The 72089-nt window shown below is 38.0% G+C and overlaps 4 protein-coding genes and 1 pseudogene across 9 annotated transcripts in view; 4 read left to right on the forward strand and 1 right to left on the reverse strand.

Moving 5' to 3' along the window:
• The window catches only part of LOC136237902 (long-chain-fatty-acid--CoA ligase ACSBG2-like), a 12656-nt gene extending 12194 nt beyond the window's left edge, over nucleotides 1-462 (forward strand). The window contains exons 17-18 of the mRNA XM_066028154.1: nucleotides 159-213; nucleotides 273-462. Of these exons, the coding sequence (XP_065884226.1) occupies nucleotides 159-213; nucleotides 273-352 (135 nt within the window). The 3' untranslated portion in view covers nucleotides 353-462. The remainder of the gene's footprint in view (nucleotides 1-158; nucleotides 214-272) is intronic.
• Nucleotides 463-10184: 9722 nt separating this feature from the next.
• On the forward strand, nucleotides 10185-14179 carry LOC136237901 (long-chain-fatty-acid--CoA ligase ACSBG2-like). The gene is made up of 17 exons (XM_066028153.1): nucleotides 10185-11010; nucleotides 11057-11145; nucleotides 11348-11468; nucleotides 11518-11598; nucleotides 11660-11761; nucleotides 11812-11859; nucleotides 11912-12019; nucleotides 12068-12136; nucleotides 12194-12252; nucleotides 12298-12420; nucleotides 12473-12776; nucleotides 12826-12942; nucleotides 12994-13027; nucleotides 13079-13218; nucleotides 13271-13465; nucleotides 13872-13926; nucleotides 13981-14179. The coding sequence occupies exons 1-17, from the start codon at nucleotides 10306-10308 to the stop codon at nucleotides 14058-14060; spliced, it is 2430 nt and encodes an 809-aa protein (XP_065884225.1). The 5' UTR covers nucleotides 10185-10305; the 3' UTR covers nucleotides 14061-14179.
• Nucleotides 14180-14919: 740 nt separating this feature from the next.
• LOC136238611 (ATP-dependent RNA helicase DHX33-like) lies at nucleotides 14920-24069 on the forward strand. Of its 2 annotated transcripts, none has more exons than XM_066029178.1 (20): nucleotides 14920-15094; nucleotides 15149-15277; nucleotides 16889-16998; nucleotides 17047-17164; nucleotides 17219-17317; nucleotides 17363-17454; nucleotides 18345-18430; nucleotides 18816-18898; nucleotides 18953-19050; nucleotides 19760-19858; nucleotides 19905-19979; nucleotides 21360-21450; nucleotides 21504-21569; nucleotides 23049-23137; nucleotides 23192-23258; nucleotides 23310-23414; nucleotides 23464-23594; nucleotides 23646-23712; nucleotides 23764-23879; nucleotides 23927-24069. In XM_066029178.1, exons 1-20 carry the CDS (start codon nucleotides 14951-14953, stop codon nucleotides 23997-23999), a joined length of 1938 nt encoding a protein of 645 aa, XP_065885250.1. In that variant the 5' UTR covers nucleotides 14920-14950; the 3' UTR covers nucleotides 24000-24069. The 2 variants fall into 2 exon arrangements, with proteins under 2 accessions (XP_065885250.1, XP_065885249.1); XM_066029177.1 differs by having other exon boundaries at nucleotides 23049-23133; nucleotides 23176-23258.
• A 7306-nt stretch (nucleotides 24070-31375) lies between these two features.
• LOC136237674 (long-chain-fatty-acid--CoA ligase ACSBG2-like) lies at nucleotides 31376-37812 on the forward strand (annotated as a pseudogene).
• Nucleotides 37813-48055: 10243 nt separating this feature from the next.
• LOC136239003 (uncharacterized) lies at nucleotides 48056-64921 on the reverse strand. 5 transcript variants are annotated; one of them, XM_066029734.1, is made up of 9 exons: nucleotides 64678-64921; nucleotides 64474-64614; nucleotides 63002-63071; nucleotides 61447-61541; nucleotides 61331-61366; nucleotides 61236-61278; nucleotides 61055-61174; nucleotides 48266-48538; nucleotides 48056-48214 (listed from the first exon to the last, which is right to left on the reverse strand). In XM_066029734.1, the coding sequence occupies exons 4-9, from the start codon at nucleotides 61487-61489 to the stop codon at nucleotides 48187-48189; spliced, it is 543 nt and encodes a 180-aa protein (XP_065885806.1). In that variant the 5' UTR covers nucleotides 61490-61541; nucleotides 63002-63071; nucleotides 64474-64614; nucleotides 64678-64921; the 3' UTR covers nucleotides 48056-48186. The 5 variants fall into 5 exon arrangements, with proteins under 5 accessions (XP_065885806.1, XP_065885805.1, XP_065885807.1 ...); XM_066029733.1 differs by lacking the exon at nucleotides 64678-64921 and having other exon boundaries at nucleotides 64474-64636; XM_066029735.1 differs by lacking the exons at nucleotides 61236-61278; nucleotides 64678-64921 and having other exon boundaries at nucleotides 64474-64636.
• Between the last annotated feature and the right edge of the window lie 7168 nt (nucleotides 64922-72089).

Raw genomic sequence — 72089 nt, forward strand, 5'->3', positions numbered from 1 at the left:
ACAAAAATATACACACTAGGGCCCTTGTGCATATATTTTTTGTCAAATCCCTCGTAACTGTTTTATAACTATAAAATATATATATATATATATGAATGGGAAACAATAAGAAATTAAATCCAAACAATACATGATGTCATACATTTTGCTGTCCACAGGTACAGAAATGGACACTCCTGGACACTGACTTCACCATTCCTGGCGGTGAATTAGGTATGTGTTGTGTGCATGGATCATGTGAGCTACCTGTTTGGATTACCTTATCCACATAGGTCCTACACTGAAGTTGAAACGACCAGCAGTGATGAAGAAATATGAAAAGACAATTGAAAATTTCTATGCCGAGTCATAGTACATGTGCATGCATAATGTATATAACATTGGTACATAATATGTATTCTTTTTTTTTTACATTTTATACATTCAATTTAATTACTGTCTTAAGAGTATGTTTTAATTGAACAGACCTTGTCAAAATACTGCTGTACAACTACAGAGGCGTAGCTATGATGTAGGCACGTGAGGCAGTTGCCTTAACAAATACTGGTGACTGAGCTGAGAGCTAAATGGGACCTTTTAGACAGTTTTAACTATAGTTAAATCACTCAAGTCTAACTTTCCCAGGGGATACCCCCAGACCTATGAAGTGTGTTAAATAAATACATGAATTAACATGCTATATTCATACCATCACTACTTCATGATATTTGGTTAAAAGTTAGCTGATTTTTCGTGTGTGTTAGTTAAGGACCACATTAGTTGATGTTGAGTTATATAGTTACTATATACAACAATTCCAAAAAATTGACAGAATGCATTTATGGGTGAGTTTAATATAATCTACTGCAGATAGTAGTCTGCTGCCTGCTATATACAAACATTGGTGCTTATACTTCTGAGCTAAAGTCAAAGTCTGAGGTATACCTATACATAAAATACCATATATGTGCATTCTTTACAAGTACTATAATAGTATGACTAAAATTACGTCCAGATTTGATCTTGTAACTCTTAATTTAAAAAAATGTCCTGAGGGTGAAGCATGCCCCTAGACCCCCTAGCTGAAGCATGCTATGTATGCTGAATGTGGTTACACATGCGCCCTAGAGTTAGAGTGCACGTATCATTCATATATATATGCATTGCAAGGTTCTTTAAATTTCTAGCTACGCCCCTAGTAACTATGTATGTATAACCCTGAATGACTTTAATATGTACAGAAGCCCATGAAAAGGCCAGTACATGCATGCATTTCACATAGTTTTAGTTGCTTGCTTGTTTCCTACTCCCTGCATCAGGTCCCTATATAGTGGAATGGCAGTATATTGTCATCTTATGTTAATGATGTACACATGCATGCTGTAGGCCAGAGGATTAGTTATTATGATGATCTTCAGAGTTAGGGGTAACTAGTTACTTTTGTTTGTTAATTATAGTTATAATTAGCTACAAATGATTGATTTTTCCATTACAGCTATTACCCTGATTTCTTTCAAACCATAAAAGGGTTGGTCACTCCATGTAGCTATTCCTTTGAGTGGTGTATCCTGTATAGGTGTCACAACAAATTAATTACTTTTAGACCTTTCAAAATTTGCTGTTGTTCTTATCGGATCTGTATACAAAATTAATTGGACTGCAATCTACCTTTGTGATAATTTTTTTTTTGTCTCCAGAAAGTTTTCACCTCTATATATAGCCAGTTGGAACCGTAGCCTTTGAGATACATGTACACGTATGTATAATATTATACGACATAACCATGCACGGTACTTACAATTAGTTTTAAATTATGTTTGTCATTGACATGCCTATTTAGCTAGTACACTTTAGATTATTATAATTATAGCAGTAAGTATTCAGTAATTATTGTGGGAAAATAGCTACAGCATTTAACTGCCTATAGATATCACAAAGTAAATTTTGTAACAGATGGTATATATATTATCTGTCTCTGTATGTGTTATAATGTCAAGCTGTGATAGCTGCCAATGTTTAAGTGACATTGTGCAAGTGTGATGTACACCTACATATATGAGCATGCATGCATGAGGTGTGCATATTATGGGCATGTGTGGTAATGGGCATGTGTGGTAATGTGCACGTGTATAATGAGTGTGCTGTGTGGCCAGAAGATTGCATGCATGGTTATATACTTTGAGTAGTATTTTCAATTAGCTACAGTGTATAATGCTTCCAAATTTGAAGTATGTGGTATAATAAACAGTGAAACTTCTGCCCTTTATATATTAAGGATTATGGTGATGATTGCATGCATTGACATGCTGCATGCAAGATTTGTCCAATTGATTGATTTTTGATATTTATTAATTTGTGAAAAATTCACTGGGGAGAGTATAAGAACAACCCCAACAAATATATATACAACATCACACTAAGCACAAACTACAATAACAAGCATAATAATGCACAAAAAAATAAATATAGCAACATACAAGTACAGCAGTTAAAGCAGAATGAAAAACTTTACGCAACTGAACTTAAATATTACATACAGAGACTGGTAATTTATTCCACAAAAAAAACTATATGTGACCGAATTTTGGAAAATCACCCATATGGGCATGCATGTAATAATTAGAATTTCCATATTTAGTGGGTTGCTAATAAGAGCAGGGAACAATTTTGAAAATATTTAAAGAAGTTTCTTGTAATTTAAGGTATTGAGAATGGCTTAAATGCATCAACAAGTAGATTTGCACTATAAAGTTTGTGATTTGATCATTAAATATTTTAGGTGTCAAATGCACCCATATGGGTGATTTTCCAAAATTCGGTCACATATTATTTATAACAAAAAAAAGAAAAGAAAATCACCTAGTAGCTATATGCATTAATCGCAGAGGGTTTATAGTCACGAGTATTTTTTAGAATGAGATCGGGTGTTGTTGTAAAGTTAATAGCCAACACTAGTCATTTTAGTGACCGTCACTAAGAATTTCCAATGACGTTCACTATTTGCCACAATATTCACAACTTATTTTTTTACTGTGAAGTGACTGTCAAAAGAAATTGTAGTTTGGTGGTAAATTAGGTCATACAAAAATAGCAATGATATAGTGGTGAGTTGACTGTAAATGGAAGCCCAATGAAGTTCAGAAAGGCATAATCCTGATGACGGTGACCAGGTGAAGGTAATGGCTGCCACAAATCCAGTGAACATACAGCTCTACTCTGAATAACTTCAATTAAGATGATTGATGTCCTTATTGTAATGAGGTAACCAAACTGGACAGCCATAGTAGGACAAGACTTTATAGCTACAAGCTACATGAACACTAGCTATAATTTTTATGCCAAAACAATATTCACTGTTTGTACTACATGCATATGGTTTATGATAACCAATGTGTGATGTAAAAACCATGCCTTTAGACATGCATAAGATCAAGAGTACATGATAATAAAAATATTATGTACTCTTGATGGATAAAGAGTGTTAGTTGGCAATCTGTCTGGGGACTGTGCAGTTGCCACTGGGTCTGTGACCTTTTACAAAAATTACAAGCAGTTTGCAATTCACGGTCTCAAAATTATATATCCTCATGTATGCAAAGAAATGTAGTTTGAGTCAGTGTATCAGCATGCACTATCTGTTCATATATCTATACTTACACACTTACAAGTAACACCTTCCACTATATTTTTCTTTAAGGCCACACATGCACTTATTGTTAATTTTATGTGATAGTGTACACCTAACCAATGTGGCCATGGGCAGCTCAGTCATCAGTTATTCTTTATAATCAGTAATTTTGATAGTATCTAGTAATTTATGTACTTTTCATTCCTTGCTCCAATTAAATGTATAAAGATTCCTGCTCCTACAAACTATAGTATTCTATAACTTGCATCCTCCATATACCCCTTGTAAATAGTTGTATAGTAAATGTAATCTAATTAAAAACAGTCAAGTAGTGAAAAGATGTGAAATCCAAGGTGGTGGCCAAGAAATGGCTGTGATGGTACGTTAACTAATGGTAAAAATTTTAATAATGACAATTCAGGTGAATTTGGTGCCACTTAGTCTTGCGTCTTAAATTATTTATGCGTCCACTCCAAATAGCTTCTATAGCCAGAAAATTCTTCTGTGAAGCTGAGACAGAAAATCCTGATGCCTTATGTCAGTAGTCTCATACATATTGACTTTGAGATCGTTTGATGGAAATAGTGAACAGTTTTATGCAGTGATGTTAATGCAGATGGCAAGTAGTGACCCAATACACTAAGCTCAATCATTGTGTCATAATGGGAAGCCAGAAATCCCAAACGATCTAAGGCTCAGACAGAATTTGAAGGTATTCTTCCTTAGATTGCTTACAATTTCTCACAGCTTCCAGATGCTGCATGGAATCTAAAGGGCAAGTTAACTCAAGCAATGCCACAAAATTGCATGTTTCAGTCATTGCGGATGACAATATCATGGCTGGACGGTAAGCAATTCACCATTAACGATGAAGGAATAGCTCCCTGAGGAGACTCGCTTACCACCATACCAGGTAAGTCTGTATAAATTCAGATTGTGTTCACCTCCACTAGAATCTCAGAAAGCTCAAAATCACTGTGTTAAATCACTTGATGAGAAAAAAGCTATCCTCCATAACAAACTCCTTAGGGTACAAGAAAACCCAGATCATGTGCGCAACCTATATAACTCCTGACCTAACTCCATCAGAACAAAAAGAAGGTAAAGCACTGAGGCTACAGTTAATACAAATGAATCAGGGTGTAAAGAAGTATAAGATAAAAACAGACAGATAGTGCAGCCTCAATGAGCCCCTCTCGCTGCACTGATAATGCAACATTAAATGATTCTGATCTAGCCTCCAACCCTTTTTCAAATAATCAAAGTAGTAATCAGACACCAAACTTAATAAGCACAAACCATCTATAACTCCTGAAGTAATTAAAGTGATCAGTGTCAATTTTTGTAGTTTACGATCATTATCTAGACAAGCTAGACTCTGTGGCCTCATACATGAACACAAGTCTGATATTATAGTGGGTTGTGAATCACATCTTGATGACTCCTACTCATCATCAGAAATCTTCCCAGTAGGTTTCACTATTTATAGAAAAGATAGAACAGTTGGGGGAGGGGTGTATTCTTGGGAATCAAGGATACATTAGTTACCATGGAAGAACATACCTTAGATACCAATGCAGGACTTATCTGGGCTAAGATAAACCTTCACAACTCTCCATCACTTTACATCTGCTCATATTACTGACCACCACATTCTGATCTTCAACCAATTCTAGAACTTGATGAATCAATAGGCAAACTAACCAGGAAACATCAAAACTGCAACTTTATTCTAGCTGGTGATTTCAATCTCCCCGGGCCAGCATTGAATAGAGTGACGGTCAGGGCACCATCTTACCAAACCTAATAACTTAAATGAAGTTTTCATTGATGTAATAAATAACCACAATTTGGAACAGTTTGTCAATTCACCAACTAGGCAAAACCACATACTTGACCTCGTACTTGCATCAACACCATCACTAATCAAAGAAGTCTGCATTTCCCCCAGAATGTCCGATCACAAAATAGTTATGTTTTCTATCAATTGCAAGCATCCTTCAACTAGCAAAAAGGCTCCTCGTAGAGTGTATCTCTATCATAAAGGTGATATATCTAGTTTAAAAAATGAACTTCAGGAATTTCAAGAGCACTTCAGTGCTTCAGACCCATTACAGAACTCAGTAGAGGACAATTGGCAGCTCTTAAAACATGCAATTGAAAAAGCCATTTCTAAGCACATTCCATCTAAACTCGCAAGATCTCGTGACAAGCTACCTTGGATTAATCAAAAACTAAGAAAGCATCTATACGACAAAGCTAAGCGAACAGGTAGCCACACTGACTGGTGTAATTACAAACAAGCTAGAAATGAAGTCAACTCTCTACCAGAAACTGCACATCGTAACTACTGCACTAACTTATTCAATGATTCATCTAAAAGTAAAAAAAGATTCTGGTCATATATCAAGACAAAAAGAAAAGATAACACTGGCATTGCACCACTTAAGGATGGAGAAACAATCTGTACTAATGCAAAACAACAGGAGTGTGTTCTGAATAATCAGTTTCAGTTTGTATTTACAACTGAGGATCTATCCAATACACCATAGCTGGATTACTCTATTCATCCTCCAATACAAAATCTGCAGTTTTACCACCCATGGAATCCAACTACTACTAGAGAGGCTAGACCCTGCAAAGGCTCCTGGCCCTGACCACATACCTACGAAAGTAATCAAGCTTTGTGTTAATGCAATCGCTCCTGTACTACAAATAATTTACTCCCAATCTTCAGAACATGCTACTCTCCCTCAAGACTGGTTGTCAGCTAACATTACCCCTGTATTTAAAAAGGGAAACCGAAGCACTCCTGCAAACTATATCGACCAATCTCATTGATGTCAGTCCTTTGTAAGGCGATGGAACATATTATTTTTCACCATATAATGTCCTACTTCACATCACAAAGCCTCTTGAACCCTCTACAACATGGATTTAGGCCCAACCACTCCTCAGGCTAATAGATTTTATAGATAAGATCCAATGATCCGTGAATGCCAGACAGCAAACCGATTTAGTATAGACTTTTCAAAAGTCTTTGATATAGTCCCACACAGAAGACTGCTGATAAGTTGAAGTTTTATGGTGTACGAGGACCTTTTCTTCAGTGGATCTCATCCTGGCTGACTAAAAGACAGCAAAGAGTAATAGTTGATGGTAAAGCATCCAATGCAATACCAGTTAAGTCTGGGGTACCACAGGGTACGGTTCTAGGCCCTCTTATGTTCCTTGTTTATATCAATGACATCAATGAAAACATTACATCCTCGGTTCGGCTATTTGCTGATGATTGTGTTATTTGCAAGCCTATTATAACACCTCAAGATGCAGAACAACTACAAGAAGACTTACAAAAACTAAATGAATGGACTAAGTTATGGCAAATGAAAATAAATGTTGATAAATGTGCTGTGCTATGGTGTACTCGTTCCTTGACTCCTCTACAACATGCTTACACACTATCAGGTCATAATCTTGCAAGAAACTCCATACATACCTTGGTGTAGGTATTGATGATAATAAGTATGTCATGGTCCTCTCATATACAAACGATAAGCAGTGTTGGGACAGTTACTTTTTAAAGTAACTAGTTACATATTACTTGCTACAGAACTATCTAGTTACAGTTACATATTACCCAAAAAATAAAGTAACTATAATAATATTACATATTATATTACTTTGTGTCCACAGCCTTAAGCTGGCACGTGTGAAACTACCACCTTATCACGTGACATGATTTCGTTGTTGGGCAATGTGCAAATCTTGGTTATAAGTAAGAAACTGGTGAATAAGCTTCATTCAGTAGGCTTCATTCAGTAGGCTTCATTCAGTAGGCTTCATTACTTCGTCGTGGCTAGGCATTACTCAGTGGATTACTAACAAGATTAGTAACTTTGTTACTTGTAGTACTAGTAATAATATTACGTAAATTAGCTAGACTCGTTACAGTAACTATATTACTTAAATAACGCGTTACATTTATAAGTAAAGTAACTTGAGTTATATTACCTGTTTTTATAGTGTATTTCGTTATATTACTTGTTGGTCCCGGTTATGGCTATTTCCCTAATCCTTCTAGAACTTGCATTATTGTGAAGGAAGGAATGCATGATGCAGCAGCTTCTGCTTTTGAGGGGACTGGCATCTCTATAACATCAGATGGAAAGCGTCATCTCGGTGCTGCTTTAGGCTCTCCTTCCTTTGTCGCCTCCTTTGTAGAGAAACAAGTAACATCTTGGATCAAAGAGTTGCAGCAGCTGCAGACATCTCTGTTACCCATCCTCAAGCTGCATTTGCTGCATTTACACATGGATTTATAGGCAAATGGAATTTTCTAATGAGATGCACTCCTAATATTCAACCTTTTTTAACTCCCCTAGAAGAAACTATTCGTTGTAGATTTTTGCCCAACTTGACTGGTCAACCATCGCTTAGTGATATTGAACGAAACCTGTTTGCTCTGCCAACCAGACTGGGAGGTCTGGGGGTTGTGGATCCTGTCAATTACTCATTATTTCAGTATGCTGCTTCCGTTAGGGTTACCACTCCTCTAGTTCACCTTATTATACAGCAGTCTCATGCTTACTCAGTTGAGGTGTTGTCTTCACAGATTGAGGCAAGGAGAACAATTTTGGATACGCATCACCAGTCTATCATCAACTCCCGTGATGCTCTGCTACCTGTGCTATCGCCATCATTACATAGATCGATCATGTTATCTTCTGAAAAGGGCTCCTCTAGCTGGGTGGCTGCTCTACCTTTATCTGACCATGGTTTTTGTTTACACAAAGGTGCTTTTCGTGACGCCTTGTGTCTTCGATATGGCTGGCGACCACCACTGTTACCTTCCAATTGTGTGTGTGGCAAGCTATTCTCTGTTGAGCATGCCCTTTGTTGTCCCTGTGGTGGTCTCCCTATAGTCCGTCATAACGAGCTTCGAGACATTACTGCTGGATTATTAACTGAGCTGTGTCATAGTGTTGAAGTTGAACCATCCTTACAGCCACTCTCAGGAGAATCTTTTCAGTATAGATCAGCTAATGTTGAGGATGGGGCCCGTCTTGATGTTGTGGCCAATGGTTTTTGGGAACGCGGTCAGAAGGCATACTTTGATGTAAAGGTGTTTAATCCTTTTGCTCCCACACACTGTTCAGTGTCTTTACCCCAGTGTTACAGGCGTGCGGAGCTAGAGAAGAAGAGGAAATATGAAGAAAGGATCCGTGAGGTGGAGCATGGGACATTCTCTCCCTTAGTGTTTTCATGTACTGGAGGCATGGGACCCCTGGCCACAGTAGTGTACAAGAGAATAGCCACTCTGCTGTCAGAAAAAAATGGACAGTCTTACAGCATGACCCTGCACTGGTTAAGATGTAAACTGAGTTTTTCACTACTTCGTGCAGCCATCACTTGTTTGAGAGGTTCTATATCTTCCTACCATCGCTTTAGCTTTAAAGAGTCTGCAGCTATTGACCTTGTTTGTGCAGAGGGTAGGATTAGCTCATTTGACTGACTTTATCTTTTAAGTAATAGTTATAACTTCTCAATGTGAAAAAAAAAAAAAAAAATTCACTGACTGTAATAGAGCATTCACCAAATTTGTAAAATTGCTATGTTATGTTATGATTGTGGGTTTAAGTTTTTAAAAAAAGTTATATTACTTAGTTACCACAAAAGTAATAATATTACGTAACGCGTTACTCCCAACACTGACGATAAGTCAGTAATAAATCAACCAAAGTATTTAATTTTATAAAACAAAATCTTTACAACTGTCCACCTGATACTAAAAGAACAGCATACTTGACATTAGTTAGACCCATCATGGAGTATGCCACCCTAGTCTGGGATCCATATTATAATATTGATGCATACAAGTTAGAGAAAGTACAAAAGAGCTGCATGATGGATTTTATCTGAATACTCTAGAACTATCAGTGTTACATCATTATTATCCCACTTTTAAACATACCCACATTACAACAACGTCGTCAATCATCAAGGCTAACATTGTTCTACAAAATAATTAACAATTAACTCACTACCTCAGTATCTCTATTCCCGCAAACTACCAATGTACCCAATTTCACACAAGGCAACACCACCTGAATCACTTTATCCTGCCACAAGCCACCCTTAACACTTATAAGTACAGTTTCTATCCTAGAACAATTAAAGGTTGGAACAATTTACCAATTAATGTGATCGAATCAAGAGACATAGACGAATTTACCTACTTACTTAATTAAATCTTAATTATTAGTTTATTAGAATGTATGCATGTGATTGTACCTTTTGGGGGGTTTCACCCCCTGGCAAACCAGCTGAGCTGACTGCCCAGTATCTAATCTTAAATCTTAGCCCTGAAGCCACTGAGACAACAAGACTTGGATGCCGATAAAACGATCCGCGGCCTGAGACAAGAACGATGAGCTGTAGTCGGTCGGATACTTCCGCAAAGAGGACACTTCGCATCACATTGGATATACCAGCGGTGTATAATACAATAACTGTATGCAGGCTTTAGCCTTCTCACAAGTCGTCCTAGTGGGATGGCATAATAGAACATATGCGCATGCGCACTAGGCTTTGTGTTGGGGGCGTTGCCGTTGCACGAGACACTGATCTAAGAAGAAAGATAACGTAGCCGCAAGCCTTGTTAGTGATAAGGGTGGATTGTGTTTTCAGTTTGAAGCATGTCGGATTCTAACGAAACAACACCGGAAACCGCAGTGGAACAGCAGTCGTCAACAGAAGAGCAAACCACAGAACAGACGACCACTGCCGAGCAAGAGCCAGAAGAAGGCGACGTCACACAGCAGTCATCAGCAGAAGAGCAAACTACCGATCAGACGGCTACTGCACCAGAGTCAGAAAAGAGTAATGAAGATGACGCCACAACTGAAGCGTCTAAAGACTCTAAACAAGACGAGCCAACGACACTTGAGGCTGACGACAAGAAAGACGAAGAGCCAGCTGTGTTGGACACAAGCAAACAAGACGAGCCAACAAAGGAGGGAGAAGAGGAGGTCACAGCAAAGCCTGAACAAGTTGAGCTAACAACCAAAGCTGATACAAAGGATGAAGACAAGCCAATAAAAAGTGGCAAGGCAAAGGAGGAAGAAGTTACAGCAGCAAAGGAAGAAGAGCCGGTGGTAGCTAAAAAGCCTAGGAAGATGTATTGTCTAGATCCCACTGACACTGTGGATATTGCAGTAGGAGAGTCTGGTGTTAGATCTCTGAAGCCAATAACCATCCCACAATTTATGAAGAAGACAGTCGATCAGCTACCAGATGGAAAAGCGTTATGCTGGAAGAATAACAAGGAAGATCCGTGGCAGAGTTTGACATATACACAATATCTGAAGCTTATCTACAATACTGCAAAGTCCTTTCTAAAGGTACTATACTATCACATGTAGCATGTGTGTATGTATTGTTCTGCAGCTTGGACTGGAACCTTATCATTCAGTTGGTATTCTGGGCTTCAACTCTGTGGAGTGGTTTGCATCCAGTTTGGGAGCAATGTTTGCTGGGTATGAACACACACATTCATAGAGAATACTCATAACTACATCAAGTGCATGTAACAGCTATGCTACTAAAAGGCTACATGCATGTGCTACATGAGGTGCATGTACACTGTATTAGAGTGAATTAGGCAGGCCGGCAAATTTGTCATACAAAAATTGGTTGCCTTCAGTAACAGTTAACTACTGTTGTGTTTACTATCATTAGGGGACTATCAACTGGTATATACACCACCAACAGTCCAGAGGCCTGTCACTACATTCTGGAGAACTGCAAGGCTAATATAGTAGTGGTGGAAAATCAGAAGCAACTTGACAAAATTATTGAGGTATATGTTTTGATCATGACCTGCCTTTTATTTGTGTGCACCATAATAGATCCGTGACAAGCTCCCTCACTTGAAGGCCATAGTTCAGTACAGGGGAGAAGTCAGCAAGGACTATCCTGATGCCTACACTGTATGATACAACATTGGTGGCCTATAGGTTAGTAATAGTGTGTGATTGTGTCTCCTTATAGTGGGAAAAGTTTCTGGAGGTCGGCAAGGACATGGATGATTCTGTGATTGATGACATCATCAACAAACAGGAACCAAACCAGTGTGCCATGTTGGTGTACACTGTAAGTTGTATTCTATTGATTTAGAATACCGTATGGTAATTGTCTTACAGTCAGGAACTACTGGAAATCCCAAAGGAGTTATGTTAAGTCATGACAACGTGAGTTGGGTCATTTGTAACAACATGTAATAGTATTTAACTTACGTTTCAGTTAACATGGGTTACTGAAGCTTTGCTTGACACCCTTGGAAGGGATCAATGGAAGTTTGGCCGTGAGAGAGTAGTCAGTTACCTACCACTTTCTCACATTGCTGGAACGGTAATGACTGTACAAAACTCCATCTGGTTTTTTACGGTTTATTTATAGGTAGCAGATATGTTTTTAGGTGTCCCATTTGGAGCGACAGTGTACTTTGCTCAGCCAGACGCTCTAAAGGTTGAAAAATATCATTACACATATTCATAAGCTGTTTAATTCCCATATAATACATAGGGAACTCTAGTTGTGACTTTAAAAGAAGTTAAACCTACATTCTTCTTTGGAGTACCACGGTATGCTCTATATGTCTAGTATACTAAGTTGTACTGATTTCTTAGTGTGTGGGAGAAAATGAAAGAAAAAATGGAGGAAATTGGTCGCACTATCACTGGGTTTAAAGCAAAAATTTCAGCATGGGGAAGGGGAGTTGGTTTACGTGGAAATCAAAACATACAAAAGGGGTAAGTAAAATTCTGCTGATGATTCTAACTGAACTAACTTATTATTATTCAGGCAATCAGTTCCATGGGGGTGGACCTTTGCAAACATGCTTGTGTTCAAGAAGGTCCGGGAGGGTTTGGGACTTACTGAGTGCCGGCAGATGACAGTAGGAGCAGCCCCAATACATCGCGAGACCCTTGAATTTTTCATGAGTGTCAACATGCCTGTACTGGAGTTGTATGGAATGAGCGAGTGTACTGGACCACAAACACTGAGCATACATTCTGCTACTCATTGGAGGACTGGGTCATGTGGTAAAACTATGAGTGGAGCTGAGACAAAAATCGATAAGCCTGATGAGCATGGAGATGGAGAGGTAGAGAACAGAGTGATATTTATTATGTGTGTTAAAATGTTGTCTGTAGATTTTGTTCCGTGGTAGACATATTTTTATGGGCTACCTTGGTATGGCAGAAAAGACAAGGGAAACTATTGATGATGAAGGATGGCTGCACTCGGGGGACATCGGTCGCATAGATAAAGTGAGGGATTTATAATTATAAATACACACGTGTGTATTTAAACTTGCACAGGATGGGTTCCTTTACATCACTGGTCGTATCAAAGGTAACCGGTAAAATGTGTGTGGAGAACTTATGTAGTGTGTGGTGTGTGTAGAGCTGATCATAACAGCTGGTGGAGAGAATGTTCCTCCAGTGTACATTGAGGACTGTATCAAGACTGAAGTTCCCTTCCTGAGTAATGTGATGTTGATAGGAGATAAGAGGAAATTCCTGACATGTCTACTGACGCTGAAGGTGAAGACATGTTTGACCAGTAAGAGACTAGTAGTGTTGTTCTTGTACATAGTGTATCATTCATCCTGATACCGGAGAAGCTACAGACGACCTACAACCACAAGCGCTCAAGATGTTTCAAGATTTAGGTAGTGAGTGTACAACAGTGTCACAAGTGATAGAGACAGAGGACAAGGCAGTGTTCAAGGCCATCCAGGATGGTATTGATCGTTATAACACAAACCACATCATCTCTAATGCTCAGAAGGTAAATTGCCCTCTATTCTGGACATTTTTAGTCCAAACTCCAACTCTATGTAGAGTGGGACTTCTCTATTTGGGACCATGCTAAAGTGACCCCATTGAAAAGTGTGACTTGATGACAGGGTCCTAATAGTTTATGTACTTGGGATAGTGGACAAGTGTCTTGATATTCAAGGGTGTCCACATTTTAGGATGTCTGTTTTTGAGGGATATTTCACTGGGAGAATAGGTGTGACTTAAAATGGAACTTTAATGATTGCTTTTTATAGAGTTTGATGGCAACATAGATTCAAACCTGCATTTAAATTATCACTACTACCTTTTTTGGTCTTGATATTTCCAAAAAAAAAACTATCAATGTATTGAAAAAAATTTGCACAATCCATTGCTGACATTTTTGCTATCCACAGGTACAGAAGTGGACACTCCTGGACACTGACTTCACCATTCCTGGTGGAGAGTTAGGTATGTGTTGTGTGGGTCATGTGAGCTAACTTTATGGTCATGTGATCCACACAGGCCCTACACTGAAGTTGAAACGACCAGCAGTGATGAAGAAATATGAAAGCACAATTGAGAAATTCTACGCAGAGTCGTAGTGCGTAATATGTATGTGTTTCTGTTTTGTTTTTAGAGACTTTTTATCTTTACTTGTAATGCTTTTTAGCCACATACATATGCAGAGTTAAATTTAAAATGGAACTCATCCTGCTTCAAACGGTGTGTTTTACTTCAGCAGTCACACAACCAACTCTACACGTACACTACAGCACTGATGATGATGCATGCCTCCAGGAATTATTTTCCCTTTGAGATAGAAATAATTAACTCAAACTTACAGCTGACTGTTTTATTAGAGAGCTATTGCACTGACTTCATTAGAGAATCTTGATGTGCCAACTCACCCAGGTGAAAAGTGATCTGACCAAAACCAGGCCAGTTGGACTTCTTGCTATCGCACCCTACTAAACCTGTGATGTTTAGACTTTGATATCAAAACTAGTAAACATCCCAGACTATAGGTAAGTGCCTAAGGGCTTGGATGATCTTCGTAACTCCTCCAAAACATTCTTCACATGATCAAGCAGCAATGCATTGCTTTTCATAACTATGCACTGTACTTTTTAGCAGTGATGTTGGCAAAATATTTTTGGGGTTCACAAATTTTCCAACATCCACAAAATTCGTTCTCAAAAGTTGCAGGCTCAATGCACTAAATCCTTTGTTTATCATGAACATTAAAGATCATCAAAGCCTCCAATTTCAGAAGTATCATGGCATATACCCACACATTAACTATTAATAGATTTGGTGATAATTAATTGCAAAAAATTGGTCCTCCTAATCCAGTTTTCCCTACAGAAGCATCCCATCGAGCATACTACATAATTCATCCTTATCTCCATTGTAGCATTCCGTGCGTGCCTGGGTACAGTACGTACATGAGTGTGCGTTAAAATATAAGAAGCAGTGCGCTTTGATTAGAATAATGTCGTCTGTAGAGCTTCAGACGGTACGTAGAGCGTTACCCATCTATGCAGCAAGGAGAGACTTGATTACTGAGTGCAGCCAACATCATTCGCTAATTGTCGTGGGAGAAACTGGTAGTGGAAAGACAACACAACTCCCTCAGGTATAAAAACTATATCTCCACCATGTCAGCTGATGATGTGCAATTTTGCAATAGTATCTACTGGAGGCGGGGCTGGCTAGCCATCACCATGGTAACGTAGCATGTACACAGCCAAGGAGAGTTGCAGCGATTTCATTGGCTAAAAGAGTAGCCAATGAAAGAGGAGTTGTCTTGGGACAAGAGGTACATTCAGATACATAACTTGTTTGAGTGACGTATTTGAAGATGTATTTTTAAATGAAAAATGCAGGCTGGCTGGTGAGTGTTAATCTCTAGCAATAGAGCAGTCATATAGTCTAATAGGGCACTAATAAAGCAGTAAAATAATAGCACAGTAAAATACTCCAATAGGGCAGTCAAACACTCTAATAGAGCAGTCATATACTCTAATATACATTCTAATAGAGCAGTCAAATACTGTAATAGAGCAGTCATATAGTCTAATACGGCAGTCAAATACTCTATAAGGCGCCTCAATTGACTGCTCAATTAGAGTTGTATCATATACTCTGACTTCTGGATAATATAAATCTACAGAGCCACTGAAAACTAATAAGTTCAAGGATATGTAGCACTTGGTGGTTGGTAAATGCTGGAATATGGCTAGTTTTATACATTAACTGAACCAGGATGAAACTTTCACATTTAACCACATGGTGCCCTGGACTTTAACATAGCCCAAACTGCATGAGGTCAATTTCCATCTCTTCTGGGTGCTGTGAGCATGTTTGATTGTTTTCTGTCCTTGATAAGAACCTGGCGAGCAGTGGTATGGATGGCCTTTTACATAGCCCTATAATTTGTGTTCAGCCATCATCTCCATCCGTCTGTAAAGCTTAGCTGGTGCCCACCCCATCACAAATGTGAGCTCCCATGATACTACTACACTCCTTATTTTATATCTTATTTGGTGGGAAATTCACTTACAAGATTAGGAAACGCTCTGAATATTAAATTAATGATGCATTTCTGGTATAAGTTTCATATGCATGCTCACTAATCACTGGAAGCCATTATTTCAAAACTGCCAATGCGTATTGTGGATGGAGTTTCCAAAATCCAGTCAAGATTACATATGCAGTGTATATAAACTTGAACTCCAAGGAACTAGCTGGTGTTTGGATGTCTAAAATGATTCTATGATTATGTAATGTACAGTATCATCACTAGTGATATCTCATTACCTTGTGTACCAGGATGGTAGAACTATTCATACACCTTGCTCGATTACTGTAATAAAGAATACACTTACCGTATTGTCTCGAATTATGGTCCAGGCATTTGTTTCTTTCAAGCACCTTTTTACCCTGGCTACTAAATGAGACCGGCGGCAAAACAAGACCGGCATTTATATGCCTGATCACTGTGATCAGCATTCACTAGTCAACTACATACCTTGGTGTTGTACTCTCCTGGACTCTCCTTGATGTTTCCCTCTGCATATTTTACAGATTCAAGCTTAAAAGGAACTCTATAAAATGTTCTCCACTTCATTGTTTATAACACCGCCCAGAATGCTTTAAAAATAATGACTGCACTAGACGTTTATTTGAGACCCGGCATTTATTTTTGGAATGATACTGTATACCCCCGGCGACTAACGTTTATACGAGACCGGCCGTAATTCAAGGCAATACGGTATTCTAATAGGATGTACACCTAAGATACCCATATTGCTTTATAACATTTGAGGGTTTGGTTTGGTAACTGAAATTCAGTTTCTACAATGCTGTGCTGTTTACTACTCTAATAGAGCAATCATGTGTTCAGTTAAAGAATGTTTATTACACACAGGTTGGTTATAGTGTCAGATTTGATGACTGCTCTAGTCACCTGACCCGACTAAAGTACCTCACTGATGGTATGCTATTAAGAGAAGCCATAGCAGATCCTCTCCTGATCAGGTGACTCGCACATAATCTCACATGATCTCGCATGATCCTGGTTCACAGTTATGGCACAGTGATACTAGATGAGGCTCATGAGAGGACAATCCACACTGATGTGTTGTTTGGTATTGTCAAGGCTGCACAGCATACAAGAAAGGCTCGTAACAAGAAGCCTTTAAGGGTGTGTTATTGATGATGTAATGGTGACATCATTGATCATGTGACCACAATACAGATTATAGTAATGTCAGCTACTTTACAAGCTGATCGATTTTCTTGTTATTTTGACTATGCTAAAGTGCTCTACATACAGGGAAGACAATTTCCAGTGCAGGTATGCGACATGCCACTACGAGATTTTGTTCTTTGACCTTCACAGGTCTACTACTCACCTGAGCCACAACAAGATTACTTACATGCTGCCATAATAACAGTACTTCAGTTACATCAGCAACATAAACACCAACAAGGGTATGTTCTAAATAGTAACTTTTAGTCTGAGAAGTGTAATCTAGTGTTATATAAAACAGAGTGGCTATTTGCACGGCACTGCCGTATGAATAATTTTTTGCTGTTTGGATGACAATCATCCAACATAACTCTAGAATCAAACACAAGTGTGTATAAAGGTTTTAGTGAGTTTGGGGCGAGCTAGGGTTGGAAGGCACAAATGCCAACCCTAGCTCGCCTTGAACTCACCAACCCTCACTAAAACTTACCTTCATACAGACATCATTATGCTTAACAGGTAAACCTACAGTTAGGGTTAGGTTAGGGTCAGGTGGTTTCTTCTTCACCCCGGTATACAACTAGCTAATATATAAAGTTCTTATTGTTCACATTTGTATGGAACTTTTGTCCAAGTTTTTGTTTTTAATCTCATGGCTGCCATACGAATAGCAATGGCCTATCTATATAAAGTGATTCTCACTGAACCATTAATATTCTACTATTTATACAGTAGCTTCTCACCAAGAAAAATTTTAGGTTGATGTTGCTGCAACCTATTAATAATAACACAGTAAAGAAGCCAGTGATGTAGCGGCAATTGAGGTAACCAAGGAGGTTGTTTTGATTAAGAAGAGCTTTCAATGAATCAAAATACTTTAATAGAACAGTCACACCATCCTGGTAAATATCCCTTCAAGTCTTATGAAGCGTTGTTACTCAGTACACAAAATTTATTATGTCAGATTTTTTCTGCATTCAACAGACAGTGATTTATTGTCAAGATTCAACTCATTGTATTTGTAGACTTTATTATTTTTGCCCAGTGGAATAGCATTACCCATAGGAGATATGTATTATAATAGTCATGTACTGTGGTAACTTAACTGAGTGTCTCCTGTATCCCCTCTTAGTGACATATTAGTGTTCTTGACTGGTCAGGAAGAGATTGAGAGTACTGAGAGGATATTAGTGAAGTGTAGCCATCACCTGCCAACTGGTGAGTGATGATGATGTCACCAGCTTGTTGCACAAAATACACCACATTCACACAGTGTATGTGTATAGTAATACGTTGGATCCTCAGTTGTCTGGTTCACCTGAGTGCTTGGGTAACTAGCTAAATATGTTTGTGAGATTGCCATGTACACTTTAACAAATACCAAATACTCTAATAGAACAATCACTGTATTTAATGGTATACCAATGTTCATGGATTTGCTATTTCTACAGTTGACCATGCATTACAATTGCCCCATACTTTTACTGACTTATATAGTGTACACTAACATGTTCATAAGGTTGCGTGCATGCATGCGTGCACACACACTACACCCATGCACACACACGCACACATACACAGTGTATTTGTGTATCATTTCTAGACTGTCCAAAGCTAATAGTGCGCAAGTTGTTTGCAGCACTACCAAACTCTCAACAACAAAAAGTGTTTTCACCTAATCCCCCAGTAAGCACTGTGTGTTACCATAGCAACAAAAGATCACATGATCATCACTTGTAGGGCTGCAGAAAGGTGATATTATCCACCAATATAGCAGAGACGTCCATCACACTGCCAATGGTTAAGATTGTAGTGGACACTGGTGTTGTTAAGGCCAAGTGAGTTAGCATTGTCTTAAATGGTATTGATATTTCTAACCTTTGGGGAAAATAGTAAGCTACCAACAGAGAGTGCTTTTAAAAAGCCAATAAAGATTTATGTGTCAAGGGTTTAGTAATTTGGCTTTCAGACATAGCTGATCTTAAAATGGCTCACTTATAACATAAGGACCTGCAAGAAGGCGAAGATCTGTAAAACAGAGATTCACAAACATATCATTAAAAACATCATTTCATACAGTTATCCTCCATTAACCGATGGTGATAGGTATACAGGTTCCCAGAAGTCTTCGTAATATCATTGTTACAATCATACACTATAAAAATTAAAGGCTTTGGGGACCTTATAACAAACTAATTGAAGTAAAATTGCTACTTTATAAAACTTATTATGCACCTTGTATTATCACACTCCCAGCCAGTCTGGGAGTGAAGATAAGAAAAATCGAACTATAGGTACAGCCTTTTTCAGAAAATAAAATTGAAACTTACAGAGGCTTCACTTATAATGCTGTGAAATGGGCTGAATGTACCTGGAAATGAGTGGAAATTTAGTCCTTAGACTGAAGTAGGGACTAGTATATCTGCAGGTGTAGGCGACCTTGTAAATACTAGTTCAGTTAGTCTAATAGAACACAGAGCACACACACATACTTTGCAGTTTGGATATACATATGTAACTTGGTCACTTTTTGTGCTCTGCTATTAGGGGATATAATCCACTGATTGGATTGGACATATTATGTGTCCAGCCGATATCAAAGGCACAAGCCAGACAGAGAACTGGACGAGCAGGACGTGAGATGAGGTGAGCTAATATGATGTAATATTAGATCATGTGATTACATCATTAGTGGGGAGTGTTACCGGCTATACACTGAGCAAGCTTACTCCACACTTGAAGAGGATACTGTACCTGAAATTAAGAGGTAAAGATTGTCTGAATGCTACCTTCATGACTTCATTACTAAGACCACCTCATTATAATGGCCATGTCAAGTAGGTCCCAAACATAGCTAAGGTGTACTTCATAACCTCATTAGTAAGACCACCTCACTACAGTCAGGGGTATAGCCAGACTTTTTGGTGATTCCAAGTCCTAGCTATATATTTGTGACTATATTTGTAGCAAGTCAACATGACAAGTGAAGCACACTAGCATGAGAAGCATGCCAACCTTGGGGGTCTGGGGTATGCTCCCTCAGGAAAGATTTGAACATTAGACCCTCTGAAATTGAAATCTGAGAGTGATTTCGGCAGTATGTTATGCTGTATTAAGGTGACTGCTATAGGTATCTTGGTGTTGGCTTTTGTTAACTACATACCACCTAGGAAAAATTTAATATTATACCCTCTGAAATTATGTGAGTACAGTTTTAGCAGTTTATTAGAATAGTTACTGTTGGTCATATTTGCTTGACTGCTATATTAGGGTGACTGTTCTATTAGAGTATCTTGATTTTATGTTGATTATACAGTGGAATCTCATGTATCCGGACCCCACTTATCCGGATTCTCGGTTAACCGAATTATGAAAATGACCACTCTTTTAGAGTAGTGACTGTTCTATTAGGGTAGTTGATAATACAGTTTTTTTTTATGTTCTTTATTTATACACAGTTCCAGAAATATGGACTTTTCAGACTTATGGACCATCCCTAGTCCCAAGGGGTACGGATAACTGAGGTTCCAATATAGTGATGCCTGGGCCCAGGTTGCCTGGTTTTGGCTACACCTCTGAACATGCCAAGTAGGTCCCTAACATAGCTATGGTGTACTCATTAGTAGGACCACCTTATTATATAACCATAGGTCTTGAACACAACCTCATGACCTCATTACTGAGCCCATACTTTAAATCCCATAGGTGGCCCTATTAGTATAGGTTATTGCACAAATCCAGGTATCGCCCGAGGTGATTATGTACCATTCCGAAAGTCTCTAAAATAGTGAAGATACCGTGGATTTGTGCAGTAACTGACTTAGACTATGGCTCGTGCGGCTCTGGTCACTGCCAATAATGGTGGCTTCCTGATCGAAGTAGTGCTAAAATACCTCACTGGTAGGCCTCCTAGATGAATATGATCATCTTTATTATCCAGCGATGCTTTCTTCACACTCTAGTGATGATTTCTGATGGTTGTTGTGACTGGAATCCAGCTAAACACGTGACACGTGATAAAAAAAATTAGATATCTACTTGCGGGTATCTATTGGATTCTAAATACCTCAATAACGACTAAACTTCAAAGCATGCTATGCGTGCCATAGTCTAAATGAAGTTTCACTATTTATCTTTGTCCCAACAGGTGTGACTTATCCACTGTCCTGCTGTACATGTTGGCCCTCAATATTAATGATGTGCTCAATTTTGATTTTATGGATCCTCCTTCATTAGAGGTAGTGTGATGACATCATATTACATCATCATCATGTTGATGACATCACCATAGTCCATGGTAACAGCATTGGAGCAGTTACACTTGTTAGGAGCTGTACACAAGACCACCCAACTAGAGGTGATGAAATATGTGTACAATATGAATCCTAATCCAGGAGGTAATCCAGGAGGTAATCCAGGCAGGGTTAGGAAAATTTAGTGAATTTATAGAACACTTATTAAATCATTAAGAATTTGGGGTCTTTGGACTCCTAACTGGAAATATCATAACTAAGTGTTAATGCAACTACTCTAATAAAACAGTCAGGTACCTATTCCAATAGAACAGTAATTTGATTTTTTGACTTCAGATCTTTGACTAACCTGTTGTAAATCCTTTGTTTGCTCCTGTGTACCAAAATTAGTTTTTTTGTCTAAGCATTAGACAAAAGATTAGCAGACAGGTAACATTATGGAAGCCACTCAGTACAAATTGCACATTTAATTGCTAGCACTTCACTGCTGTACACTAAAACTTCTTGCCACCCCTGACGAATACTTTATAAATTTACCAATGGTGCAAAACAAGCTTCCATTTTTAAAAGATAAAGTAAATACGGTCACTCTCGACATAGCAGGAGATAGTGAAACATGCCTTAGCCAGCACATCATTAGATCAGTAGCTACAAATGTACTGCTAGCTACAACAACACTAGCTACCTATACACTTACGACACTACTTAACTGATGAGCTGACACCTTGTCATAATATCCTTACGTACCGTACAGTAAAAACTTTGGCGGTAAAAACTTTGGCAAATATTATTTCAATTGCCAAAGTTTTTTCCACCAATTTTTTCAACAGAGGGGTTTCGTCACACATTTTTACCGCCAAATTTTTTACTATACGGTATATCACTGATAAAGTACTCTACATAATTTGCTACACTACTTCTATGAATACTGTGACTGCTTTATTAGAGTGATTGACTGCTCTATTAGAGTATCTCGATCTCAGATATCAAAATTCTTTGGTAGGGCACAGGCCCACCCCATGGTACGGCACAGGCCCACCCCATGGTACGCCATTGGGTGACATTGATATGGTGATGTCATCATACAAACATGTATGTTCAGATATTCACTGAAATCCAGTAGCAGAGGTTATCACTTATATATCAAAGTATTTGGCCAAATCTGTCGCGAGACAATGAACTAGCTGACGTGAAAACAGGAAGCCGGTTGGAAATGCTATCCCAAGGAGTGCTTACAATTGTGGGACACATTCCTAGGAAGATCTCCAAAGTCAGCTCGATCTTTATTGCATGGTGGTACGAGCCGATCTTCATCTCAAGTTCTAGTTACTCAATGTGCTTGTGTGATCATCTAAAATAATTGGCAAAAAAAACTTTGGCGAATTGAATGCTATTTGCCAAATTCACCAAAGTTTTTTACTGCCAAAGTTTTTTACTATACGGTAATCATATAGTTGGTGGAGGGCTGTCACTGTAAATATGCAGTATCCTTTTTTGCTCTTGGTCCTACCAAATCTGAGAGTCTAGATGCACCACTGATGTCACCATTGCCATAACTACACCTTGTTTTTATCTCTCAACAGTTAACAGATCTAGGTTATCAGATGAGCAAGTTCCCACTTCATCCTCAGTTATCAGCTTCTCTACTGGCTAGTCAACGATTATCATGTGGGTAGGTGTAATCATATGATCTCACCGATTATGTCATAGACCACACCCTCTTTAGGGAGGAGATCCTCACAATTGTGTCAATGTTGAGTGTGGAAAGTGTCATGTTCACCCCACACAATAAAGTATGTAATTAGTCATGTACCACTTTATGTCACAATGCATGTACTGACTAGAGAGACCAAGCTAATTCTATGAGGAATAAATTTACATCACTGGATGGAGATCACATGATGCTTCTCAATATTTACAAAGCATACAAGGTTGCCAAGGGCAACAAGGTGATAGTGGGTTGTGTCTAATATAATAATATTATACAAGTCATAACAGGAATGGTGCCATGACAATTATATTAGTAAACACAACATAGTGAAAGTTGCTGCAGTTAGATCACAACTAAAACAAATCTGTTCTCAACTTAATCTCTCATTTAAACATTCACAAGACTCTGATGCTATAAGGTACCATCTTCCCTTGTATTCTATTGCATTGTCCTTGTTTCTATTTCCTAGACTTTGTTTGTTACATGGCTTCTTCATGAATGTTGCTGAACATGTTCAAGATGGCCACTATCGAACTGTTAGTTGTTGTATAACATATCACATACCTGAGTACTGTTATTTGTTGTAGTTGTCTACACGTCAGGAAGTTTACATCCATCCATCATCTTGTTTGTTTCCATGCCGACCACACCCACACCTCGTACTATATTCTGACCTTGTTCACACCTCCAAGTGTTACATGAGGTTTGGTGGTTGCCATGGTGATTACCATGGTTACTATTATCTCATAGGAATGTGTCAATAATTGAACCAAACTGGTTATTAGAAGTAGCTCCTAATTATTTCAAACAAACACAGCATTAAAACATGATTATCATTTTGTACAGAAATGTTTTTTGACAGATTGTAGTTTTTATAAAATGGCATTCATTGATTTTTAAAACAACTGCATGCATTTTAAATTTCTGCTTGCTAAAAAAATTACGATAAATAGTAGGGAGGGTACGTACTACACCACTTCACTGCTATGGGTATACGTGACTAAACATTTTCCCCATCAAGCAAACCACCTTCCAACTTAATCAGTTCTGGAAACCTCAGAAATACCCCTGGATATACATCTCTTTATACTTGCTTTTACCTTGTGTGTTGATTTATTGTAACTGGTTATATAACCTTAGATTTACCAGAGAAGTATGCCATGAAATGCCAGAATTTCCCCCATGGGATGTACCATGAAAGTCATTTCATGGTATACCATGAAGTGTTTCATGGCCATGTAATGCTAGAATTACATGGCATTTCGAGATTTCTTGGATAAAATACATCAAGGGAATTTTCATAAGTATTTCATGGAAATATTCATCACAATTTCATATGCTATATTTGGTAGTAAATCTGACAATAAAATTTTTGCTGCTTTATATCAGCAGAAGCCAACTTACAGGTATAGCTGAGGGTAAGACACTAATATGTACAGTCTAAATCTGAGCATGCACATACAGCTGCCAATCATGATCATTGGCTAGTGAATTCAAATCCAACTTGCAGTCTGTAGGAATCAGCCATGTCTTTAATGGTGTTATAGATTTTCGTGCCATCAGCAAGCAATAATATACGTACATCTCACTTGCTCAGGTATGTAAACCAGTGAATGGGCCCTATGATGGCAGAGCCCTATACTTTATACTGAGAAAGTATTAGCTGATCATGAACATGACCATTTAAAATGACTTGCTGTGAATGATTAATTAGTTATCCTCAGGCTTAACTTCAAAATAAATTATGCACCCACAGTGTGGCGCTGTGTCCAATACATTCTTGAAGTCCAGGTAGATTACTTATAGCTGGTACATCATGTATTCATGGATGCACATATATATATATAGCTACATACAATCTTATTATGACAAGTAGAAGGAAAAAGTAGAAATTTTAAGCTGGATTAGGGATCAAAGAACAAAAAAGCAGGGAAACAAGGGAACAGCTGTGGCGGTTGTGAAACAAGGGAGGTTGCCTATACCTGCAGATATACTAGTGGACATCTAATCCCTACTCTTCAGTCTATAACCATATATGACTGAATAGCTAGGGATTAGATGTCCAGTAGTATATCTGCAGGTATATAGGCAACCTCTCTTGTTTCACAACCGGCGTAGCTGTTCTCTTGTTTCGAAATCCCTGCTTTTTTATTCTTTGATCCCTAATCCAGCTTAAAATTCTTAATTTTTCCTTCTACTTGTAAAATTCTGTTAAATAGAAGTTTTTAGAAACTTGTTGGGAAGGGTTTGGGGTCACTCTGAAGATATTTTTGGGCTTGGCTATGCCTAACCAATACTGCCAAGCTGTTATGAAGGAAATTTGAGGCTGGTTTTAGGGTGATATTTTGGGCAAGAAAGCCCAAAACTGCATGATCTCTAATGTACAGTACTACCATACTGTATGATATAATTATGATACATGACTGACTGATCCATCCATGCATGGCAACATTAGCACTACTGATCAGCTGCAGCTGAGACACGATTACCAGTAATGTAGACAAAAATATGTATAAAGTTTTAGGGTTCTATTATTCAGCAAGTTACCAAGTCAGTTACCAGAAAAGTAGACAGAAATATAAACTATTTTGCATCAAGCCCTGTAAGTTACCAAGTTACTAGGTTACCAATATTATAAAGTTTGATGGTTTTATTATTCAGCAAGTTATAAAATCAGTTACCATGTAGACAGAAATAAAGTTTTTTTGCATCTAGTCCTGTAAGTTACCAAGTTACAAGGTTACCAGTAATGTGGACAAAAATATAAAGTTTTATGGTTCTATACTTTAGTAAGTGGTTACCAGCAAAGTAGGCAAGTTTTTTGTGTCTAGTCCTGTAAGTTACCAAGTTACCAGCAAAGTAGGCAAAAATATAAAGTTTTATACATCTAGTCCTGTAAGTTACCAAGTTACCAGTAATGTGGACAAAATATAGTTTTACGGCTCTATACTTCAGTAAGTTACCAAGTTGGTTACCAGCAAAGTAGAGTTTTTTGCATCTACTCCTGTAAGGTTACCATGCAGTATAATGTGGACAAAAATATAAAGTTTTACGGTTCTATACTTCAATAAGTTACTAGTTGTTTACTAGTAAAGTAGGCAAAAATAATAAGTTTTTTTGCATCTAATTACCAAGTTATCAGGTTACCAGTAATGTAAACAAAGCCATAAAGTTTTACCGGCGGTTCTATACTTCAGTAAGCTACTAAGTTGGTTACCAGCAAAGTAGGCAAAAATAATATAGTTTTCTGCATCTAATCCTGTAAGCTACCAAGTTACCAGTATTACTGGTAACCTGGTAACTTACAGGACTACTCACAGATGCAGAAAATTTTGTTATTTTTGCCTATTATACTTTGCTGGTAACTGACGTGGTAACCTGCTGGATAATAGAACCATAAAACTTTATATTTTTGTCCCCAATATACTATTAGGCTACCAGTAATGTGGACAAAAATATAAAGTTTTACAGTTCTATTATTCAACAGGTTATACCAAGTCAGTTATCAGCAAAGTAGGCAAAAATAATAGTTTTATACATTTAGTCCTGTAAGTTACCAGGTTACCAGTAATGTGGACAAAAATATAAAGTTTTACGGTTCTATACTCCAGTAAGTTACTAGTTGGTTACCAGTAAAGTAGGAAAAAACAATAAAGTTTGCATCTAATTACCAAGTTATTAGGTTACCAGGTTATCAGGTTACCAGTAACTAATGTGGACAAAAATATAAAGTTTTATACGGTTCTATACTTCTGTAGGTTACCAAGTCGGTTACCAGCAAAATAGGCAAAAATATAGTGTTTTGCGTCTAGCCCTGAAGTTACCTGGTTGCCAGTAGGAAATTATTATTATACATTACTGATAACTTTTTAACTTACAGGACTACATGTATACATACAATACACTTTATAATTTTGTACACTTTACTGGTTTGACTTGGAACTGTGGAACTACACAGCCATGAACTCTTTTTTCCTACTGGCAACCAGGTAACTTCAGGGCTAGACGCAAAACACTATATTTTTGCCTATTTTGCTGGTAACCGACTTGGTAACCTACTGAATAGTAGCTAGTCATACAGTTAGCTAGCAGTAGTAATGTAGAGAAGAGTCCTGCATTACTCAACAGTGCCAAAAAGCTATCAGTTGACTCATCATCATGTAAACATTACTTAGTACAATTCGGGTACAATTAGAGCTATGTAGTTTATTCAGTGTAGATATGTAATGCATTTTACTGTGGTCAATGGGTTACTAAGTTACTTTGGTTACTGGTAACTTTACCTGAAAATGGGGCCTGGTGATTCCATGTATTGAGCCACTACTGAGTGCGGGCTAATCAGACTAAGTACGAGACTAGATCATGTGGTTACAGGACCATACCCTCTATGAGGTTGTTTGTAGTAAACAAGGATCTTGGTAAAAATGAGCATTTCTGAAGTGGCCCAGGATAAAACGTTGTCGCAGAATTTGGAGTTAACTGGAGTAGAAAGTACAGGTGAAGTACTTGGAAAAGGAAGCTACAGAAAAGTTGAGAAGGTCCTGGTTACTGAACGGAAAATCATATGCAGCTAAAAGTATCCATGAGATTTTTTTTAGACATTTCTCCTGACCAGTTTGAAATGAAGAAAAAAATTTACGAGTGCAGCATATGCAGTACATTTCATCATAAGAATGTAGTACAAATGAAAGGCATTTACTATCCAGCAAAAGATGCCAAGCTACCATGGCTTGTGATGGAGTTGATGTAGGAAAGCTTGACTAGTTGTATTAAGAAAACCAAAGGGAAACCCCTAAAGCTGCACATTAAATTATCAATTTTGAGAGATATTTCTGAAGGTTTGCGGTACCTCCTTGAAGAGAAGTACTATTTTCACCGGGACCTCTCATCAAATAATATCAAGATGTTGATGGCAAAAATTGGTGATTTTGGGGCAGTAAAATTTATACCTAGACACAATGACAAAACTGCAATACACACTCGGCAACTGGGAACTGAACAATTTATGCCACCAGAAGCATTGTCTGATAATCCAAGTTATAGCAAATCTGTTGATGTTTTCTCATTGGCTTGTATAGCACTGCATTTGATAAGTGGTGAGTGGCCAACTCCAAAGGCTCAAGTATTGTATGCAAATACCAATCAGATTCCAGTTGTTCGCTCAGAAATTGAAAGGCGGAGGGACTATTTTGATAAAGTGCCTTCAGAATGTCCATTTTTAAAGAAATTGATTGAAGATTACTTGAATATAAAATCATCTGAATGACCCAAGATAATAGAAGTGTGTATAAGATTGAGTCATCTTTCAACTAAGGTAAATGTACGCACAGTTTATGTAGTAGTTGTAACATGGACAAGAGGACTTGCCTGATATATATGCCCGACAGCCTGATGGCCACAGGCCTGAGGGATGAGGGCATAGCTACATATCAGTCAAAAGCTCAAGTGCTCCATAATATGTAGCACTTCCAATTCATAACTGGGAAATCAATTACCAAAGCCAATAGGATGCCAGAAAATTTTGATTATGGGTCACCAACTGGTACGTTTCAGCTATGTTTGGTTATTAGCAGATGAATCCTAGGGATATCACAGAGAATTTCAGTTATGTGAGTTTGATGTTTTAATCAATGCTATTGAATCATTCAAGGATACTTAAATTATACAGTTTACTGCCTAAATGGATAAGATTGTGTGTACTAGAGTGGCTAATTAGTAACGTGGGTGTGGTCCATATTCACAAACATTTGGAAGCACTTGTGAATGAGCTATAGCACTTTAACACAGCATTTTTCAACTTGTGGAATAGTAAGGATAACAAAACGTTTCCATCCGAGTAGATTTTGTGGATATAAAATCCAAGTCATGCACATGAGTATCTGTTACATAATCGACTAGCCAGTTGTGGCCTGGGATACATAATTATTCAGATGTAAGTAGTTGATTGGCCTATACTGCAAATATAACTCTGGTAGCTCCTTTGATCCACCCACGAACTGTGTTATATACATGGTATGTACACACTGCAAATGCTACATGTATGTTTGCACCTTAACTAAAATCTGCCAACCAAAATAATTTGTCACTATCATATAGCCAGAAAGTTTGGTGGGAGGAAACTTTGGCAAATTTGCCACGATAGAATTTGGCAAGAAAAAGTTTGGAAAATTTATTAGTGGACATAATATTATACAGATTTGTATTGGACAAACGATTTGACAGACTTTAGTTTGCCAATTTGTCCCACCAAACTTTCTGGCTACATATGGTATTGTCACAATGAGTTAGGGTAAGGAAGGGCATGGCAGCCAGCAAAGTTAGTGTATTCTCTCTGATAACAGGCTGATGTTGTGGTACTTCTGAAAACCAGGAGTTTAGTCAGTACTACCAAGAGCTCATGTTTTTAACTCTTGGTACTACAGTATGATAGCTAAGAGCTATATATAGCTGTTCTGTGGAATTATTCAGCCATGTATAAATTGTGAGTTCATTTACAAATTTAAAAAGTGTGCTTGCACAATCGATCACTGTAGTCTCATGTATGGTGTAGTTCATAATTACGCTGTACATCGGTAAATACTGCTAAGGAAGTGTAACTTGAACAAGCAACCCAGACCACAAATAATGTTCAGAAGTATGAACAAAACAACCCATCCGTTCTTCTCAACTGGTTTCTTATGAAAATTTTTATACAGAGCCTGTTTTGTATGCATACATGAGAGCATGCCTCTTTTGTAACACAAAGGTATGCATCGCTGCAATGAAATGTGTTCACAATGCTGGGTGATCTGCGGATCAAGTTATAACAGTTGGCTTTTTCCAACCCATCTAGGTATATGTCCTGTTTCACCTTAAGATATCTTACTCAAAGATTTTCGCTTATGCTGGCTAGTGGTAAACAGGCTCTGCCTTCTGTGTTCACCCTCCAGTGCCTAACTGCAAAGTTGATAATAAAATTAAAAAGTAATGTGTTTAGAAGCATGTTTCAGCCATGTTTTAAATTGCAACATACCTTAGTGTATACCTGCCTGGAGTTTAATACTGGATCCATAGAGCATCAGTGGGCTGCTTTCAAGATAGACTTCTTGCTCACATGCAGGACATACATGATGCATGCTTGCATGCATACACTGATGTAAGGAAGCCATCCATGTAGGTATGTGTGGTTAAAAACTGTTCAAAACTTAAGTAAAATTGGAGGAAATGCTTCAGAATTTTCAGAATATATAGCTATAATCATCCCTACAAGGCTATTACCTTTTTGCAGATCTGGTGAAAATCAAAGTGTGGTGTCTGTCTGGTTGTGTATTTGGTTGTACAAGAATTTATCTAAATTAGCAAGGAGTCAAACAAAAAGGACCCCACTTATCCAGATTCTCGGTTAACCGAACTACAGAAATGACTGCTCTATTAGAGTAGTGACTGTTTGTTGAAAACACTGATATTTAAAAAAAATTTCTTTAAGGTTATTTATACACAGTTTCAGAGATATGGACTTTTCAGACTTATGGACCACCCCTGGTCCCAAGGGGTTTGGATAACTGAGGTTCCAATGTATAAAACATATGTTGCTGTTGTATAGTTGTGCATAACTGTTTATCAAGGTAACGATACAATATGTTATGCATGCACGCACGCACACATGCACACGCACGCACACACACAATGTACATATTAAATTCTTTATACACAATTTAAGTGTCTACAAGGAAAACTATAATGGAGGCACACACATGATGCATGTGTAGCAGTACATTGCCATTATCTTTCCTACTCACTCCAGGATAAAACATTGCAGAATCTGGAATTAACCGGAGTAGAAAGTACAGGAAAAGTACTTGAAAAAGGAGCTTATGGAAATGTTTATAAAGTTCTAGTGAATGGAAAATCATATGCATCTATAAATATTCATGAGACTTTTCTTGACATTACTCCTGATGCATTTGAAGAAGTCAGAAAAAGATTTTCAGATGAACTGGAATTTACTATCCACCAACTGTAGTAAAACTACCATGGCTTGTTGTGGAGTTGATGGAAGAAAGCTTAACCAGTTGCATTGAGAGAACCAAGGAAGAGCCTCTTCAAGTACATCTTAAGTTATCGATTTTAAGAGATATATCTGAGGGTTTACGATACCTCCACAATGAGAAGCATCATTTTCACAGGGATCTCTCCTCTAATAATATTATGCTTACAGACATGTTGGTGGCAGAAATTGGTGATTTTGGGACAGCAAAATTCATACCTGCATTGCACACTCAGCAAGAAGATTTTATGCCACCAGAAGCATTGTCTGATAACCCAAGTTATAGCAAATCTGTTGATGTTTTCTCATTGGCTTGTATAGCATTGCATTTGACAAGTGGCAAGTGGCCAACTCCAAAGGCTCAAGCATATTATAAAATCAGAGAGCCAGTTGTTCGTACAGAGATTGAAAGGAGGATAGATTATTTCAATAAAGTGTCCTGTGAATCACCACGCTTAAGGAAATTGATAAAGATTGTTTGGACATAGAACCATCTGAACGACCCAGAATTATTGAAGTGTGTATAAGAATTAGTCATATTATAGCTGAGGTAATTAAACATATACCACCTTAGTTTTGTGGTGACCACTATTTTTAAGAGCTTCGATAAAACTTTCACGAGTACATCTATAGAGTTTGTGTATCATGTGTACATATTCTAAGTGTGTAAATGTAATAATTACAGTGTCAACCTAATTCTTTATAGAACAAGGTCAAGCCAGAATCAGCATTAGCTAGAAAATTGTGCTGTTTTGATCCCACTGACACAGTGAATAGTGCAGTAGGAGAGTCTGGTGTTAGTGCTCTGCAATCAATGACAATCCCACAATTTTTGAAGAGGACAGTTGGTGAGACACCAGATGGAAAAGCATTATGTTGGAAGGATAACAAGGAAGATCCGTGGCAGAGTTTAACCTTTACACAATATATGAAACTGATTTATGATACTGTAAAGTCTTTTCTAAAGGTATCATACCCATGGTTTACCTTCTGTATGTGCTGTTGTGTGTATATAGCTTGGACTGGAACCTTACCATGCTGTTGGTATTCTGGGTTTCAACTCTGTGGAGTGGTTTGCATCTAGTATGGGAGCAGTGTTTGCTGGGTATGAAATAGCATTAGTAACAGAATAAGCTACTAATATGTTCACTATCAATAGGGGACTATCTACTGGAATATACACAACTAGTAATCCAGAGGAGTGTCACTACATTTTGAAGGACTGCAAGGCTAATATAGTAGTGGTGGAAAATCAGAAGCAACTTGACAAAGTCCTTGAAGTAGCAATAATTAGAATAGTTGGTCCTTCTTATTTTTATATGTGTAATAATAGATTCGTGACAAGCTTCCTCACTTGAAGGCCATAGTTCAGTACAAAGGAGAACTCAGCAAGGACTATCCTGATACCTACACTGTATGATGTTACGTTGTATTGTTGTATGTACAATGGTAGCCTATAGGTTAGTAATAGTGTGTGATTGAGTAGTTGTGTGTCTCCTTGTAGTGGGAAAAGTTTTTGGAGCTGGGCAGAGATATTAAAGATTCTGCAATTGATGATATCATTAGTGCACAACAACCAAACCAGTGTGCTGTGCTAGTATACACCGTGAGTTGTATTCTAATGATTTAGCATACCTTTATTAGATGCCAATAATTGTAGTCAGGAACTACTGGAAACCCTAAAGGAGTCATGTTAAGTCATGACAATGTGAGTTATATGACAATGGATAAACCTATATCATAATGTTGCATAGTTGACATGGGTTACAGAGGCCCTCCTTGATACACTAGGAAAGGAGGATAACTGGAAATTTAGTTGCGAGCGAGTGGTCAGTTATCTGCCACTTTCTCATATTTCTGAAATGGTAATAATGCAAGGGCACAGAATATATATGTGTGATTTTAAAAAATGTTTCAGGTAGCAGACATGTTTTTACTTGTTCCAGTTGGTGGTACAATATATTTTGCAGAGTCAAACAATCTGAAGGTTGGGAAACATGGGTAATGGTTTATTATACTATAAACCTATAGGAGTCTTTGGTAACAACACTTAAAGATGTTAAACCCACTGAGTACCAAGGTAAACTGTGTGTTTGTTAAGTACTACATTATAAGCTGTACTACTGGTATTCTGCTTAGTGTGTGGGAACAGATCAGAGAGAATAAAATTATAGAGAATGCTGATCGCACTGCCACTTGGATGAAAACAAAGGTTTCAACTTTGGGAAGATGGATTGGTTTAAGTGAAAACAAAACATACAGAAAGGGTAAAGCCTACTATACATAAGTCCTTTGAAACAATGCTAATGGTGTAAATACCTGATTAAGGCAACCAGTTCCATGGGGGTGGAAGGTTGCAAACATGCTTGTGTTCAAGAAGACCCGAGAAGCTTTAGGACTTGGTGAGTGTCGACAGATGACAGCAGGAGCAGCTCCAATACACTACAAGACACTTGAGTTTTTCATGAGCATAAACATGCCTGTGCTGGAGATGTATGAAATGAGCGAGTGTACTAGTCCTCATACACTGAGTTTGCAATCTGCCACACAATGGAGGGCTGGGTCATGTGGCAAGAATATCAGTGGAGTTGAGACAAAAATTGACAACCCTGATCAGTAAGCATGGAAATGGAGAGGTATCAAATACCGTAATGTGATATTACATTCTTGTATTAATGTTGTGTATGTAGATATTGTTCCGTGGTAGACATATTTTCATGGGGCTACTTTGGTATGGAAGAGAAGACAAAGGAAACTATTGATGATGAAGGATGGCTGCACTCAGGAGATATTGGTAACATAGATAAAGTGAGATTTGTAATAATTATACATTTGCATTTAGCATAATTCCAACTTGCATAGGATGAGTTCTTAGTGTCGTATCAAAGGTATTTGGTAAACCTGTGGAAGGATTTGTGTAGTGTACATTAATTTTGTGGTATGTGTGTAGAGCTGATCATAACAGCTGGTGGAGAGAATGTTCCTCCAGTGTACATTGAGGATTGTATCAAGACTGAAGTTCCCTTCCTGAGTAATGTGATGTTGATAGGAGATAAGAGGAAATTCCTGACATGTCTACTGACACTAAAGGTGAAGACATGTTTGACCAGTAAGAGACTAGTAGTGTTGTTCTTGTACATAGTGTGTTGTGGATCCTAATACTGGAGAAGCTATGGATCACCTAAATCCTCAAGTGCTCAAGATGTTTCAAGATTTAGGGAACAACTGTATAACAGTGTCACAAGTGATAGAGACAAAGGACAAGGTAGTGTTCAAGGCCATCCAGGATGGTATTGATCATTATAACACAAACCCTAATGCTCAGAGGTAAAAGAGTGTGTGACCAAGATAAAATATCTTTGTGGCATGGCCAGTGTAAATTATGAAGATGTGATCATGTGTTGATCATATTGAACATGTGTGATGCTAAAAATACTGTTCTGTCCTTCATTTGCTCATTAATTTTTTTGTCACACAATTCACTTAATACACTTTATATTATCAAAACACTATCACTCTAGAGTGATAGTGTTTTGATAATATAAAGTGTATTAAGTGAGGGTGATAGTGTTTTGATAATATAAAGTGTATTAAGTGAATTGGATCTGATCCAATATTGAATTACTTTGCCTGCTCCACATATACACATTCTAGCTATGTATGCACAGTATAGAACCCTATTATGGACACCTTAATTTTACCCTGGTGTTGTAATTTCATGGACCTAGCTAGTGTACACATGTGCAAATGAGACTCATGGACAAGTGTTCTGATTATTGTGAATATCAAGGAGTTTAATTTCAGGTGAATGTAGAGATTTGCAACAATGTGATTGTTACTAGGCTAGACTTTGAGTAGCCATATCTCACTAAACATAATTATAAACATTTCCTTTTAGTGTTGCATTGGGTGAGTATATATTTTTAAACCAATCTGGTTGACATGGTTTGGCTGTACAGAGAAGTGGGGTGGATGGGAGTCCCACTAGGATTGGAAATAAATAGCCATCAACATGTTTGACATTTATTTTAGTAGTGCTATCCCAATATCCACAGGTACAGAAGTGGACACTCCTGGATACTGACTTTACCATCTAGGTATGTGTTGTGCGGAATGTGGATCATGTGAGCTAACTGTAGTGATCATGTACTCCACACAGGTCCCACACTGAAGTTGAGACGACCAGCAGTGATGAAGAAATATCAAAACACAATTGAGAAATTCTATGCAGAAACATAACTATTATATATGGCTTATTAGGGGCTTTTGAAATATTTTTAGCATATTTTACCTATTTAGCATATTTGATACTAGTATAGTTCTTACTATAGTGTACCCAGTCTGACATATAGCCCCGTCAAATTTTGACCACTTTTTAAAAAGTTTGACTTCCTCTCTGAACATTATAATCAAGCAATTTTTTTACCACTTATGTACTGTAATATTATATATAGGACTAAAGAAATTGATAGAATGATTCAGTTTCCCATGTATTGAATCTAGATCTCATGATCACCCATAAGCTAAGTGGGACCAAAAAAATGAATCATTGATGCAACTACTCTAATAAGGCAGTCGTTCTAATCCTCAGCAGAAATCTCCTTTTAAAAAACCCTGTGTATAGCCTTGTAAAATCAAAACTCGTTTGTAAAATCATGATCAACTACCTTCAAGGTAAAGTTTTTCGCATAAGAATATAATATGTATCACATTACATGAGGTTTGGTGATTGTCATGGTGACGACCAGGATTACTGTGTGTCTATAAGGAACTAGCCAAATTGGTTATTAGAAGTATGTAGTGGACACAGCATATATTTTATTATTAGTCAGGGAATTTTAATATAATCTGGGAATAAATTCCTTACCAAGAAATTTTTTTACCAATGTGTTTGTAAAGGTGTCTACTAACTCTCCTCAAAAGATTTAAACACAACTCCCCTAGGGGAACCCGTGACAGCTGCTGGAAGTTGGACTACCCATGAGCCTTATTTGGAAATATTTAAATTTGTCTGATTGCTGTAAGCATAGTGTGAAATGTCAAACTACATAACTCAAACTATATTGCACCCTTCCAGGGATAGATTTATGGGGGAGGCTAAGCCCCCCCCCCCCCCCTTTGCAGAATAGTGTCAGTGAGCACTATTCTTAAAGCAATAGCCATTATATTTAAATATTTAAAGCATCTTTATAATATGAAGGACATAATGCATTCCTGACAATATTTATATTACTGTATCTCAGTAAACTGCTCCCAATAATGAGTAAAGGCAGAAAACTAGCTTCCTTTTCTTGAAACATTTTGGTTTGATTGTGGGTTTTATTCCCATGGTTACAAAGGTTTTAATTGTGGGTTTTTGGCAGTGAATTCTACAAGGGCTCTTTTGCATCTATTAACAGGTTATCCAAGTGATAGTGTAGTAAGTTGATAATAGATATCAAACAATAGCATCCTACAATAAGTGTAAGTCATGCAGCAGGAATGATACTGAAAAAAAGAAACAGCTGAAAACACTGCCTTTAGAGAGCGACATCCCCCCTCCCCTAGGTTGGCATGCTTTACATGCTAGTGTGCTTCACACACTGATGTAGTTACTTAGGTTTGTGTGAGAAGGCTCGATATACTACAAATGTCACTGTCAAGCTTAGCCTCCGAAATCCTACATCCGCCCCTGCACTCCTTGGTTGAAATTAAGCCACACCTAACTATCTAATGTGTGAAAAATGTACATGCAAATGCTTTGGTTCAAGCTATAATTCTAGGTATGCATGTTTGTGCAAGCTATAATTCCAGGTGTGACTCCGCTGCTAAGGATGACTCCATCGAGGTCAGTGAACCCCCTGGATGGTTACTATGTTGTTATTCTATTTCTTATTATTTTCAGGTGCGGGCAGAAGATGCTGATGTGCTAATAATGCTAATACATATCTACTCTTCTTTACCACGTCAAAGGGTTCTTATGATGTCAGAAGAATCCAAGAATCTCTGTCTGAAAGACAGAGGTGCTACCTGCTATTTTGTCATGCCTTTACTGGTTGTGATACTGTTTCTGCCATTGCCAGCCTTGGGAAAACCACTCTATTTGACAGGTTTTGTGCTGGGGACATTGATGAACACATGGACACCTTCCTTGATGTACAGGCTAGTAAGGATGTGGTTATCAGGAGTGGCATTTCAATTTTCCAGCGCATTTACCATGCACCAGGTACTGGCTTAGCTGCAATTCGATACAGCATGTTCTCATGAAAGGCAGCAGCTGGGCTAACCAAACCAGAAACTCTACCTCCAACAGAGGGTGCAGCTAAACAGCATTCTCTCCGTGCCTATCTACAAACCCAGGACTGGATGCTATTGCAGAGCATGTCTTTGGACCCCAGTGGCTATGGATGGTAATGGCTATGAGCCAGTTCCAACATTAGACCCTATGGCACCTGAGGAACGTTTAAAGTTCATAAGCTGTAATTGTAAAGGAGATTGTAGCAACCGACAGTGCAGCTGTAAGAAGAACGATGTCAAGTGCATCTCAGCATGTGGAAATTGCAAAGGAATTACATGCAAGAATTACATTGATGATGAAGAGTCTGGAGAAGACCCAGACATTGACTTATGAGGCAATAGACATTATTAAACTAGTCCTTAAGAAATACACGAGTTATAAAAATAATTTATACCAACTAATAATAATAATAATAATAATGAGTGAATGTGGTCTTTTCATCAATTTCAGGAGTGGTTAAAAGCTTGCAATGTATACATATTAAACCACATGATTTGCTGTACTAACAGCAAATCAACCATTTTCAGATAAGGTCATGAATAGTCCAACTTCCGGAAGCTGTCACGGGTTCTCCTAGGGAAGTTGTGTTTAAATCTTTTGAGGAGGGTTAGTAGACACCTTTACAAACTCATTGATAATAAAATTTCTTGGTAAGGAATTTATTCCTAGATATGCCTAATATCTGCTAATATTCCCTGACTATATTTACATTTTAGCTATGGAGTATTTTTATTCTCGTATTGTAAATATTCAGTCAGCTCACAAAGTGGGAAAACTATTTGCAGTGTGGTGTCGGAGCAGCCAGAATGAGGAAAAGGATGACTGTGATTCAGTTACTTTGTTGTATCTTAGAAACACCATCTTGTTTCTGTTCTTGTAAGTGCAACCATTTGTCCCTGCAACTGGTTAAAATATATATTATTATACACTTGCATATCTGATTTTCTCAGACTGCATCATGAATAAACAAATATTATTTGTCTTGAAACTAAGAAAGAACATAAACAACTAATTAAACAAAACTACCCTAAAATCCCTAAGCCCTTTGACAATGAACAAAATAATTGTGCTAACATGTCAATGCAGGGACTTCCCCCACATATAACTATGTTGTAATTTGTAATACTCATTCATATTAATTTTATAGTTTCACTACCTTTTATTATTAGGCTGGATCTATGCAGAAGGTAAGAATGCAGTATTGACATGCAGGAATCCATTCTGAAATGGTTTTCTAAAACCATACTTTTATAAAACCATACTATACTAGATACTGCTAAAAGAGAATTTACACACATGTACATAGATAACTAACCAACATAGATAACTAACCAACATACAAGTCCTTGGGACTTTATTGCTCTCATATGAGCCATGATACCAATACCTATGTGATTGGCAACTATTGTGTAACCACTTGTATATAATCCCTCCTATCATATTAACCTTGTTATATGTCTCAACATTAGTATAAAATTAAAATGCATCGGCTAATCTTTCTTCATCATGCACCAAATATGTTTCTAATTGGTGATGAGGGTCACCTATATTGGTAATGTTTGATTTTCATTTCCTTGCAATGTGAGTGGTCCAGGGGAACAGTTGTGGCACTGCAAATAGTCTATAACATTCCACAAAAATTTATATAGTTGGGTCTGGCCACCAGTCTGGTGATGCCCGCCCCTTCGTATAAAGTAAGAAGTGAAATACAGATCCCATATCAGTTCTAGCACAGAAATTCCGTGCTAGCTAATTAATGCATGCCAATGATGTTCACACATAAATTGCCTTGACAACACAATGCTTTTATTCACAATCATAATTATTATTATTACTATAAGACCGGGTCACATACAACCAAGTACATATACCAATGTGACAACCTCTTGTATAAACAATGCCATAGCATTCAGAGTAGTGGGTGTGCCGGCAGAAATGATACACATGCATACACAGGAAAGAGTTTAACTGACGTCAGATCACAATACTAAAATGTAGCTAACACAAAAAATGAGTGAACTATAGTGGCATTAACTGATTTGTTATATAGTAGGTGTGAGATGTCTCTGAAGGTGACTCAATCAAAAAGTAAGGCCACCATGCACGACAAGGTGGTGAAGGCCAGCACAATCAGCATAATTATGACCCCAATATGGCACAGACTAAAGGCAACTGGTAGCTAAGTGCCAGTACATCAGTGGTGTGGCTGACATGTACACACTATGTGCATACACACATTCTGAGCCGTAGATTACATACTGGAGATACATATTAAAGCAGTAGTGTATGCAGCAACGTATTATTGGCAACACTGATGGTGGAAAATGATTTTATTAGCTAGCCAGGTGAAGGATAAAGCTGTCCTGCTGCAGCTTGGAATTCACTGTGCCACCTGGAAACACTTGTAAAACAAAGAGACGCCAGTCATGAACAATCACAATAAACTCTGTTGTAACTAGAGGCCACTGGTATGTGCCAGAAGTGTCACATTGGCACAGTGATCACAGTCTATAATATTATGCATACATATTACACAATATATAGTAGATAGTTACACATTATTGTATATGCAACAATGCATCTTATAGATCACAGACCATTGGCAATTACTGCTGAAAATAATTCCAGCTGGCAAGCCAGGTGAAGTACAAAGCACAGTAAAAATGCCACAAAACATTAACCAAGTACATGCACCAACTTCGCAACCTACCCATTGGGCATGTATAAATAGTGCCATAGACGGCACTCAGAGCAGTGTGTGTGCCTAAGGAAATGATACGTATGCATACGTACACAGGCAAGGGTGGCATCAGAAAATCACAATACTAAAAATATATAATGCAACTTGTACAAAAAAATAAAAACAAGTTAAGTTAGCTATAGTGGTCAATAATTGATTTGTTTATATTGTAGGTGTGACATGTCTCTGAAGATGAGTCAGCAATGAAGTGACACAACAAGGTGGTGAAGGCACAACTGGAAAATGATCCCAATCAAGCCAATATGGCACTAGAGGCCACTGGTGATGTGCCAGTAAATCAGCTGGTACTAGTTGGCATAGTGATCACAGTCTATAATATTATGCATACAGGACATACAGGAGATAGTTACACATTGTTGTATATGCAGCAATGCATCTTCTTGTTGATTGCAGATTATTGGCAACAGACTATATAATAGTAGCTAAAGGTGGAACAAAATTCCAGCAAGCTTTACCTTGTTGTTCACGAGTGCATCAGCTGGTATCCGAGCTGGTATCCAAGCTGGTATCAGCTGGCATCAGAGCTGGTATCAGCTGGACACTGATGCTTGGAGCAAGGGGGTGTCACTCCAATAGGCACTGTACTACGATCTGCAACCGCAGTCAAAACTAAAGGTCAATGAACAAGGCCGATTTTTCACGACGAACAATGGTCAAGCTGTTTTCCCAGCATGGCCAAAGCATCACAAGTAAGTAGTGCACAAAAATATAGCGAACATAAACAGAACCTAGTCAATGGTCAAGACAAAATTTCGATGAAAGTCAACGGCCAAAATCGACCACGGTCGCAGATACTCTTTGCAATTAGACCATCACAAGAAAAATCAAGCTATTTAACATTTTAGCTTTTATACAGCTATGGATGTAGCTATACATATTTTAAAAGTATATACATTTCTCAGTACATGTGTTCAGAGACATGGAGAAGATGCTCAAAAAGATAATGGGCAGTTCAATCCCTGCAATAAGCAGAAGATATTTCAAGCACGAAACGCTGACTGCTCTATTAGAGTATTTGAGTGTTCTATTAGAGTATATCAATCTTTTCAGCAAATTTCAACTTGCACTGCTAAAACCATAATAGATATCATTCTCATAGCTAATGAGAGAAGTAATGCCTCGTTCCACCGATTATTCTAGTTGACGCCCAATTATTCTAAAATTATGCTTGTAAACATCCTATAATTCCAGAATTATTCTCACAAAATTGGAGACCTATAATTTTAAAATTATGCTGGCACATTAGGCGAAGGCCTACCACAGACATATACAAAACATAATGAACAAACAGGGGAACACATAATTTACAATTGGGGGAAATTTGGTGGCTGATTGAGGCATTGTCAGAGCATGTTATCACCTTAGGCATTCCACTTATGTAGCACTTGTCACACAGCACATGCATCATAACACATACAGTGAAACCTCTATAAACTGACGCTCATTGGGATAAGAAAATTGTGTCAGATTAGCAAAGATATCGGTAGTATTACATAGAAAAAGTATTTTTAGAATATATACAAAATGACGTCAGATTACAGAGGTATTCTGGGTTACAGAGGCGTCGGATTAGAGAGGTTTCAGTGTATCGTGTCATTTAACACATTGCATCATGACAACACATTACACACATCGTGACATAACACACATTACATCAAGATAACACTTTACACATGTAATGTCCTACACATATCACATTTTAACAGCACAATTCACCAGTCTTGTCATAACACATATCGTGTCAACACACATCGCGTCGTGACAACATAATACATAATACATTATGCGCATTACATCGTAACATCCCATCATCGTAACATCACATTATGCCTGTCATGACATAACATAACACAAATCGCATCAACACACATTGGGGGTGTCAAAACATATTATGCACATTGTGTCATAACAGCACACTACAGTTGTCATTTCAAAACACATGTCACGTCATGACAACACCACATACAAAGGTAGCATCATAACATACATCACATCATGACAACACATTACACAGATTAATTATTATTACAATCTGATGTGATGATAACACATAATTGCCTGGCTTCTTTCATTTTATTCTAGCAGCTAAGTATAAGGCTATACCTATTTGAAAAGTTGTTGCTCGGACCCGACCGACCCAAGATTTTAATTAAGAAAAGAAAAAAAAGATCACGTGACACCATAAAAACTGCTGCAAAAGATCGAGATACTCTAATAGAACAGTCAATTGGTACAATTTTGATTTCAAATATAATCCTAGCTATCTGTAAATGTAAATCCACCGCGTTCCTCACCCCTGGCGAAGAAAATCTATGATAGCATCAGTGCAATGCTCACTGAACTACTAGCTATGTTTATCCATTTTTCATTAGAAGAGATTTGATAGGCCTGCATACAGCTTTAATAAGACTTACTGATCTATTATATGGCTTGTAACCAGAATTGAATCACATATCTAAAAAATGAGAATATTATTACTAGCCTTTTTTTTTTGCCTACTGACCGACCCATTTTGTTGTAAAATAAATCCAAGCAACAACTTTTCAACTAAATATGACCTAACTGCACCCAATTTCCCTAAAATTGTGTACATGGACTGATGGACACAGTGATTCCTCTCTCCTTCTGTAAATACTGAATCCATACATGTAAACTATTATGGTCAATTTACACAGAAGTACACGCCCAGGAAGAAACCCTATGAGGTCCCCAGCTGTCTCCACCACAACTGGGGGATGCTTGCCCGTAATTTATTTTTATTTGTGGGACAAACTACATTCGAGGTAATGGTTTATTTCGCTTACATACCAGCCGGACTTCGTACGTGGGCAGTGGGCTACCACCTCGAGTATGACAGAGAATCGACCAGAGAACTATGATGAAACGATACAACAAAAAAGTAAACCTCTCACCTGTGTTTTGTTGACTTTACCTACCGAGTTGTTGGGTTATATTTTCAGTTTCTTACCCACTGCACGTGATAAGGCGAATATCATATATGTTTCACGTCGACTACGAAGTGTTATGAAAACACCGTCACTATGGAATGAGTTTGTGTGGCCTTATTATGATAGTCGTGAGGAACTTTGTGTAAATAATTTGTTGAAGTCTTATGGAGGGTACATCAAAAGGTTGTCTTTTCCTGATCACGTGCCGCCATCAGAGACGTTCCAATACTGCGTGAACGTCCTGCAACTTAATCTAGCTACTCAGCCAACGACAAACTTCACTCCCAATGATCTACATGCTGCAATAAAGCACATGGGGAAATTACAGAAGCTGGATGTTTACTGGGCATGGAGTATGCCAAACGGCTTGATGCGATTACTGCTGGCTGTCTGTACTGATATCGAAGAACTTACTGTTAGGGTACAGATAGCATACTCTCGTGTTGAATATCTCCAGTTAATATCTGCAGTGGCTTCCTTTTTATTGAGCTGGAAAGAGAACGGCTTTGTACCTTCAAACTTGAATATAGTGTGCTGCAATGATCTTTCATTAGTGATGGATGAAGTATTAAAGTTATGGCCAGCCTCAAATTCAAGCTTGCCAGCTGGCCATACTGGTAATCTACGCTTGTATAGTGGCCTTAAAGTTCCTCTAGATTTGTTCCCTGTTCTACCTGTTCTTCAGGTACAGTTTGAACAAGGAGCTATGGCTCCATGTGTGGATGCCAACAAGCTCGGGCTAGTAGGGTTAAAAAATGATTTGATGGTTCTTAGCAATAAGTGTAAAAGTGTGTCATACAAGGTAGGGTTGTGGAAGGGTAGTAATAGTTATCAGTGCAGCCATGCTTCTATTAATCTTAAGTCTGTGACTGAGTGCAACCTCTCTTCCTCTTTAAACTTTGATCATACTGACTTGGACCAATTAGCTGTGGCATGTCCTAACCTTCAGAGGCTTAACTTATCGGACACTAGCTGTTTGAAAAACTTGCAAGGTCTACGTTCTACTTCCAGTTTTTGCCACAGTCTGCAAGGACTGAGCCTGTTGGGAATAAAAGTGACAGAAGTAGAGAATCAAATGCAGTTGTGGGAGATACTCAGTAACATGAAGTTGACCCACCTAGCAATAGAATTGTGCATTGTAATGCCACTTGAAAGTAATGGTGCATACAAACAGAAGCTTACTAGTTTATATGAAAAATTTTTGCTGTTAAAAGTAATTCATCTGGTGCATGATAAAAAGTTCTCTTGCTTGAATTGTAAACTTCATTATCACGAAAATGCAGTGCTGCTGTCTCATTTTCCTTCCCTCGCTTGTTGCTTACTGAATGAAATGCCGTATAAATGTGGTAGTATCATAAAGAATATTGTCACCAGTTGTAAAAAACTGAAATCTTTCAGATGTTGCTATTCTAAGATTATGGTTTCCACTCGTACATATCCCTTGTTAACATTCCCATGTCATTTACAACAGCTGTTTATTCATTCAGCGCAGGCTCAAGTTTCTGACAATTTTATGAACACAATATCAGCTCATGGTGGACTGGTACATGTGCTCTTGTGTGTATCACTCATCAGCCAGGAAGGAATGGCTACCTTGATAGTGAACTCCCCTGAGCTATTGACATTCCGTGTTTCTGTGCATGCCTTATTCCAAAAAGCTACAGAGATACATCCAAATCGTATCTATAAGTTGTCACGGCTTAGCCATGATGATGTTAAAACTGAACTAAAGAAAAGGTTTTCACATAAGAAATTGTTCCGTATTGATGGTTGTGACATTGAAAAACAGCCTAGAGAACATCATGATTGGGAAGAATTAGATTTAGATATTACATTGAATTTGTTTTAAACATTCAGCTGTATAGTTCATTAGTAAGACATGGTAACTGATAGTGGCTATACATGTATGTTTACTGGAAGCTGTAACTGTGTTTTATTATGCACATACACACATGTATATAAAAGCTGAAAATACAATTGTTTACATTCCCATTTACTGTCATGTGTTTTTCTTGCCAACTTCTTCACATATCAAAGTAGTTATTGTGTTTAGCACCATCATAACAACAAAGCGCTCATCACCCGGGATTCAATTGACTTCTAATGAAGTCTCTAACTACTATCATTTGTCTTCTATACAACACCAGGGGCGGATCTAGAAGTTTTCAGGGAGGGTTTCAGGTTCTCTGGAATTGCAAATTCAGCCTAGCTGCAAGTTGAAGACCAAAAAAAAAAGAAGCCATAGTATAATACAGCATGTGGAACTCTTTGTAATTTTTATCACCCAGACGAATCGTAGGGGCGTACACTATTTCAGAGGGGGTTTCTGGAAACCCCCTAAAACCGCCCCCTGAGCACATTGAAGGCCATGGTAATCAAGATTCTGTCTATACTTCATCACAAACCATAGGACAAAACAGCTCCAACTGCTTTATAGAGCGTTCAACCTGCAATCATGTAGGGTCATGGGTTTGAATCTTGCTGCTGTCACATTTTTTAATATTTGGTCTAGATGCTTTTTTGTGTAGCTACATTTTTAAAGAAACTTGTTCATAGGTTAGCTATAGCATCCTGGTATAAAAGTTTCTTATACTATAGGGACTCTTAGGAATGCATAATACTGTAGCACATGCTGCACCCTGATAAGTATAGCAGGCATGTACTAAGCATGTCCATCTGTAAGTGTGCATGCGTGTCCCCTATGGGGGGGGGATTCACAAATGTTTAAACTACTTAGTATCCTATAAACCTTGGTGCCACATGTTTACCTGTGTGTTAAGCTAACCAAAACAATGTGTGATGTAGTTGACATGTGATTGACAAGCATGAGGTCCTGGGTTCAACCCCATCTAATAACACTTGCTTCTTTTTTCATGTGGCAACACCTTGTTTTCTGTTGCTAAACATGTTTTGGTACAGCTTATTTCTGTATTGTGAGTGTGTGTGCATGCTTGTGTATATATACACCATTACATGCAACCTTCTGTATAAAGTGTGTATACCTCATTATACTTTAGATCACCATCGGTGCTGATAGTTTGCCATATAGAGCAATTAATTCTCCAACAATCTATAATGATGCTGACTAACCAATTCCGGCATTGAACATCTTTAGGAAGGAAATAGTGCTAATATACCCTTTAGAACTATTACTGTGTCCTTACATATAATGATTGTATATATCATACAGTACAATAGTTACTGTATAGTAGGGACCACAAAGGAGTAGGCGTGGCCCACAGAATAATTTCACCCAAAAACCAGCCTCAATTTTCCCTGACGACGATGAGGCTGGTTAGGTAAAACTAAGCCCAAAAAAGATTTCATATCGACCCAAAACGCCTTCAACAAGTTGCTACGGAATTTTTAAAATAATTTATATAACGGAATTTTCTACTGAGTGACTGACTGCCTGATGCCTTCAGACAAGTGTAACTCAACGGCTTAGGTGCTTCGGCCCGACTGGTGCCTTTTGGCATACTGCAGTATGTACAATGCATTCTTCATGGATTTACCAGTGTCCTCCTTTGTGTCCCATTCATCTTTGCTGACAGCGAAAAGTGTCGATTTGGTGGTAGCACGTGATGGCTTCCCTTCATAACAGAAATTGTCCGTATTTTTCATTGTGGCTATTTTGATTGCAGAGGTGCTTTTCGAACAGTTTTTCATTCATACTGCTGTGTAATGGGTTGAACATAGCAGACAACAAAGCGTAATGGATACTTCACTTTTCAGACGATAATTAATATAACTGGGGTGTGTGGCACTGTTTCTTTCGGTATGCATGGATTGCAGAGGTGCTTTTCAAACAGTTCTTGATCCGAAATGCTGTGTAATGGTTTGAACATAGCTGACAATGAAGCGCAATGGATACTTCACTTTTCAGATGATAATTGATATAGCTAGGGCATGCAACGCCATTTCAGATGCGTATGCGTGGGTTCACCAGCCATAATAATTATTTACAAAAAAAGTTAACAAACAAGTATATAGAAAATTTTGGAATTTTCAACTAGAGTAGGGACCATAGTACATCGATAAAAGTACTGAAACAAGTTGGAGTAGTACACAATACTAAATCACAGTAAAACAATAAGAGGTGTTATATCCCCACTGTGCATTTCCATTATGTTATCTTGGGATATAACACTTCTTATTGTTTTACTGTGATTTAATATCATGGACTACTCCAACTTGTTTCAGTACTTTTTACCAATGTGCTATGGTCCCTACTCTAGCTAAAAATTCCAAATTTTTCAGTGAACTTGTTAAACATAGATAATGAAGAGGCTGACGGGCTATAAGTAAAACTGAAAATCAAAAGGAGAATACTGGACTTTTTAAGTTTGCATCATGAGACTGTATATAGCACAAAAAAACACAAAGCCCTGACCCACAGTCAGAATTAAAGTGAGAGTGGTAATAGGTTCCTTCCCTCTCCTAGCTTTTGATAGAGCTAAAATAGCCACAAGTAAAAAGCTACAAGCTACATATGTCTGTGTTAAATCTTCTTCTTTGAAGTTTCTGAGTATGAGTGACAATACTCCTACATAAACTTTTTTTAGGCTTGCACTGATTATACTGGCATAATTTCAATCATATATAATAGGCTACCATGCAGATGCATCAAGCATTATGCCAGCATAATAGGAGCCAGCATAATAGGATGATTTTATACACAATATGAGTGTTTAAATATACAACAAAACTTAAACACACTACACAGCTACAAATTCATTACTACTTAATAGCTATTAATTATGGAAGCTTGTTTGCAAATAAAATTTGAAACTCACCACAGATGTGCTAAATTGCAATATTCAAAGTGTTTGAATTGTCGTGTATAATTATGAATTGCCAGGACTAATTCAATTTTATATTGTATGAAGAAAATGATACAGACCAGCATGTGTTCAAACTGGTTACATGTGGAGATACATATATATATATAAGATCACAAACTAAACATACAACTACCAACATCTATTACTACAATAGTCAATTTGATAGTCCGAGAATGTAACTCCTGGGAAAACAATAAAAAATGAATATCAAAGCACGTGCAATGGACAATCACCTCTGTCCTCCTGGCAATGAACTGATCTCTGTGTTTCCAGAGGAATTGTCTTGCCCATGTTCAGAATTGCTTTCTGTAGCACTTGAACTTTCAAGGCTAATGTTTTCAAATAAACCGTCTCCAGAGTTGCTATGTATAGAACTTGAACTTTCAAGGTTGGTGCAACTCATTGTGGGTACTGATTGTTCACTTACAGCAACGTTATGAACAACAACTTCAACTAGCTCCATATCTGAACTTATATTTGCTTTTAGCTCCGTTGTAATTGTGGGACTAAAAACAATAGTGATATGTACATGTATGTTTAATTACAGGGCATCTTTACAAAAGGATCAGTGTAAACTCACCGATGAGCATGCCTGATTCATAACAACAAATACATGTATAAGAAATTATATATTGGAGTATAGGATCATGGAAATGTGAAACAAGTGAGGTCATCTATATTTGCAGTTATACACCGGACATTTAATTCCAATCATACTATACAGCATACTGAAGTATATATAGAGCAGGTATAGATGACCTCCCTTGTTTCCTTGCTTTTTATTTCTATGATCCCTACTCAAATGCATTTTTCCTAATACTTGTTTGTTTACTGATTTTTTGTAACATATAACTGGTGAACCAATGCATACCACATCAAAGGAAAGAATGGCATCAGACAGACATAACATGAGCCATGACTATCAACTACTGGGAAGCAAAGGCTCTTTCACTTTGTTTTCAGGTACTGTATGCTCTATATACAGTGTTACGAGCAAAGAACAGTATGAGAAACACCTCTGCAGTCAATCCATTCATGGAAATTATAGATGATTCCCATAACAGCCAGCTTGCATTTGTGCTATCAACATTTTAGAAGCAGTGGAAAAAGAAATGGGACACAAAGGAGGACAAAGGTAAGTCCATGATGCATACACTGTAGTTGCTGCAGTTGCACATCTTGGGCCAAAGTGATTCCCAACATTGAAAGAAATCAAGCCTGTAGCATTAAGCATAAAGGAGTTATGTTTGGCTGAAGGCATCAGTTAGTCAGTAAGTAGAAAATTCAGTTAAATAGAAAGTTTTCAAAATCCCATAGAAACTTGTTGGAGGGTTTAGGGTTGCTCTGAAGGCATTTTGAGCTTAGTTATACTTAACCAATACCACCAAGCTGTTTTGAGGGAAAGTGAAGCTGTTTTTTGGTTGGTTTTGAAGGGCAAGATAGCCCAAATTTTCATGACTCTATATACAGTACTACCATAATGAGTATGATCATAGATATTACATATTATGTACCCGGGATTGCGAACTGCTGGTTTTCAAAGGAACACTCCATGTTGCACTTTTTAACATTTTTTCCTTTGTAGTTTACTGTGCAAGTGTTGTACTAGTGGAGATACTAGTGGAGTTCTACAGCATTGTGTCTGCTATTCTCTACAGTTCTAATGGCTATATAGGTGACAGTTCCTAATCAGATAAATATGCTCAGAAGTGTTTGGGGGCTCTTAGTGCTTGTTGATGTCACTAACTACAATGATGTTTGTTGAGTGGATAGAGATGGATGGTTTAAGATAGGCATGACGTTTGTAGCCTGAGTCTCTGAGCTGTTACACGATGAAATATAGTGGCAACATAGCACAAAATTTGGGGCTTGTAAAATCTATTTTGCAGTGCACATGCTGTATTTCAAGCATTTTTCTAGTAATTCAGTCTATTGGGAGGTATTCTAGTGTATCCTTTTACTGAACACTGAAGAGGTTAATCCTTCGTGTTACTTGTGATGTGTTATAAGTATATATGTTCGGCAATTTTTAATGGGTATATTACAGTAGCATGCTCAGTATAAAATGACACCATGTTGATGACTATAACAAAGGGAAAACAGACAGCAAAGGCTTACTAAGTAGATATTACTTCGAAGAATAGTCATAGCATTGAGGAGCCAAATGGTAGACCATCCTGATTTGATTCATGCAGGATATTCTATGGTATTATTTACATTCTGTTTTGCAGATTAACTGACATTAGTTTACTACAAAATAAGGCCAGAGATTACTATCAAAGGAAAAATGACCAGTACATGCTGGAAACAGCAATCAGTCATTGGATATTTTCTGGTCCACTTCAGTTTTTGGCTGGCCAACCAAAACCCATAATTAGTTGGTCAAAATTGCTGATGTACTATTTGTTTATTAAAATTTTGCGGTGACTGTTCTATTAGGGTATCTCAAACTTTCATGCAAAACTTGCTCTTTTTACAAAGCAAATCCTACTCCTTTTATGCTGGAATAAAATTTACAGCCTGTTGTTGTAAGTTTTATTAGCATAGCACTTATTATGATGATGATGATTGGCATGAGTAGATCTTAATACATGTAGTAGTGTACTTCCCCACCAATCTGTACCAAAATTGCTACATATCAGCTTTCAGCTTTGATTCAATGAAATACTGTAGACTCCGGTTATCAGGCACACATGGTTATTAAGCACATATTGCCTGTTAAGCGCATATGGTAGACTTGTGCTAGACCTCTGTTTGTTAAGCGCATATGGTTGAAATCGCCTCTGCCACCTCATACTACATAGAATTGTTGTCACAACGAATCGGACATGTCACAGCACACTTGATGCCTCACCAGGCCCGTGTCTAACAGATACTGCCGTCTGTGATAACGATAAGCTGTAACTGCTACCTGACTTCTAAAGATTTCCGTTTCCACAACTGAAGCAAACTGTTTATTAGTGTTCAAATCGCTTGAAAACTGTAGTGGGCACAACTAATGCCTTCCTTCCTTACCGTAATTTATAAGCGCATGCGCTTAACAAGCATAGCAAATTTCACAAATAATTCCTTCAAAAATTATAAGTGCATGCGCCTAATAACCGGAGTCTACGGTCATAATATTGTATTACAGAGTTTAGTTGATCACTTTTGTTTTGTAATGCTCTAATAGTATTGAGGATTTCTAATAGAACACACATAGAATGTTCTAGAGCAATCTAGACTTTTCATTGGTAGATCTATGAAAATTGATTATATAATTGTTTAGTGAAGTCTGCAAAAAGAATAATCTAAGCCCTTCCAGGCCCCTAAACAAAGAAAAAACAAAAGAAATTTAGCCAAATCTGAAGGCTTGTATTTCATGATTACATTTGGCAATCTTGGTATGTGGGGTTGCAGTACAAAAATGATTCTATGGGAGCACAAAGCTATACGCATGTATGAAAATTGTGTTTTGTTTCTTCCTGCACGCTGGCTTTCAATCAGGAGTTTTTACTTGATTAGGTACCATAGAAAAAAATAAGAGGGATGGGTTGCCTACATGTACAGATATACTCGTGGATATTTAATCCCCAATTCAGTCATGGGTATAATATAGAGCAGTAACACCTGACATCACAGTAGCTGCATAATCACTTTCGCAGGGCAGAAAATGTACACATGCTATTGGAGTACAAGTTTACTTTGCCTCAGGTTTGGTGAAACTGTCTTTCTAAATGTGACCACATTATCAGGAGCAAGGAACAGTGTAGTATAACTGATATTTAAGTAGTGTAGGTTACTGTGCTGGACGAGTTACGGCTGAAAATTGGCAAAAAATGCATGGACACAAGGATTTTAAAACATTGAAAAGTACGATAGAAGAGTCCCACAATGTTTGTATCAACAAATCAATGTACAATGGTTCATTATTGATCATTCCTTCTTACTGAAGTGTTGTTTGGTGATAATCGTTTTCTCAAGTTGAGTCCAAAACAGTCAGTTACCCTTTTGCCCTGGGTAAAACCAATCTGATGCCCAAATAATCTTCGTCATCGTCTTTCCCAACTTCTGTTCTGTGTCCTGTGTAAGTGTCATGCAGAATAAATTGCCAGAAGCCTCTAGTTGTAGCCTGTTGAAGGAGCCCTGTCATTGAATCTGCCCAGGGAAGTTGCGGTTACACACTTTAATGTAATTTTGTGCCATAAAAGTTATCACTCTATAGCTAGACTGAATTTGGGATTAAATGTCCACTAGTATGTCTGCAGGTGTAGGCAACCTCCTGTGTTTCCCTACTTTTTTCTATGATCCCTAATCAAGCTTAAAATTTCTATCAAACAGTATGGTAGTACTGTTTAAGTAGGAATCCACTGAAATGACGCGTGCTGCCAAAAATATTGCCTTTTAAAAACCAGCTTAGAAACTTCTTATGCAATGAAAATCACCTTTACAGAATAATATCAGTCCATCTAGCATCAAATGTAGCGTTAATCACAAGAAAATGCTTACTGGTGGCCGGATATAGAATTTTATTAAAATCATCAAAATTCGAAATTTCGTCTCACTCACTCAACTGACCACAGTTACAAGCCTAGAGCCCAAACGAAACAGTGTACAGTCACCATTTTACTCCACAACAACAAACGCATTGGTGGGATGTGCCTTTTGGGGTTCCAACGAGTGTCCGCCCTGTGCGCCTTGTCTTTTCTTTTATCTTCAATCCGGCTGCTTGTCTTCTTCATCCAACGAAACCATATCGAGGTGTTAATTTTCCATATCAACACTTTTTTTAGCAGCATAATAGATGCAACAAATTGCATTTAGACTACGCTACTGTACGGAGGTACCGGTACTCCACAAGAGGTCACAACATCACGCCCATTCTTTATTCTACGTATTATTGATCTATCGATTGAGACCACTGTGGACAGACTGAATGCACACACGTGATTGTTGTATACGTGCACATACTTATGCATGTTACACAGGTTTGCTATACCCTTAGTGTGGGGCACCTGATTAGGCACATTCCAATATACTGTAGTGTAACTATAAGTTGTGTTGTGCTGTGTTGATCTTATCACTGATCTCAATCTACTGAACCCGTGTGCATTATCGAGTTACCGAATATCACATGGTGACAGGAGTGGCTCCTTGAGATGGCAGCTATACACTTTCAACCTCTGGAAACCTTCGACTTCAGAAAGCCTGATGAATGGTTACGATGGCGAAAATGCTTTGAACAATTTCGAATTGCCTCTGGCCTTTCCACAGTGAGCGAAGAATGCCAAGTCAACACTCTTCTCTACTGCTTGGGGGAAGAAGCGGATGATGTATTGAGCCCTACCAACGGAATATTCCACTGCCACTCCAGACAAAAGTTCAAAGCCAACTGGCCGCAATGGAGAAGCAGGAGTAATCTTTCCAGTGATGGAGCCAACCCCCTGGTGTGCAGGGATGGTAGCAGTCCCCAAGAAATCTGGGTCAGTTTGTATTTGTGTAGACTTAAAACGTCTTAATGAAAGTGTATTGCATGAAGTTTATCCCTACCAAAGGTAGATCACACCTTAGCTCAGTTCAGTGTGGTCACAATGTTCAGCCGCCTAGATGCAAACAGCGGAATTTGGCAAATCCCCTTAGTGATGACTCAAGGCTATTAACAACCTTTATTACTCCATTTGACCACTTTTGTTACAACAAACTGCCATTTGGCATTTCTAGTGTGCCAGACCACTTCCAGATGAGAATGTCTAACATATTAAGTGGGCTCCAGGGTGTGTTTTGCCACATGGATGATGTGTTAGTATTTGGGTGGGACAAAACAGAACATGACAACAGGCTAACAGCTGTTCTCACCACACTTCAGTCAGCAGGGGTAACCTTGAACAAAGATAATTAAGTGTTTGTTTGGCCAAGACAGGCTCACATTCTTAGGCCATGTTGTTGACAGGAATGATATTTCTGCAGATCCTGACAAGATGAATGCTCTTACCAAGATGAAGTCCCCTGATAATGTGTCAGAGCTCAGGCGTTTTCTTGGCATGGCAAATCAGCTGGGGAAATTCTCTCCCAATCTGGTTACTATCACCCAACCATTAAGAGAACTACTGAGTAAGAAGAACAGTTGGTGCTGGAACACAGAACAAGAGGCTGCATTTACTGCTACAAAACAGGAACTTGTTAAGCCTAGTTCTAGCTCTGTACAGCCCCACAGCTCCTACCAAAGTTTCTGCAGATGCTTCCTCTTTTGGAATTGGTGCAGTGTTACTCCAACATGACTCTAAGTAATGGAGACCTGTTGCATTCACCTCACGTTCCCTCAGTGAAGCAGAGTGACGCTACGCGCAAATAGAGAAAGAGGCACTAGCAACAACCTGGGCCTGTGAGAAGTTTCTGGATTACCTGCTGGGAGCCAAGTTCACCATTAAAACAGACCACAAACCACTGGTGTCTCTACACAGTACCACACATTTAAACAGTCTTCCACCCAGAGTGCTCAGATTTCGACTGTGAATGAATCGGTTTGACTATGACATTTGCCATGTCCCTGGTAAAGACTTGTACACAGCTGATGCCTTGTCACGAGCACCTGCTGCAGAGCCTGGAAAGAACAGCATCGCATTTCAAGATGAACTAGAATCATTTGTGGCAGCAGTTACTGCTGCCCTCCCAGCAAGCGAGTCCAGACTAAAGGAATACTCTGAACACCAGAAATCTAATCCAATCTGCTCTCTCATTCGCAGTTATTGTGCAGAAGGCTGGCCAGCACAATCCAACATCACCACCAACATATAACCATTTTGGGAAGTCCGTAGTGAGTTGACTGTTTGTAATGATGTATTACTACGTGGTAATCGTATGTTGTACCAGTCTCACTGCAGGAACAGACCCTATGCAAGATACACCATGGTCGCCAGGGTATCCAGATATGCAGGGCAAGAGCCAATGGTGCTGTTTGGTGGCCAAGAATGTCAGAACAAATTTCTAACATTGTCTTCACCTGTCCTGAGTGTGTGAAACGATCCAGGCAAAGCTGAGAGCCAATGAACGCCACTGCCTTGCCAGACTACCCTTGGCAGATTGTAGGCTCAGACCTATTCCACCACAAAGGTGCCACTTACCTTCTCATTGTAGACTATTTTTCCAGATATCTGGAGATTGTGAAGTTAACTGACACTACTTCTAAAGGACTCGTAGCAGCTCTACGTCCAACGTTTGCTAGACATGGCGTCCCTGCAGTTCTACATTCAGACAATGGATCACAATACGTATCTCGTGAAATGAGTGAGTTTGCCACTTTATATGGGCTTACACAGGTTACAAGTAGTCCCCACTATCCAAGAAGTAATGGACTGGTTGAGAGGACTGTTAAAACAGTCAAAGCAATGCTGGAGAAGTCTTCTGATCCGTACCTTGCTCTATTGAGCTACTGCTCCATAGAGTTGTCGTGGTGCAACTTGAGTTCTTCTCAGTTGTTGATGGTTACCCTACCAGAAGTGCCACAGAATCTATTACCTCAGTGGCAGTACCTGAAAGAGTTCAGAGAATCCAACAAGGTATACAAAGAGAAACAAAAACAATATTACGACAAGAGCCATAGAGTTCACAGTTTACCTGAGATCCCAGATGATGAACCAGTTTGGGTGAACACAGATGGTCAACAAGAATTGGGCAGAACAGCTTCAACATTTAACATGCCCAGATCATACCTCATGGAAGTGCCTTCTGGGACTATAAGGAGAAACCAGTAACATCTCATACCGGTACCACAGAGTAGCAATACATCACAAACCCAACAATCATCTGAACCTCAGAGTTCCATGTCCAGTACAAACAAGGTTAAGAACTGGAACCAGAATTATTCCCCCTGACAAACTTAATCTTTAATACTGAGATGTGGACATAGACTGAATGCACACATGTGATTGTTGTACACGTGCACATACTTATGCATGTTACACAGGTTTGCTATATCCTTAGTGTGGCGCACCTGATTAGGCACATTCCAATATACTGTAGTGTAACTAAGTTGTGTTGTGTTGATCTTATCACTGATCTCAATCTACTGAACCCGTGTGTATTATCGAGTTACCGAATATCACAACCACAATGACCATGCCCCTTTTACGCTAGCTGTATTTGTGACCACACACCTTCAAGTTGGTAGGCTAATTTGAGATACTCTAGTCTAATATTATAAATCAATTGAAACCATGATGACCACACCCCTTTTGGGGGAAGCACACATCTTTGGAGGCTGACTCAAGATACTCTAATACAGCAGTCACCCTAATAGAACAGTCACATGTTTATAGCTAGCTGTATGCTTTATCAAAAAACTAATATATTAAAAATTATAAATTTATAAATGAAGTAGGAATCCAAGCAATAAAAAGTAGTGAAACAAGAGATGAACAATGGTAGCTATCACAGTATAGCTCAGTGGGAAATCCCTACTTTGGCATGGTATAACAATTATTTTGTGTTCAATGCCAAAGTAGGCATTTCCCACTGAGCTATACTGTAATAGCTACCATTGTTCATCTCTTGTTTCACTACTTTTATTGCTTGGATTCCTACTTCATTTATAAATTTATAATTTTAATATATACTTGTTTACTTTTTTGTTGACTGGTGAGCCCACGCATACAGCATCAAAAGAAATTACAGTTACTGTTTTTGTTTGAATGCACACCCCAGCATTCATGATCAAATACTCACTCGAATTGTGAATGGCCATTACACTTCGCTTTCAGCTATGCTCAGCCTTTTACACAGCAGTACAAACGAAGAACAATAGGACAAGCACCTCTGCAATCAATCCAGTCACCAAGAAAATGTTTGTCCTATGGTATCAAGAATTTAAGGATAGGCATACCTTTATCAAAGGGCACCACTAGATCAATTACAAAAGGAGGGACAAAATTTTTGGGCATCTCATTATTGTTTCACTAAGTGCCACTAAGAGAGCAGCAAATAAGTAAATCATAGCACGTCTCACGGAATCATAGGTGCAGCTACACTAGGGCCTGCCCAGGAACAGGCCCGGGCAATCAATGCTGGTGCCCGGGTAGCAAGTGCTTGGTAATGGTGGTGCCTGTGCTGGAAGGCCCATAATTAACACAGACTAAAATGCATACTTTTGATCTCTTTAAAAGTAACTTGTTACATTATTACTTGCAACTGAAATATTTAGCTACAGTTACATATTACCAATAAAATAAAGTAACTATAATATTACAAGTTTAAGGAAAAATTAGAAATTTTAAGTTTGATTAGGGATCATAGAAAAAAAAAGTAGGGAAACAAGGGAGGTCGCCTACGGGTATAGACTGGATTAGGGATTAAATGTTCGCTAGTATATCTACAGGTGTAGGCGGCCTCCCTTGTTTCCCTACTTTTTTTCTATGATGCCTAATCGAACTTACAATTTCTAATTTGTTTGTTTACTTTTTTGTAACATTATTATGACTGGTGAACCCACGCATACCGCATCAAAAGAAAGGATGGCACCAGAATTAATGTTTTCATCTGAACGCGTACGCCAACTATCAAAAACTGCTTTGAAAACAGGGGCAGATCCAGGGGGGGGGGGGGGGGGTTCAAAGGGTTCCATGGAACTTCCCTTTTGAAAGAGCCTCTCTTACTCTAGATACTCCAACAGAGCAGTCAAGATCGAGGTACTCTAATAGAGCAGTCACAGTATTCTTAAGGGGAGCACTGTAGCAGGCTATGTGTGGAGTTATAAATAAGGAAATATAGTTGGTGAGGGGAGGGACAGCTATTGTCAGCAGGTGATAACCCTTTTTTTTTTTTTTTTTTGGTCTTCAACTTACAGCTAGGCTGAAGTTGCAATTCCAGAGTGGAACCCCCCTTTTAAAAAGTCTGGATCTGCCCCTGGAAAGTGCAGCAGCCATTACGCTTTGCTTTCAACTACGTTCGGCCCACTACACAGCGCTACAGATGAAAAACAGTAAAAGAAGTGCCTCTGCAACAACCCAGTCACCACAAAATACGATTTGCATGCCCCCAACTATCAATTACTGTATTGAAAGTGCAGCAGGGGCAGATCCAGGGGGGTTCAAAGGGTTCCATGGAACCCCCTTTTTGATAGCCTCTCTTACTCGAGATACAGCAGTCAAATCAAGAAACTCTAATAGAGCAGTCACAGTAGTGTTTTGAGGAGTAGTGTAGCAAGTTATATATCTAGTTATAAATAAAGAAATATAATTGGTGAGGGGTAGCTATTGTCAGCAGGTGATGACCTTTTTTTTTTTTTGGTCTTCAACTTACACAGCTAGGCTGAAGTTGCAATTCCAAAGTGTAACCCCTCTTTTTAATAGTCTGGATTCGCCTCTGTGCAGTGGCCATTACGTTTTGCTTTCAGCTATGTTCAGCCCAATACACAGCGTTACAACAGTGTTAGAATTGTCTGCAATCAGTCTAGTCACCACAGAAAATATGGACGATTCCCATTTACAAATGTACCGTAGGGAAGCCATGCATCATGCTACCGCGAATCGACACCTTGGGCTGTCACCAAAAAGAAATGGGGCACAAAGGAGGACAAAGGTAAGTTCATGATGTGTGCATTGTACGTACTGCAGTATACCAAAAGGCACGTCTCGGGATGAAGCGACATCGAGCAGTGAAAAAATCAAGCCCATAGCCTTAGCTGTTATGCTTCCCTGCGCAGGCAGGCAGGCAGGCAGGCAGGCAGGCAGGCAGGCAGGCAGGCAGGCAGGCAGGCAGGCAGGCAGGCAGGCAGGCAGGCAGGCAGGCAGGCAGGCAGGCAGGCAGGCAGGCAGGCAGGCAGGCAGGCAGGCAGGCAGGCAGGCAGGCAGGCAGGCAGGCAGGCAGGCAGGCAGGCAGGCAGGCAGGCAGTAGAAAATGCCATTGAATATATATATTTTAAAATTTCGTAACAATTTATTGGAAGCCTTTAGGATCATACTGAAGGCACTTTTGGGCTTGGTTATACTTAACCAATACTGCCAAGGTGCCAAGATGGAGTTGTGAAGCTGGTTATTGGGTGAATTTTTAGGCTAGGAAAACCCAAATCTCCATGATAACTACTCTAATATACAGTACTACTGTACTGTATGATATTAGCCACTTTGTGTCCACAGCCTTAATTAAGCTGTCACATGTGCAACTACCACCTTACCACTTGACATGATTGTGTTGTTGGACAATGTGTAAATCTTGGTTATAATTGTAAGAAGCTGGTGAATAAGCTTCATTCATTAACACTTCATTGTGGCTAGGTGTTACTCAGTGGATTACTAACGAGATTAGTAACTTCATTACTTGTAGTAATAAAATTACTTAATATTAGACTCATTACAGTAACTTCATTACTTAGGTAACCTGTTACATTTGTAAGTAAAGTAACTTGAGTTATATTACTGGTTTTTTATAGCATGTTTCGCTATATTACTTGGTTACCACAAAAGTAATAATTATTACATAACATGTTAAAATGTAGATGCCATTCCTAGCATCCATTTTTACCAGAGGAGCATGCACATGCAGCATGCCAAGCTATAGGGTTGAGTATCATAATATTATGAAAGAAGATAATATTTGATTTAAAATTTAAATATCACATCAGATCAATAAAAAAGTAGTGTGCATGACTATGAATGGCCTGACCACTCAAAATCTCTGGGCTCTGGCCCTACTTGTTAAGTTGTGACCGGATTAGCGAAAAGAGGTCTTCCACACACATCCAATTCTATGAACTCGGAAGACCATAACTCAGTGTTCAAGATACATATTAATATGAAAATCATTTCATCCACCAAGCTATGTTGGTGCTCAAATTTCAAGTCAATAGCCGTTTCTAATGTGAAGATATGAGTCATCAAAGTTGGTAAATTGGATGTGTGTGGAAGACCCCTATTCGCAAATCCGGTGGTTTACTTTGGGAGATACGGTGCTAAATGTTAAGACCCCAGCAGCCCCATTAGCCTGGCGCAGCCAACTCTTTTTAAGGTGCCCATAAGTACTCTGAAAAGGGTCTGGTCTGTCTAGCATGAAGGACCCAAGCCACTGTTACTGAAATCATGCATTCAATCAAATTGCAGTATTGCCGATTGAGAGCATTGTTGCCGCATGATGTAAGTAGGTAACTGGGACTACAGGGTTGAAACATAAACTGTGTAAATTCTTTTTGTATCAGGGCAGTTTTTATTTAACATATAGCTGCTTTCCCCTGGTAAGTAGAGATAACATTTCCACATCCTAAACAACAATCACCTATAGAAAGTAAATCAGTGAAATCGCCAAAGCATCACTGTTGTGTGATCTGATTCTTCAGTATTCATGACCTTATTATGGTGGTTAACGTGGGCTGCAGTGTAATTACATATTTCTATGCACAAGTCCTGAATGCATGCTAGAGAGATTAAACCCCTTTTCAGGGTGCTTAAAAAAACCTAAATAGGGATGCGGCGATTATGCCGGCATAATTTCGGGCATAATAGGTATGTGTGGGAATCAGGAATTATGCTAGCATTTTGAGATGATTATAAAGCTTTAACAGTAGGAAAATTTGCAAATTGCACAATTCCGTTAAAAAAGATCGAGATACTCTAATAGAGCAGTCAGAAACTCTAATAGAACAGTCACTGAATATTATTACTCTAATAAAGCAGTCACATTGAAATGAAGTACTCTAATACAGCAACCAGCTAAAGAATTCAAGACTATTGAAGCTTAAACATCAATGAAAATGGCCTGATACAGCAATGAACTGGCATTATTAGCCAATTATGGTGGCATAATTTTGGGAATAATGGGCAATTCTCAAAAGCATAATAGGCGATTTTTTGAGCACTGCTTAAAAGCATAATGCTCAATTTTTGGAGCACAATAGCCTCATGCCTAAACCTAAAAAAGATCGGCTACATCAGACTACACTCCTATGTGACAAAGTGTATAGACTGGATATAATGTGATAATGACACAGATGCTTCACTAACTGGCTGTACTCTGAGTAACCGAGTGAACAATGCATAAGGAATACAACAGGAAATTACCTCTTTCTTCCAAGAAATGAACTGATCTCCACATTTGTAGATAAATCATCTTTTTTAACCTCTAAGTTACTGATGGCGTTATTAGAAGTATTAAGCCTCACTCTTCTCTTATGCATAAAACTATAGAAACAAAGTGATGATTTGCATTGATACAATCACATCTGCTTTATAACTCTTTTACCAGAAACAGTAGAGTCCCATTGCTAGAATTAATAATAAACTTCCTGTTGTACCACCTTTAGTGTAAGTTCCACAAATTAATATTATTAAACATACCTATTTGCAGTATGAGCCACCACACATTGAATGATACTGAAATGTAAAAAAAAACAAAACAAAAAAAACAAACAAACAAACATTATAACACTAATCAAACAATATTAAGTACATACCAATATTTGAAAGTGTGATGCATCCACCTACAATATTGATCATTGTTGTGGATAGCCATCTGTCTTGAATTACAGTGTTGTTACTGATGTATGCTCTAATAGCAAGGATAATTGTTCTTACATTAATATAATATATTAATGTAAGAACAATTATCCTTGCTATTAGAGCATACATCAGTAACAACACTGTATTTTGTAGTGCAGCTGAAAGTATAAAAGTTATCAAGTGACAATGATCCAAGTTTGCCACAATTAGAGAAGAACTGGTGATTCATACCGTCAACCAACAGTGCCACCGAAGTATATCTTTCATCAAACACCATAAGATTCATTTGTCTTGTTTGTCCCAAAAGCCACACAAAGTCCATTTGCATGTGAATGAAAATACATCAGAGAAAAATTGTAGCAAATATTTCTTCTATCTAGAAATATTAAATACAAAAATCTCATAATACATTATTATTCTGTAATAACCAAAGCCATGTAATTAATCTGATATTGTTACAAGAAAATAATGGGTCAGTTTATTAAATTAGATTAAAGCCACATAACTATTCTGAAGGGATATAAACATAGTTAAGTATAGCTGCATACAATAAGGTATGGACAGCATGAACAGGCCCTGGCCAAAAGAGATGTCGAGATACAATCACTAGCATTTGTACTCTTTCTAAGGGGTGTGAAAACTTTGAAATTGTATTTTTATGAGTGCATTTTGATGGTGCTATTTGAGTAGCTTTATCATTTTGCAAGAATTAGCTACCATAAATCAGGAAAATTTCAGCGTAGACAATTTCCGTCTATTAAAATTTCATTGCAATGTATATTTTTATCACTGGCATAATTAATGAAAAAATTTTGACGGAAATAACTATTGTATGTGCAAGTTGTTCATATAGTTAAAAATAATTCACTGTTTTAATTTTTGTCGATACAGCCAGTGATGAAAACTTTTGACGACAATTTTTTCCTGATTTATGATATAAACTAATTTATACATGTCATGTCATCCTAGTGTTCACTGTAAAAAAATGAAGTGTGTGGGAACACTTTTGTGTGCAAAGCACACTTCATTTTATTGTGCTTTATCTGTTTATCTGCTCAGTCTTAATAAGAATCTGTGCAAAATTGGTTATGTCAGAATGATAAACAACCAAAAGTTTTCAGAGAAGTATGACCCAAACTATTATAATAATACAAAGCACAGAGTTCTACTGAATTTAGTATTAACAAGAAGGCCTTGTGTTGTGGTGCCAAAGCAAAGGCATTACTACAAGGCCCAGCCGAGGGTTAGCTACTAAATTATTGTTAGAACCATGTGTTTCAAAGTTTAACATTTAAACTACAACCGATCGTTGTACTTTGACAGCTGCTTGTTACTGCATTTACTTGATTTGTGCCCCAGGGGTACTATTATTTTTTTATTTTTGCCCAAAAATAAGGATCAAATAGTGCCACACTGTAGTATATTCGAGGGTGCGCTACTAATATTTTAAACCAGACACTACTATAGCTATTCTACACTATAAAACAATCACAACACGTTGCTACTTACTTCTTTTATATATACAGGACCTTTCCTTCACTCAAGTCCTTGTAGCTGCACCACCATGTCACGCCTTGTGCTATGTGGTCAATTTACTAACTAATATCTGGAATTTCAATTATGTGACAGCCATTTAAGTTTTACCAGGACAATGCTTTCCTTAAATTGAGATGGAGATTAACTCTAAAGGTATGAGAGCACTAGTAGAGTAATTACAAAAAAGTATCGTGCAGTACTATTCGAGGGTGTGGTGCAATTAAAATTAGGCCACACCAAGTCAAACCTTAGTTTCTGGTCACCCGCCCGCATGGAAAACGTGGAACCCCAGTTTATGAGGACTATTATTAATATTACAGGCGCTTAAGTGCCAGTAGAAACCATGCTGGTTTTTTAAATATTGCAAAAGATCGATCACGCGAGATACTCTAATAAAACAGTCAAGGAGTCTAGCTAATGCAGCACTCACACTATAATACCCTTAACTCTACCGCACTACTAAAACGTTTCTGACTAGTTTTGTACTTGATTATAAATAGCTAGAAACATGTATAGTGGGCTAAGACTTCAGATTTGAATGAAGAGTTTCTGATGCGCATAGCTATAATTATTTCAATGTGGATCAGCTTACTTTGCTGACATAGCTAATGAGACGTTTCACTTGGAAAGCAAAAGTAACTATAAATGAGGAGACTGCTGTTCTTAGTTGAATTATACATTGTTGTGTTGAACTATACATTGTTGTGCTCAGTTGTAGCAGCGTAGCAGGGACGGATCCAGGGGGGTCCAAAGGGTTCCATGGAACCCCCCTTTTGAAAGAGCCTCTCTTACTCGAGATACTCTAATAGAGCAGTCAAATCGAGATACTCTAATAGAGCAGTCACAGTAGTCTTTTGATGAGCAGCGTAGGAAGCTATGTATCTAGTTATAAATAAGGAAATATAGTTGATGAGGGCATCTATGGTGAGGGGTAGCTATTTTCAGTATAGGTGATGACCTTTTTTTTTTTCTTCTTCTTCAACTTACAGCTAGGCTGAAGTTGGATCCACCCCTGCGTAGCTATAGCCATCAACAATTTTCTTAGTGCATTTTTGCAGAAGCATAATTACTTATGCCGTAAGAATATTGGTTAATAAACTAAACCAGCAAGAATGAGCAAATAATAAAGGCTGTAGGACCAGGTGTCCTACAGACCTTCAGCACTTGTGCTGTAAAGCATTAATAAATAATAAAAATAAATAAATAAATAATACTATACAGTGTGTCATCACAGTATACATACTGGTGTATATGTACGTCCATAGTCCTGATCATCCGCCCGCCCGCATCCTTTTTTGGGTTAGGCAGTGACCAGAAACTAAGGTATGACTTGGAGTGGCCTTATTTCCAGAAACAAGATAAAGAATAGTATCACACATGCATTTGAGGATGCAGCACAAATTGAGTGAATTTGGTAATTAGTAGAAACAAATGCAAGCTCCTACCTTAGGATGGCTGTTACTATCCATTGAATCACCCATGGGTTGCCAATGTTACAGGTGCATAACTGCTGTTAGCATAGCCTCAGAAAAAAACTTGTCTGTATAGAGATTGATGTATCATTGTCCAGTCAGGTGGGGACTATTCTACGGAACGGAACGGAACGGAACGGAACGGAATGCTTTCTCAGATTGAAGCTTGCAGCTTACCATTGCTGTACAAGTTATCAGTGGCACTTCCAGCAGGTAATCAAACGTACCCCAAGAAAGATAAAACGAATTTAAGGATCGATTGTGGGTTCTTGTTGGTTGTCATTAGTAACGAAGTACTAATTGTGGGAATAGCTGACTCAGTGATTTCATCTTCGGATATATCAAGTAGGGAACTTAATGCATGACTTTTTTTTACTAGTATGTGAGTTATTTTTACTTACTTGACTTTAGAATGTACAGTCTGAGGCCTAGCCTTTCTAATCGGCATAAATCAGTATGTGTGTATAGCTACACTACAAAGGAAACAAGTATGGTGACAAGCTGAATCAACTCAGTCTAAGTAGAATCTAAAGGAATTTTGTGCAGCGTGCGAGGAGCAAACATTCAGATACCTCAAGGAGGCTATATTGTGTGAAGATCAATGATTCATTAACAGAGTAGTGGACTATTGTCAGATATCTCAGCCTGAGTACTGAGTTGAATTCTGGATGGGGTCTATTTTACAGAATGGAGAATCAACTTGCAGCTTGGCTAGCTGCTGAAATTGCATTTTATCAGTGGAACCTCCAGGAAAATGGAATAAGATAATTATAAAACATTAATTAAATGATTGTTTAGGTAATCATGACTTTATTCAGTCTAATAAACAGAATATATGGTTGATTGAGTAAGGTATCACTTTCAGAATGTTCAGACTACCAGTGATGAGATGCATGGATTCATCGAATTTTTGTTGTGGTTGGAGACATTAAATATCCAAAAGCAAACTGACTGTATAATATTAATTCACTTTCTTTATATTTTCTCAATTTTGAGCCTGTATACAAATAATTGAATTTTCCTTGTCAATAGAAATCCTAGAATAAGATTGGAGAGAAACTTATCTTTGTTTACCTATACTGTACAACCAAGAGTTCGTAATACTGATTTGTATGGGGGAGAGTGTCTAACTCTCAGTATGGCCTGTACAAATGCCCTGTGTAAAGTTCACCTTTCATCAAATCAACACCTTTACTGGGGGATAGAAAACTGTTGATTAGAGTTGCTGAAGAAGGTAAAGCCTTTGTTCTGAAATAAGGCCGAGGTGTTACTTTAAGCAGGGTGTTTGGTGAATGCATTCAAGTTAGACACTCCCCACCTTATTATGAACTCTTGGTACAACTTCAAAGGAAATGAAGAAAGCATACAGATGAATCAATAAAATCACTACAGTAAGGTGAATTACAGACTAGTGAGATCTTGGTTAATTAATGACAGTGGTTGGAGATTAAGTGTGGTAGCTTCTTGCTCTTGAATATGTTGCAAAGTGGAAGTACAAATCAAAATGGGATATCAATTTCATTATGAAAAATTTGTATACATAAATAATCTAGCGTTACTATTTCATTTGTCCTCCACTTAAACATGCTACAACAGTACTAGTGTCAGTAAATTGGCAGTGAGTCTACCTTGAAATCTCAACTCTAGAGTAGATCCAACACAGGACAGCCCGCACTGTAACAAATACATGTGATCCCATTGTAATTTCATGGACCAGCTGGACTGGGAATCACTTGAAAATAGACAAACAAATTTAACCTGTTTTGTTTGAAGTGAAGCATGTGAAATGTTACACTTAAGAAATCCTAGGATTCTTAGGTGGTATGTAATTAATGTAAGTGTTCCATTTCAGGTCTGACTAGATACATTGAAATTACACACACATCCTGGTCCAAATCACGTTTGCCTGGTGGCTACGGGCATGGTTTCACATGCGGCTTATAATAGAGATTTGGCTGATCTTGGAGTTTTGACATTTAGCCTGATTCAAGGCTAGCAGTCAGACACATCCTTGAATTGTGCAACAGATAAAATCAGCTCACTATTGAATACGGCATTAGTCCACTGCACCAGCTGTTAATATATAAATAACTCCATGCATACACTTCAGTGATGTTTGCAGAATATACCCTCCTTGCGGTCTGCCAAAATATTTGCTCCTCACACACTGCACAAAATTCTTCAAGTTTTAATTCAGCTGGCTCTTTCCTGTTACCAGTATCTTCCTGCTTGCTTTATTTATACACTGACTTATGACTTGAAAGACCGGCCCAGACTGTTTTCTAAAGTCTAAATAAGAAAAACAGCTCACATAAAGTTCCCTTCCGTATGGATGAACATCACTGATACAGCTCATCCCACAATAATACTTCGTTACTAATGACAACCAACAAAAACCCACAATCGATCCGTTAATTCTTTTTATCTTATGTTTAATCACCCACTGGAGATGCCACTGCTAACTTATAAGGGAAGTTTCAGCAATGGTAAGTTGCAAGCTTCAGTTTGAGAAAGCGTTCCGTTCCGTGGTTTAGTCCATCATTCCGTTCCGTTCCGTTCCGTTCCGTTCCGTTCCGTAGAATAGTCCCCACCGTCCAGTCATCCTTGAGACAAGACAAGTGCAACTTGTCTATTAGAGTTATTATACTGACTATTGCATTAGAACAGATTAATATGTTACAACAATCCAATGCATATCATCATTAATTTGGTTTCTATACATCATTGTTCTACTGATGCAGGGATGTATCCAAGATTTTTCCAAAGGGGTTCCCAGAATTGGTAGTGAGTTTGATGCAGGAGTCAGGGGCACTATATACTGGCAGATTTTGACATCAAATGTTGCACTTGTCTCAAGTTGCACTTGCCCAGTCATCCTTGATTGATGTATCATTGCCCAGTCATCCTTGGGAAAATATTGTCGTAAAACTCTTTGAGCTTAGGAATTTTAACACATTGCACTGTGGATTTAGAAACCACATTTTTATCATTTCTGTGGTGATAAAGTAATTAAATTTAAAGTGTCTTGAATGTGACATGAAGTCCTTGCAATAAAAGCCACTTTATAGTACAAGCACCTACATGTAATAGTTGTAAAACAAGCATGAGGGCTTCGTCTGATATGTATGCCTGACATCCCAAAGGCCACAGGCCCAAAGGCTGAGGACATACATATTAGGGCTGAAACAAATACTGCAAATACTTGAGTACTTGTTAAGGATTTTGGTACTTGGATAGTATAATTGGTACTCGAGTGCTCATCAAGATCACATGACCCAGCTCACATGATGCATTTGCCACCAGGGAGTGACACAATCAAGGCTATAGAGTTTGATTGGCATAATTTCTTTGTCAGCAACACTAACATCAGTACTTTAATTAATTTTAATACAGTGTGTGTATCATTGTTGTTACTTGAAAAAGCTGCAAACTGCAGTATAAAATATGTCAAATGAGTATGACTACAAGTAGCTAGTTTTCGTGAGCCATGATACTTATAGCTAATATATAACACTTCCAATCCATAGCCTGCACTGGGTGATCAACTACCCAAGCCATTACGAGTGCAACCACTGGATATAGTAATTTATGCATGCCCGAAAGATTCAATTTTGGGTCAGCAGCTGGTATGTTCTGGCTAAATACATTTGGCTATGATGAAAGGACAAATCCTAGAGATATCATCAAGAATTTCGGTTATGCAAGTTTTATGCTTTAATCAATGCTGATGAATCGTAATTATGGCATAGTTACCAAGTTTACTAAAGCCCTAGATGGGTATGCTTGCTTGTAGAGTGGTTTATATTTCATGCAGAGTGGGTATTTCATGTAGAGGGGTAACTTTGTGTTATCAGTAATGTGGGTATGGTCCACATTAGAAAACGTGCAGAAGCACTTGCTATATAGCACTAGTTTTCACCTTAGCCCCACATTTTTCAACTCTTAGGATAGCAAGGATAACAAAATGCCTTTCATCTGAGTGGTTTTCATGGCCAAATCCAAGTTGTGTATACTAATCATGTGAGTATTAATCAATCCCACAATTGAATTTGGTCTTAATGTCTATATGATCATTGCCCAGTTGCTACACTGCAAATGTAGCCCAGGCGATTCCTTTTATCTGAGGTATGAAAGTGATACATTGTATGTATAAAGCCTAGAAAGGTTATTTCTTGCTACATGTACCATGTACCAAATCTGCAAGGCCCCAACTTGTCAGGACATAGGAAAATTCTTTTAGGGATAAGACAAAGAAGGGGCAGTAGTAGAGAGTAGTACATTAAAAGCAATCAATTATTTGATTAAGAGCAGCATATATGGAAGGTACAAGGTCAAAAAAGCAATTCAAGCTTTCTGGAGCTACTGATGGTTAAATCAGGTGCAGTTTTAAGGTTTCACTGATTTTGGAAACCATCAATGTTCTTATTTAATGGAAAATTCACTATTGTTACATGATAATCATTATAAGTAGTACCTCTAAAAACTACCACACAATTCAATTTTGCCTATGGTGGAAGGAAAGGGAAACAAAAAACAAAGGAAAAATTCAAGCCCACAATAAAAGTATTCAACGTTTTAGAGGAAATAGGGTCATTGAAAATCATTTTGCATTTAAACACAAGGATAGATACGTAGATAGATAGATAGATAACTCCACCATTACAACAATTATTATGGTACTCAGTTACATTGTGTTTGTGTTTGCTAATATAGCTATTAATAATTATGGGGAAAAACTATAATCAGCACGTCCCTGTTCCACTTTGCTAAGACACTAATTCTCTGTGAGTAGGGACCTGTGAGAATGTTAAGAATGAGTTCTTATCCATCCATCATCTGGAACAGTCAGTTGAACTCAAACACATGAGTAACAAACAATTAGCTGGTGTTCATAGAATGAAATGCCTGTTAAGAAACGCAAGTGATTAAACTGTACCAACTAATCAGCACATACATGTTCTACTTTGATCAAACGAGTTCTTATCCTATACCGCTGTCTGGAACAATTTGTTGAACTCAAACACAAACGTACCGGCCAGCACAGAAAGTCAAGCAGCGTGTACAAAATAAATTATTAGCAGGAAGCCACTAATGTGCTATCACGAATAAATGAACACCTTGTGTTGTCAGCGAAAAAAACTGGGTACAAAGGAAAGTCCATGATGCGTGTATTGTACATACTGCGGTTGGACATCTTGGGATGAAGCGACATCAAACAGTAAAGAAATCAAGCCTGTAGCTATATCCATTGTCGAGTTACGCTTGCATGGGTGAAGGCATCAATTAGTTCTGTTAAATAGAAAATTTTTAAAATTCCATAGGAACTTTTTGGAAGGGTAAGGTTGGTATGAAGACATTTTTGGGTTTGGCTGTGCTTAACCGCCAAGTTGTCATGAAGGGAAAGTGATCAGGCTGGCTTTAGGGTGATATTTTTGGTTGGAAAAGCCCAGTTCTGCATGATCCCTAATATACAGTACTACCGTACTGTATGATACAGTAACTGTTATCAATATCACTTTGCACTTGTTGCAGAAACAAAAATATCCAATTTTGCAGATAATTCCCCATGCGAGATTTTAAAATTCAATGGATTTCTCAGATAGCGTACAAGAGTCCAAGGTTGTTGGCAACCCCTCTGGCCAAGCCTAGCAATGGCATGGCCACCATTTCATGCTACAATAACAAACTCATGTGTGGTATGTGTTTTTTCTAGTTCTGACGAGTGTCTGCCTTCTGCGCTTTGTCTTTCCTTTTATCTTTAAATACATGGTCATCTTCTTCTTTATGCAAGGAAACTATACCAAGGTATTAGTTTTCTATACCGACATTTTCCTTAGAGGAACATATTTGGATGCCACAAAAACATTTGAAACACTTACAAGGAGGAGACTAGTGTAATTAATTGGCTTTATAATACAAGTTGTAGAATGCAATGCAAGCCCAGTCACTTTCATTGATTTAAAAATGAAGTAGGGTTCCAGCGATAAAAAGTAGAGTCAAAACAAGAGATATGATTGATGGTAGCTATTACAACATAGATAACCATACCCCTGCATTGGCATGTTACCACCACAAGGGATTTTCCACATAGCTATGTTGTAATAACTACCATCAGTCATATATCTTGTTTCACCACTTTTTATTGTTGGAACCCTACTTCATTTTTAAATTACTAATTTTTAATTGCACTAGCCTTTCATACATTCATTTTAATACAGTCCAGCAGCAATATTTTGGTCACCTTTCACGTATATTGAAAAACAAAAAATGATTCAACTTAAACTATTTAATGCTACCAGAGAAGCTATACACTTTATTTTATAAAATTGATATGAACAGTGTTAAAATTAACATGCACAAAGAGGATATAAAAACTTGCAGCATCACTTAACTACAATTGCATATCTGATTTTTAATAGTATACATACTTCCGTACTCTGGTATCACTATTTTTTGCTACAGGTATACGAGTCAATCTGCTTTACTTGTACGTGCTTATATTACAGTTAAGCTGTTTTTGGTACTAGTCAGGTCTGCATTAGGGACTATGTAAATCTAGAAGTACCATTGAAGTGTTGAGTATATATGAGTGGGCGACTGGAGGGTTGTGCACCCAGACCCCTGCATCTGTTACTTAGTACTACCACTGGAGGCATGGCCATTTCTCTACTGAAAGGACAGTATGTACAGTATATGTACAAATTTTCGAGGTACAAAATTTTCATAGATTAGGATTTTCACAGTTATATTTTTGTGGATCACTCATTTTTTACTCAAATTACCCATTAAATAGCATACAGCTAATCTCGATAATCATTAATTTCGTGATTGAAAATTTCTTGGCCAGTAACCATTAAATTCATGAACATTATGTCCCTCAAATATTTGTATGTACATATGGTATAGCATACCTATAACAGCTAGGATATGTCATGCCATGACTTAATTAATGACTAAATTACTACTGTAATTTCCACACAATTCTTCAACTACTTCAAAAGTATTCAAATCATGAATCATAACTGGAGATGGAGGCTGTTTGAAAGGTTCAGAACAGTAGTAGTTGAGAATGGTTAGAGAAATGACATGATAACAAATTATGTGTTTGTATATCTCCAGTAGTCACACAAACATCATCCACAAAGAACAGCAGCATCATATAAAATGGAATCCAGTTGCACTTCATGATGTCCCTATATATATACATGTTCATATTATGTATTGAGTGTGCACACAGAGTAGTAGAGCGGCACAGTGCAAAAAATGGGCTTTTAGTGCACTTTGTGATACAATTATGAAACTTTCCACACAAATTAAGTACACTCCTTATGAAATTTATTTTTGATATAGTGCCACTGCAGATTTGACCTTTAGTGATCTTTACAGCCATTTTTACATTGAAAATTTACCATTTTTGTATTTATTTCCCTGGGGCATTATTTTACGCTGTTAAAACATGGTTTCAATGACCTAAGAAAGAAGTTAATTTTTGTTTAAAGTGAATAACTCATTCCACTCCAAAGTTTTATTAGTAACAATATTCTTGGAATTTATTTACCCTGTACAAATTACTGATGAGCAGGTAACCT

This window comes from Dysidea avara, chromosome 11, assembly GCF_963678975.1.
Source record: "Dysidea avara chromosome 11, odDysAvar1.4, whole genome shotgun sequence".
NCBI classification, from domain to species: domain Eukaryota; kingdom Metazoa; phylum Porifera; class Demospongiae; order Dictyoceratida; family Dysideidae; genus Dysidea; species Dysidea avara.

What these genes read in the sequence shown, in the direction of transcription:
- LOC136237901 (XM_066028153.1), top strand. Translation starts at nt 10,306, where the DNA reads ATGTCGGATTCTAACGAAACAACACCGGAAACCGCAGTGGAACAGCAG. An exon ending in TTATGTTAAGTCATGACAAC is followed by an intron (nt 11,860 to 11,911) that starts GTGAGTTGGGTC and finishes CTTACGTTTCAG; the next exon opens with TTAACATGGGTTACTGAAGC. An exon ending in TTTCTCACATTGCTGGAACG is followed by an intron (nt 12,020 to 12,067) that starts GTAATGACTGTA and finishes GTTTATTTATAG; the next exon opens with GTAGCAGATATGTTTTTAGG.
- LOC136238611 (XM_066029177.1), top strand. Translation starts at nt 14,951, where the DNA reads ATGTCGTCTGTAGAGCTTCAGACGGTACGTAGAGCGTTACCCATCTAT. An exon ending in ACTGGTGTTGTTAAGGCCAA is followed by an intron (nt 19,051 to 19,759) that starts GTGAGTTAGCAT and finishes CTCTGCTATTAG; the next exon opens with GGGATATAATCCACTGATTG. An exon ending in CGAGCAGGACGTGAGATGAG is followed by an intron (nt 19,859 to 19,904) that starts GTGAGCTAATAT and finishes TTACATCATTAG; the next exon opens with TGGGGAGTGTTACCGGCTAT.
- LOC136239003 (XM_066029734.1), bottom strand. Translation starts at nt 61,489, where the DNA reads ATGATCAATATTGTAGGTGGATGCATCACACTTTCAAATATTG. An exon ending in GTGGCTCATACTGCAAATAG is followed by an intron (nt 61,279 to 61,330) that starts GTATGTTTAATA and finishes GTGGTACAACAG; the next exon opens with GAAGTTTATTATTAATTCTA. An exon ending in ATGGGACTCTACTGTTTCTG is followed by an intron (nt 61,175 to 61,235) that starts GTAAAAGAGTTA and finishes TTGTTTCTATAG; the next exon opens with TTTTATGCATAAGAGAAGAG.